We start from the raw sequence: 65482 nt of genomic DNA on the forward strand, positions 1-65482 counted from the left end.
TCATCACGAGAAAATATGTACGCAGAGATTGCTGGATCGAAGATGAATAGCATAGATACAGATCTAGTGAAGATCTTTTCCATCAAATCTTATAGAATTTTCTTACGTCCAGCAGTGGCTGCTGTCAGGGCTTTCCGTGGCTTCTGGGCCGGCCTGGGCATGCAGGTGGATCCTTCGCCAAACCGTCGAATTCACAAGCGCCTGGGCCGGCCGGCGGTATGGGAATGAAATGCGCGTGGAGGGACCTGCCGATCGAGAGTGCCGACTGCCGTGGCTAGACGACCTCGAGCAAGTAGGACGAAACCTGTGGGTCCAATGCAAGGGCAAGGCGTGGCATCACCGGGCAGTGCCGTCCCATCCCGTCCCGTCCCATCTCGACTCAAATCCATCACGTCGTGTCCTGCCTGAACTGATCGACGAGCCTTCGCCGAAGCCGAGCGAGCTCTCAAGTAGGCTAGGAGTGCTCTGTATTCTCTTGCCTTCGCCTCAGCCAGTCATGTAGGCCGTGGCCTTGTTGTACCGTTGCTGGACAAGGAATCCAACCAGAACCTCGCCCTTTTCTGTCAACCAGAGCTACGCCGGTTCGCTCGTGATCTATTTTAATTTGCTACTACTTAACATTTTCGTTCTCCAATGTATGTAACATTTTCTGCATGCACGCTAATCGAAACAGAATCTTGTTCGAAAAAGAAACCAATACTCCACATGCACGCTATTGTACTTGTTTTGTTTTTCTGTCTGAATATTTGCTATCGGTTCAATTTTGTTTGTCCTGTGGAGTATTCAGTACTCATGCAAACCAATTGGTTGGGCCCAAATCAGATAACTTACATACATTACAGTTCCTGAAACTAGTTGCACTTAAAACACCGAATATTCCTCCCTCTCTCTCTCTCTCTCTCTCTCTCTCTCTCTCTCTCTCTCTCTCTCTCTCACACACACACACACACACACACACACACACACACACACACACACACACACACACACACACACACACACACACACACACTTGCAATGAAAAAGAAAATTCACCCAGGCAACGCCCAAAAATAATATTTTCTGCCCAAGAACACAAAGTTATTCCCTAATCATACGTATATATATGTATATATGATATTGATAAACTCAGGCTGCGGGCGGAAAGATGCCTAACCGTTCGACAAACACCTGGATGTGCTATCATCAGCAATCATATGGGTTTTCCTTGCGTTTTTAATTCAAGATGCATGTTATTTTCATAGCAAATACCACACGGCACAAACATAAGATGCTTGGGTTTCTTCTTCTTCGTGATGTAATGAGTGGTGACACTAAAATTTTTAAAGGCTAATTTCTGTTTAAATGCCAAATAGAAAACTCAGCAGATGAAGAAAGACAAGGAAGCCATCACTAGTCCAAGCAATGGCATCAGAATTCAGAAGCATTTGTGTATTGTTTATGCTCAAAACAGGGGACAGGAGGAATCCTTCTGCTGGGTTGGAACAAAGTGGTTAAAGTAGCTAAAGAGAAGTTATAATCGAATAAAGCATAAGGAGCATGAGCTCGTGACAAATGGTAGCAATTTGGACCATAATGCTTACCTGAAGCAGATTGGTATACATCCTTTGGCCTCAACCTTTTGTGAGGTAGAAGAGGATCATCAATTCTTCCGGTTGAAGCCGAAAACCTCTCCCAAATGGATGCTTTGTATGTTTCAAACACAACTCCGAAATCACATAAAAAAAATTCAATCCATACTTTTCGTTAAATGAAGCACATCAGTAATTTACGTCGGTAAAGCAAAATTTTAACACTGGAATTTTCATTTGAAATTTGAACATGATATGTAACAAAGCAAAAGAGTTGAGCTCTTCTGTTTTCATTTTAGTCACTAGTTCTCACCGAATTATACAAGTAAGCCACACTTTTGGCGATGAGAAACGTTATGATTACTAATGTTACCGAGTGGAAACTGTAAGTTTCTAACTGATGTGCTGGACTTCTTTTTCTTTTTAATACGATGTGCTGAACTTCTAGTACTCCGTATTAAGAAGGGAGTATCCGGTAGAAATCTTTCTCTTTACATCAGTTGATGAAAGAGCCCAATGCAGAAAAATGCCAAAATTCCGAAAATAAAAGGAAAAAGACTTTCCACTGTGTCCAGGTGCCCTTTCCAATGACAAGAGAAGAGACCCGAGGAAGCATTTCGGACATGTTTGGAACGCATGAATTTTATAGGAGTTATATAGGAAATGAGAAAACTGGTTCCAAGCATGGGTTAATTATCATGGCCTCAGACCTATAAATGGAAAGATATGTATCCGGGGACGGCCAGACCATTACTGGACGGTCGTCCACTAAACTACCTGATATCTTCCGATATTCGGTCTTATGAAACCATAATTAAATCATTCAATTCCTTCTTTTTGTAAAGTTCAGCAAAGTTGGCAACAACCATGGCCTAATTAGATGCCAATACGACATAAGCCGTGCCGTGCTTTCTCCGGGCAAACTTTTCACCTCAAGAAATTGTGCCACATTACACTACAAGATAAATGGTTATTAACAACAAGATATGTGGTCGTTAAAGGTCGATACAATAGTCGTGTTATATTTCCTTTTTCTCTCAACTATTTGGGTTTCTAATTCTTGCTTCATAAGAGAGTACCATATGTTATGTTGACATCACATATTTCTACTATATGAGATACACCAATGTGAAATCCAATTCTCAGCATAGATGTGTGCGTACCCATTTTAAGTTTGTACACTTATGAGTTATTAATTTTTTTTAAAAAAAATATCGATGCAGAATATGATGAAACATGATCATCGTCGAATATTTGACTATGGGGTATATACGCATAAGGAGTGTACAGGGTGTGCCGTGTGCATACTTGATAATTCCAAAAATTACGGAACCAAATCTACGGTATTTGATACTCCTGGAATCTAGAAGGTGTATACTAGAAAGGCCTCGGTTGCTTACCCAACTCGAGAAGACTAGTATCCATAACAGATTTATCTACTTGGATGACAAGAAGGACTTTATATCGATTAAGAATTGATAGGAGGCGGTACATCACCTCTATATAAGGCAGAGACCCTGATCCCCTAGGGAGGCTCTATTTTTTCTGGCTACTCGAGACAAACATCAGGACCTTGACACAAAAGGAATTCAGCGACTTTAGCCATAGGTTAGACTAGATCCGATCTACTCCTTATAATAGGTCAGTCACATCGCCTGTACTCGAGTGAATACATATACATAATCATCCACACATCAGTAGGGTATTACTTCAATTGGGGGGCCTGAATCTGTATACATCGCGTGTGCCTCGCTTCATGTTCGATCTCTAAGGAAACCCCATTATTTTCCAAACACATTATTAGGAACAAATGCTTGACAATTGACACGCCAGGTAGTGGCCTTCTTCTTTTTAGGATTGATTATGTCTCGAGTGCACATCGACACCGGATTCTCCGACGATGGCTTCTATGACCACTTTGGATCAACAGCAATCACCTTCGAATCGCCCCTAGCCAGATTGGAGATCACATTCAGAACTATGGTCTTCTATTGGAACCATCAAGGTGAACTAATCTGCACCGATATTATTGAGTCCAGACCATTGGACACATACCGTGAGTGGGATCCCAAGGAGCCCAATGTTCTCCAGTGCATGGACACCGACAACAAGGAGAGTTGCGACGATGACTCCGCCGTCAGCTAGAGTAGTCGAACAGATCGATTCGTGTTCATAGCCAGGGAGCTGATATCCCACCTAACCCAATGGCGATAGATCCAAACACCATGGTAAATAATAGCACTAAAATTCCCGAGGATCTAGTAGCGGTAGCCGCCTCTCATGGTACCAGCATTGCTGGCGATATGCTACCAGAGACATCTGTAACTGGAGCCTTACGTGTCCTTGACACAACTCTCCATCGACGGACTGTAGGAGGTCAGGTACCTCCCGGTCTTCAACGGTGACTTCCGGTGGGCACACCTCCACTGCCAGTGGCTCAAACATCGAGGGATGAGCTCCCTCAGAATAGAAACCATGGAGCAGCATCATTTCGACCACAACCAAATCTGGGCATGTATTCTGATCTTGGGCACAAAACACGTGTGGGACTACCAGGATGATATTCCAGTTAATCGTTGAAGTTATGATTATGTAAATGATCGACTTAGTGATTAACTAGAATATTATTTGGACAGTTTCTCATAGCTAACCTCAACCACAAATAGGAATTCAAGCTCATCACTTTCCTCCGTGCAAACCAAGATGTGTTCGTGTGGCAACTGCCCGATATGCTTGGAGTCCTTAGGGAGGTGATCAAGCATCGACTAGCTGTTAAGCTCTACTCTAAACCTGTGGTGCAGAAGTAGTGAAGATTTGTGAAGGATAGAAAGCAAGTTATCCAGGAGGAGGTCGACAAACTCCTTAAGGCAGGCTTTATTCGAGAAGTTTGTCACCCTACATGGCTCGCAAATCCCGTCTTTGTCAAGAAAGCTAATGGTAGATGGAGAATGTATGTTGACTTCACTGTTCTCAACAAAGCCTGTCCAAAAGATCATTTTTCTCTTCCACGCATCGACCAAATCGTCGACTCTACAGCAGGTTGTACATTGCTGTGTTTTCTAGATGCCTATTCGGGGTATCACCAAATTAGTATGGGAATAGAAGATGAGGAGAAAACTGTTTTTACTACTCCTTTCGGTGTATTTTGCTATGTAAAGATACGCTTCAGTTTAAAGAACGTTGGTGCTACTTTTCAATGGTGTATTCAAAACTGTCTACAGCCCCAAATTGGATGCAATGTGGAAGCTTATGTCGATGATATTATAGTCAAGTCAAGAACCGGAGATGCTTTGATTGACAATCTCAAGGAGACATTCAACAACCTCAGGAAGTATCATATGATGCTTAATCTGAAGAAGTGCATGTTTGGTGTTCCATCCGGTAAGCTTCTCAGCTTCCTGGTGTCAAGTCGAGGCATTTATGATAATCCACATAAAATCGAGGATCTTGACCAGATATGGTCACCTCAAACACTGAATGAGGTTCAAAAATTAACAGGATGCAATGCAGCTCTTAGTTGATTTATTTTCAAAATGGGCGAGCGAGGGATGCCTTTCTTCAAGTTGCTGAAGAAGCATGACTGGTTTGAGTGAACAGAAGAAGCAGAGCACGCCTTCTAAGACTTAAAAAGGTATTTATCATCTCCGTTAATTTTTACACTGCCTAACGAAAAAGAGGATCCCTTTCTGTACATTGCAACTACCCTACAAGTTGTAAGCACGGTCCTGGTGGTTGAACGGGAATGCCCTAAGAAAAAGACTAAGGTCTAGAAATCTGTTTACTACATGAGCGAAGTTTTACACGATGCTAAGCTACGGAAGTTGCTATATGCAGTTTTGATGTCATCCTAGAAGCCACAACAGTATTTTCAAGCGCACAGGATCACTATCATTACGACGTACACGCTAAAGGATGCCATACACGATAGGGAAGCCACTGGATGAATCATGCAATGGGCAGTCGAGCTCAATGAATTCGACGTCGGATATATACCACGCATAAGTGTGAAGTTGGGAATACTAGTGGAATTCATCACCAAATGGACAAGTGTTGAAGAAATAAGGCCAAGTGTGGTCAAGGACCATTGGACGCTTTTCTTTGATGGATTGCTCACGCTTCAAGGCTCGGGGGTTAGCATTGTGCTCAAATCTCCAACAGGCGATGAACTCAGGTACGTTGTTTAATTAGATTTTAAAGCTTCCAATAATGCTGCAGAATATGAAGGACTGATAAATGGGCTCCGCATAGCTACATTTGGAATTAGGCAACTTCTTGTGAAAGGGGACTCAGCTAGTCGTAAACCACATTAAAAAAGAGTACCAGTGCTCGAATGACAACATGGCGGCTTACTTGAACGAGGTGTGAAAGCTCGAGAAAAAGTTCGAAGGGCTAGAAGTAACGCACATTGGGAGGAGTGATAACTCTGGTGCAGATGAACTTGCTAGACTAGCTTCTTCCCGAGCTCCAGTACTCGTAAGAGTCTTCATTGAGAAACTTCTCAAATCATCTATCCCGATAGTTCGGTGAATGGATGCTGCCCAACTCGACCAGTAGTCTGGTCCAGTTAGCGAGGTAGAACATGTAGACACGAATGCTGCACTACTCGAACGCAAACTAACTTGGATGACTCTGTACCAATCCTATCTCGAAGGTCGAGATATCCCTGATGATGATGCGTCTGTAGAGAAAATTACTTGTAAGTCCAAGCTCTATGCTTTGGTAAACGACAAGCTCTACCGAAGGGGGAGTAACGAAATCTTGAGGTGCAACATGCATGAAGAGGGCAATAAAATATTGCTCGATATCCATGGAGGCATGTGTGGCAATCATGTGTGTTATCGCACCTTGGTCGGAAAAGCTTTCCACCAGGGATTCTATTAGCCGACTGCCCTTCAAGATGCTTTCGAGCTGGTCAAAAAGTGTGAGAGCTGCCAAGTTTTTGGAAGGCAAACCACTCGACCAACCCAACCTCTACAAACAATTCATCTTTCTTGGCATTTTGCCTTCTGGGGCTTGGATATCCTAGGACTGTTTCCAAAGGCCCAAGGTGGTTATAAATTCCTATACGTGGCTATCAACACATTCACTAAGTGGATTGAGACCAAACCCATAATAAAGATAACTGCAGAAGCAGCTAAGAAGTTCATGAGGAGTATAATTATTCAATTCAGTATTATGCATTGGATAATTATGGTTAATGGTAGCCAGTTTAGAAGATGAATTTGGCATCAAAACACGTTTCGCCTTAGTAGCTCACCCACAAAGTAAAGGTTAAGTTGAACGTGCTAATGGTATAGTCTTGCAGGGCATCAAAACTCGAGTCTTTGACAAGATAAAATCTTACTCGAAATGCTGGGTGAAAGAACTTTACTTAGTACTATAGGTCGTTCGTACTTCGACTAACAGGACCACTGGTGAAACTCCGTTCTTTTTAGTTTATACAGCAGAGGCAGTGCTCCCGACTGAATTGCAGTTCGGATCACCGCAAGTGGAAAGTTACTCAGAGGAGGGGCAAGAGCAGTTAGGAGCAGACAACATCAATTTACTCAAAGAGTTTCATGATCGAACATCTATTCGAGTGGCTAAGTATCAACAAGTGTTGTGTAGATATTATAGTCAGAAAATCCACCCTAGGAAACTCGCTGCTGGGGATCTTGTCCTGCGAAAGGTGTAGAAATAGGCCCAGCACCATAATTTATCACCTAAGTGGGAAGGACCATACATAGTAGTCGAAGTTACTCGATCAGGATCAGTACAACTATCTACTCCAAACGGTGAGATACTCGAGCACTCATGGAATATCGACTAACTCTGAAAATTTTATTCATAAAAAGGTAAATTATAGGTAAGTCAATTACATTCAATCGACTAACTACTTGATTACATAATTTTTCTCTTACATCTAACCTACGTGGCTACTAAAAAGTTGACAGAAAGTATTCGTCTACCTCTTGCAAACGGTGCAGGTTCTACTTCCCCTTGAACGAGTCAAGGAACCTTCTATACTCATTCCTCGAACAGTAACTGATCGCGCTGGGGATTGGACACCGGCTAGCGTAAGGGTCAGGAAGAGTGGCCAAGGCGAAGATCCTACCAGATCAGTTAACCGATGCTGACGATGCCGAGTGGTCCTTCGTAGGATGCGAAGGAGATCTGGTGGTTGTCGATGGAGAAGACGACCATACTCTCTCTACTACCGAAGGTTCAGAGGGCTCCATCATCGAAGACCTCATCGGTGACCTGGTCGATGATTTCATCAAGATCACCACCATCTTCATCTCCCTCCTGCACGACTCGCATCGTAGGCTCTTGTGTTGATTGTTCCGCGACGTCGGCGTCATGAAGACAACAAAGGTGGCGGGTGAAGGGTCATCGACCTTCGACAAACATTATGTTCCTTCTCCTCTTAGGCCTCTCGATCAAACATTATGTTCCTTCTCCTCTTAGGCCTCTCGATCGTTTCCTCCTCGTCGGAAGAAACAATGATGATTCCCGGAGGAACTATATTGAGAGGCCTTGGGGTGAGAGATCCTATCTCTTCACTACCTGGACCGGGCTTGGGAGAAGACAGTGGAGTGAAGGCCATGGCTTCAAGCTTTACGAGTTCTACTGGGCGTATAGGGAGAAAGGAGGAAGATAGGGTGAAAAACAAACGGCCTCAAGTCCCCTCTATTTATAGCAACATGAATAGGTCACACTATACACACGGAGCCTTCAAGATCTGATATCGCTGGGCGTGATAATGAGGCCGCCTCGGTCACGTAGCGCCTCTGGCGAAAGTCAAGGTATCACTGCGGCATTATGACATGTCTAATCTCTATAAAGAGGAGTGCATAGTCGTGATGATGCGTAAAATCAAGGGTTACGGTGAAAACGAGCACGAGAGGGAGTGGATTTTTAATGCTCACCTACCGGCTTGTTCGACTTTACTCGATGATCGTGGAATAGTCACAGTCATGAGCTCGGGGGCTAGCACTCTCGAGCGTGTGGTTGAGAATAATGTGTCAATGCTTACGCTCTTTTTTCTATCTTGATTATCATATCGACCAAAAAGCTGAGGGCTACATCACACATTTTTTATGCTTGTGCTGTACTCTCCACTCGATTCATTCATATAATTTTGATTCGATGCTTTTGCTTCACTCTTTGTCTCTGGTTATCGTACCATTCTGAGAGCTGAAAGCCATGTTGTATGAATACTTATGCCTCATCCTATACTCAAATTCAGTCATTGAGCAAAGAGCAAAGAGACAGGGGCCACGTCAGGTATATTTAATGCATATGCTCTACTCTCTACCTTGATTATCACATCAAACAGAAAGTCGGGGGCTACATCGTATACTTTCAACGCTACTGTTTTACTCTTAACTCGATTCCATCATCGAGTAGATAGTTGAGAGCTATAGCAACACATATTTTCAATTGTACAGGTAGTCATTTTTTTCTACTCTTAGATTGAGTAATCTTCTCCTCGACCATAGAGTCGGGGGATACATAATGATACCATATTTTTCATAAATTTGTATACATTTTTTACAAAAGTTTATCTGGCTTTGCATCAACTGCTTTGGATAAGAGCCAGTAGAGGCATATGTCATATTGATGATAGACAACTACACCTAATAAGGCATAACGGTACAAGAGATTGTTATATATCTCACGCCTAACAGTTAAAAAAGTTCTAAAGTTCTAGTCGATCCCATGTGTGTTCTCTGTCGAGCTCATATCCGAACGCTGGTTAAACACGCAAGTTAGTGAAAGCTTGCAAAAGGCCATCAGGTGTTCTATGTCTAGTTTTACACTAGCCTTTTTATTAAGTAATTTTATGTTGTTACCATAATACTGAGTCTTTCAAAGAACTAACTCACGGTTATTCTATATATTGCGATGATAGAATAATTATGAGCAATGTGCTTCATGCACAAAATTACCACTTATTTAATTAGTTGTGAAATACAAACAAAATTTATCCTTTCAGGAGACTAATCTCTACATACGATCATAGAGATAAATAAGTTGCAATGATGTATACCTTCTTGATGTAACATATCAAACCTCAGTACTAGAGGTTGGATACTACAACTCCCCTTTAGTAGATCTTCAAGGTTACCATCAATTAATTTATTCTATAGTTCTTCAAGATTTGGCTTGTACCACTAAATAGTAACACATAAATAAGTCTTGATCTAGCATTTAGTAGATAACTTAATTATCGATCATCACCAATACTCGTATACCTTCTATGTTAGTTGAGGATATCACCATTGATAGCGAGGAAGCACTTCCATAGTACCTTGTTGGTCTTATGATTCCTCATTCTTTCATGTATGTCCACTTCTAGGATCAATGGTGTCATTGAACAATCAATTGGTAAGTCATCCATAGACTTATTACTTTGAGGATATTTTCATTCTTTAGGGAGTCGACTTCTCTTCAGCGAGCTAATTTTCATTCAATTATATATTCTACCTTAGATTTCTTAATACTTAGTGTGAGATTTGATTTCTGTATGTTATGATTTTTTTTTCCTTTGGAAATTCTTGAGCCCTTTAAGGATCTCTTCGTATGGATTTTCATAATCCACCAATAACTACATATTCTTTGTTTATTTATTCATACCATTTTGTCTGAGATATACTAGAACATAATATATTCATAATAGGATAATACTTAGTCTTTTCAAAGACCTATGAACCATCATATTTCGCCATATCAATATTTTCATAATGACTCATTTAGTATGTACTCCTAGTTTCCTGTACTTGCTGTTTTATTTTCCAATTGCTCTCATTAGTGATTATGGTTCATCCTCAACTACTTTCTTTCCTTACCCGATATGAGCGCTACATGCCACTCTGCCATCGACTTTGCTTCCTGATCCGGGGTTCTTGTTAGAGAAATATTAGTAGTTATAGAGATGTTGTCGATAACTGTTCTTTTCTCCCATATTCTCATAATATGTGTTGGTATCCATATCTTTGCCATTTCCCAAACAAAAAATAGTTGGTTGTTATGCATTCTCAGCACTAAGGATGTGCGCGCTTATGGTTCTGGGTTTTCATCTTCATGATGAGCATATTCATGAGGTGTTTTAGATTTTTTTTTGGAAAGCCACAATGTGGTCGATTATATTAGAAAAAGAGAGGAGGCACCAAAGCTGCCAACATATTTGGTTTACAAGCTAAAGGCAAGGAAAAAAAATAAAACATCCAATTTACATAGTGATTTACATTTAAGAACCATTTTCATGACTATCGCGAAGCTGCGCCATAGCCTTCACGCCCGCCATGCCCCAGACCATGGCCTCTTCTTGCATACATTGTAGGAGCGCATTTTCAGACATTTCTTCACCCTGAATGACCCTGAAAGACCCCAGACCATGGCCTCCTCTCTTTCTACCATTCTCATAGTACCAAGACGAATAATGTTTTTATTCCCTTTTTCATCGTCCTGGCCACCCGGATACGTCCACTCCACCAAAGTTCGACCAGTTTGGAGGGGGCCCAAACAGTGGCGTGTAAGGACGGAAGATGCAACCATAACGAACCACATCTAGAAATCCTGGAATTTGTGGCTAGAAGTTTTCAAAGCGAAAAGATAGGGGCCGTCTCGGTCCGTTTTCACTAGCCAAGAGGAAGGGGCAGTGATCGGACATGGAGGAGGAGGAGAGGGCTTGCAAAAGGTGCGATGAGAAGAGGATATCACGTTCTTGGTTACAGAAGAAGCAGTCCAGCTTGACCAAAGTTGGCGCTACCCTTTCATTGCTCCAATTATTATATTTTCTATTTTGCGGGGCTATTTCTCTCAGCTCACAACTGTTAGGACCGCGTGGAACTGACCCATCAATCGCATGTTTAAATTATTGTTGCTCGTACCTTGAGCCTCAAATATTAGATTGAAATCTCCTAGGATAATCCATGAGGTGTTTTAGATTTTAGATCAATGACCAACAACCCATTCTACCTTGGTGAAGCAATTTGGTGTGTCAAGATATATTGGACACATATAGACACAATTTGGACACATTGCCAAAATGAGAGAAATTTTACACGGTAGGCTACCAAAAAAGACTCATGTGACCTGTTTTAATTGCTTCATATACGCTTACCAAATATTAGCACACGGGTTACCTGGAATTACCATCCATCGTCGTTATTAGGCAGATTTCATTTCCTGCCTTATAGTGCCGGGGTACATTATTTTTACATAAGTGCTTGAACAGGAGGATTCGAGACAAGAGAGGAGCCTCTAAAGGTCGAATCCGGCCGTTAAATTGCTCTCCAGCACTATCAGATTCCCAAAATATTTTAAGATAGCACAAGGCCAGTGCATGAACAGATGCCAAAAGAGGGAAAAAATGCGTCATTTTCCATGCATGCAAACCTCACAAGACCAAAGCCAAGGCATGTATTCTGTCAATATTTAAAAGGGACCCTAGATCTGATCCTACGGCCCAAATTTGCCGCTGAGCTCTATATAAGCCGACCAACCCCTAGTCCATCGTTGCACTCAACTCAAGCTCATATGTCCCTGCAAATCTGCATATACACGATGATGCATTAGTATTTACCCTTGTTTTTTCTTTGTACATATAATTTATGTGGCAATTAGTGTGGCTTTGGTTTGTGCTGAACGAATCGACGATCGATCAGTCATGGCGTGAGATGGGGTGTGAAGAAGAAGATGGCGAAGAAGGTCGACGAGCTCCCTTCGATCCAATCCAGGAGGGGAAGTGGTCGGATGCAGCTGCCAGTTCATGGATACCTCTCTGGTGCAGCAATGATCGATGTTCACCTGCACTTGTATGGGTGTGCATGACCCGGGAGATGAGCCCACCAGCATCTTCCCCTCGTGCTTGGATTGAAGGGAGCTCCTCTCTCTCTCACTCTCTCTCTCTCTCTCTCTCTCTCGTTTTTCACATTTCATCTCGTTGTTTTTCCTTGCAGATACAAATATCCAATGAAGGATATCATGCTCCGGAACTTTATCAAGGATAAAAGGATTCATTCATGCATGTACCAGTATCTCTAATTAAACGAATCAGTAGAAGAACTACATATTATATTAATAAGATGAAGAGCCCAACCGGCTAAAAGCTCAATTAATTAAGAAAAAATCAAGCAAAACTCATAAAACACATGTCTAAAATCTAGCTAAACTAGACCTAACACACCATAGAGATAACACTATAAAACTACCTTGTAATTATGAGTAGCATGTACAAACTTACCGTTTCTTTTTTCTTTCCTTCGTCTTCCCTGCCCCACGAAGGAATCACATGTTGTTGCAATCTATGTTTATCAGATAATTTATTCTCCTTTTTAGACATATTTTTTTGATACAATTAAAGCATGAAGATCCTACTCCATTTCGGTCTACAAACTTCCATGTCTGGCAACACTTCATTCCGGTGTCGTAATTGACATATTCTTCTTTCCTTTTCCACCAATAATATGAATTGACGTATGCACTGTATATATATATATATATATATATATATATATATATATATATATATATATATAGGAAAACTAGTATGTACTTCTGGGTGTATGTACTCCCACCTCTCATATACCACTTTTACACATGTGTTATACTTCTTTATCACTTTAAATATACTTCATTAGTAATTATAAGATACTACAATACAAATCCCACGAAATTTTTTATGAAATTCCATGATTTTTATCTTAATTTGCGTATATACTTCTTTTATGTATAAAAAAAAGTATATAGCAAAAATGAAAGGCTAACATTGAATTTTTTTTCATACAACTCATATTGGAGTATCTTAGAATTAGCATTAGAGTATACTAAAAATGATAAAAGAGTATAAAGTGTTTGTTTAGGTGGTATATTGCATGTGGGAGTACATACTCCTAGAAGTATAGAATAGGTGTCCTATATATATATATATATATATATATATATATATATATATATATTTATGAAGGGTGGGTACGGATTTTCTTGGACCATCTTGTTGGTGCTTCTTAACAAGGGTGGGATAAGTATCTCTTGACTTCACTGTTTGTTACTGATGTGTAAGATTAGGTTTACACGTCGGTAACATTGAAGTCAGGAGATTTAGATTCATAAGGATGGTGCACGAGTTTGGGTGTTGATTATAAGACATGAGTATTTTACAATCGACACCTGCGCGGTGTGTACGACGTACGTAGTGTTATTATTACATATATTATCGTATGCCAAGCTGCATGGATTAAAATTCATAACCACGTATCTTCACTTGTTGCCCCTTTGGATTAGAACTTAATTTTGTTTCGTAAGGACAGACTGACGATCTACTTTAAGAACGAGCTCGCGCGATCGATGCTTCTGTTTCAGTACAGCATTACTGGTATTAATTTGCCATGCATGCTCACATTTTGACTCTAAGGAATAGCATGCGGACAGAAGCTTGATCAAGAGCGCGCACTCAACAGCACGAGTACATGTGCGCACGACTGAACGCACCCATCGGGCACTCGTTATGTCGAGAGATAATTGTTGTCACTTTTAGAAAATGGTAATTACTATTGAAGGTAACATACAGATCGTCAAAAATCTATACATGTGGATATAATGGTAAATAGGATACCACCTGATGGTCATCGTGAAAAAAAAAAATGCCCCGTGTCGATCGCTCGTTCCCAGAACTTAAGAACAAATCGCAAATGCGTGAACAAAGAGACAAATTCAGGATGACAGTCAACCAGAATCGAATGTGCCGCTTAGCTCAGTTAGGTTATCTGGCTACAGTATCCCTGTAAAATACTGCAGCACTTAAATTTGCTATCTAACAAATGCGGTACCTAGTGCTACAGTGTTGAGGAGAGAGAAACAGTACCCAAATTTGCTGAAATACTGTAGCAACTGTGATACTGTTCAGACGTTGATTGTGGGTCCAGAGGGAGGAGAAGAGTAATAGAATATAAGAAATAGGTAACTGTTGGAGATAGAAAAAATAAAAAATACTATAATAATATAAGTGGATACTATAATAGTATTATATAGATGAATTTTTAGTATCTACTAGATATAGTCTTAGGGCCTGTTTGTTTCAATTTCGGATTGTGACTTTCAGCTTTTACAATCTAAAGTTGAAACAAACAGACAGCTTTTGATTATAACTTTTTAAAATCTGCTAGTTGGATTGTGAGAATCTGAGAAGCTGGTTTTTTTCAGCTTTTGATAGATTGTGAAAATCCATTTTACTTAACTGTCCATCAAAGTTTTTTAAATCTACGATATAAAATCTTTTCATAATCCAACTTTTCACAATTCAATTTTTCATAATCTAATTTTATAAACTGCAGAATCTACAACTAAAACAAACATACCCTTAGTTACACGCCGCTAGAGCTCACGTCCATCTCAATCTCGTCGTCGTGAAACAAGGTCTTGACGCCGTCCCGAGCGCCGCCCTCACCCCGTCGCCGCCTTCGGACCCCGGCCCGCTCTCCTGCCACTTGGCCATCATCGGCGTCTCCAACACCACGTCGGTGCACGCTGCCCGCCACTTCGACGACGACCTGGACCGCGGCACGTGCACGGACGGCTCCTTCCCCGGGTGCTTGAGCGCACAGACGCGGCGCAGGTCGGGCACCCAGCTGGTGAAGGAGGAGAACCGCCTCTCACGGTTCCGCCGCTCCTGAGCCTTCACCAGCTGCTCGTCGTGCCTGTCGTCATCGTCATGGCGGCCGCTCCTCAGCAGGTGGAGCGCGGAGGCGCTTGTGCTGGCGCTGGCGTAGTTCCGGTGGCTGCGGCCCCTGTCGACCCTGCCGTCTTCCTGGTTGCTGCTGCTGGGTAGAGAATCCGAACAATCCACTTCGTCGTCGTCGTCGAATAAATCAAACTCCATTTGGGTGTAGATGTACCTCCATGGAGTTGATGTACCTGACAAAGCATTGGACAGTCCAGTTACACTCTTTGAACTCTCTGAAATTGTGTTAAAATAGATGTATTAATCTCAACTGTGAATCTTGTTCAGCTTGACAAATCTTCCTTTTGAGGAATAAGATTCATTTTGTAATTCTATATCTATTTACATGCATACTGAACTCAGCAGTGAGAGCAGGAAAAGAAACTAATTACAATTATAAAATTTTACCAACTGTACTTAAATGTTGGAATATCACTTTCTGATTCCGGTTAAAAAAAAAAAGATCAGAGTGCTATCCGATGTTAGTACTGCTGTACAGAAATTCTGCTCGCACCATCAATCAAGGAACAAGAGCACCAGAGCTTAGGGATTAAGTTAGAATTTCATTAGATAGTTAACTGAAGGAAGAAAAAGGTACTTATGGTATGAAGCAGATCCAATCAACACAATCGGTTAGAGGTTTTACATAACAGAGGTATAATATCAGGGTGGCATTGCAAGCCTGCCGCACAGATATAACCAGATCAATGGGTAATATTAAGAAAAGTATCCCAAGTTAGGACTTCACTCAATTTGTTATTTGTATTTGTGGCTAAACCAAATACTTGCAGTGTACAGAACTGCAAATACAAATACAGAACTATTTTGCCTTGCAAAAAAAAAAAAAAAAAAAAACTTGCTTCTTGCAAAGAAAGCAGTACGGAACATGAATTTTTGCCAAAGAAATGTGCGATGCTTGCCCTGATGCTAGACTTATTCTTTCCAAAAAAAATCCCAGATTTGCAATGAAGCAACATTTTTTTTTTGAAGTAAATGCATTGAAGCAACATGAAATCGCTTCTCTTGGCGTAGGTTGCAAGTTTAACCTTCATTGTACTGCACACAATTACATGCCCTTCAACACTAACATTCACGAGCATTAACAAAGCTATTCCCTAGTAAAGAACATTAAGATAAATTGAAGTATAGAAATTAAGTCATACCTGGACTTTACGGTCTTTTCAGCAAACTCAAGAATACTGTCAGACTGAAATGAATCCCCTTGGAGGTTGATATCAATAAACTACAAAAGCAAGCAGATCTCTTTTATCATTTTCTGTTTGGAACCTTCCTCTATAGCAGGTCCAAGTTCAGATTTGATTATTTCCATTCTAAGCAAAATCTGCAGTTCATGTCTGGTACATGCTTGTTAAGGTGAGCAAAACCACAAAAGTTAATATATCAACAACATAGAATTGCAGATGATATATCATACTAAATAATTGCAGAGACGAAAGGAAAAGAATTGAGCATTAAAAAAGGATACTCTCGAATTTTATAGTGTGTACTGTATTTTGCAGTTTGCTCCGATGCAGCAGACGCTGAATCGCTTCCTTTGTACTTTGATACCACCTCTTTGGGTTTCCTCAACAGAATATTGGAAAGTTCGCAGGCAATTTTTCCACCAGAAGCATCTTCTGCTTCCCTGTGTTCAAAGTACCTCACTGTAACCTTCCCGTGCTTAATCAACTAGCATGGAGCCATGGACAGACAAGCCCACCAAGCGTTCAGCTAAATTCCCCAGATCAGCATCCTCAGAACGAAGACCTTGCTCAATCTTATGAGGGACACTCCCCAGAAATGCTTCCAAATCTTCCATAGAAGAGAACATCGAACTCTCTTCATCCACTGGTCTGTTAACTTTGTTGCAATCTGCTTCATCCACCGGTCTACCCACTTTGTTGCAATCTGCTTCATCCACTGGTGTGCCCACTTTGTTGCAATCTGCTTCATCCGCTGAAAATTTGACAGGACCAGCTGAAGCATCTTCTTCTGACACCTGAATTCTAGCTTCTGCTTCATCCTTCAAGGGAGGACACTTCTCTCCTTCTGTATGTGTGCTCGATGAAGTACTAAGACATGACCATTTCACTTGTTTCATCTAACATTTCAAAAACCGCAACTTTTTCGATGTGGCACTATACCTGCTCAAATAAAGGTCTTCCAAATCCACCACCTGTTTGAGGAGCACATCACAGAAGGTGCTCCAGGTGGTCACCTCAAGTAGCTTACTAACCAGCTTGCTTCTCTTCTTCCTCGCACTCTGCACCTTTGCTGCATCAGATGCACAGCTATCTGGTGTTTCAAGGCCTTTTGCAGCCACTTGCCCTAAACCAATGCCACTCTTCTCGAAATGAAGTAATGCACAGTTCACCGAGAAAGGCACGAGAACACCATCTACAGAGTTCCCATCTCCATCAGAAACCGAGACAATTGCGCAATAGTTCCTTCTACTAAGGAACACCAGAATTATCTGCCAAATCGGCTTGGCAACCCCTAACTGATCCTTCTCATCACCGAGTGTCACATCCGGTTTTTAAGAGAATAAATCAGATACATTCCACATATATATTAGGATCAAGCTTCCATACATGCAACGACTTCATAAGTGATAACATAACAGTGTCATTACATAACGATAAGATTCATTAAAAAAATCGTAGGTCTTAAAGAAAACACTACGATAACTTCCAGCGATAGCGGGTTTTCCATATATCCACATGTGTTGTCTGGAGGAGCGCCAGCCTACAACATAGTCTTCAGGTCGAAATCTTCTTACGCCTAGAACTCAGCTCCGTCGGCCAAGACGTCCTCGGAGTACTCACCTTCTAAGCAGCATCAAGAGGTTGGAAGAAGGCAAGCGTGAGTACATGGGGTACTCAGCAAGTGTGAAAAAATATGACATGAAGGCTTAAGGTAATAAAGGCTTGACTCAGGTTTACTACATCTATACCATCCTAATCTAGGACTCAAAAAGACATAGCGATCCTATTTACTATGTGTGATGACATCAACATTAAAAGAACAGCTCATCGGATTTCATCCGACTACCAAACTCACCAAATAGTCCATATCCGGCTACCAACTCATCGGGACACCACCCGACTACCCAAAACCAACCATCCAAGATCCCTCACTAATCATGAAGAAGTCCAAGCTCTCTCTTGACCGTGAGCACAACTGATCGATCAGTTCTATACTCTGCAAAGTTTGCACACTTTACCCACGAGTCGTGATTCCCGTTTTGCTTCACACTTCCAAGGTGTAGAGTCGGGGTCTCACTACAAGGCCTTTACAAAGCACTTCTAAATCCATATGCACCCACTAAGGTTTCACTGTCAACAGGGATTCCATTCACTGCAAAGGCCCCCTCTTGTGGCACTCAACAGCCAGTTATTGTGTACAGAATAAGGAAAACATCTAATTAATTAGCCAGGTCGTACCCATATAAGCCTCGTAGTTGCGCTGTTATGCTGGGTTACAGGATTCACAAACCGGTCCTTAGGATCCAAGGCAGGTGCTCACACATTCTCTATGCGCACACAACAGCCATACCAACCAAACCAACCTTCCTAGATCCCTATTGCTACAAAAGGTTACCCAAACCGGTTCATATTGCATAGACCATTATTCAGATTAACATTTAACCCACCTAACTTGACAGCACAACTAAGCATTTATACCCTTGACATCTAGACTACAACACAAGCGATAAGGATAATCACGGAAAATACTAATAAACCCTAAGCATGGGATTCATATTGACAAGCATGCATCTAGAAAAATAAAAGATACACTTTCCTACAATGGGATCGATGTGATCAAGGACACTTACCTTCAATCACGGGTTGCTCAAACTCCTCAAAAGTCTGGTCCTGCAGGTTTACAAACTGCTTGTTTCCTATTGCAATCACGCACACTGGAAATAAATAAGCACAAACATCTAAGAACAGTACACTAAACAGTAGCAAGGCACTATAAAAAGATTACTAACGATAGTACTCGCTGCCACGATCGCGAGAGCGCAAGAATCGTCTGAATCGGAGCTATAATGGAAAAGTTACAAAGGTTTTAAGCTATATGGGCCTATTTGAAAAAGAACAAGGGCTAGATTGTAGAAACAGAAAGTTTCAGGAGCTTATTTGTAAATTTTAGAGACCTATATGCAAATAAATAAAACTATAGTGGGCTAAAAGTAAAATTACAAGGGCTGAAAACAGTCTTTTTGTGAAAACTGAAACGTTTGGGGACCTATATGTAAAATTACCTAATTTCAAATATTTAAGGATTTATTTTTGAATTGAAAAATCTAATTATTGCGTGATCACGCTGATTGGGCTCGAATGGTTGAGGTGGCTTGCGAGGATGCTGACTGGGTGAAAACAGCTGACGTGACGCCTACGGGGCCGCTGACTGGGTTTGTGGACCGGCGCCGTGGACTGGGTCCACTGGTCCATGGTCGACCGGTTACATACCCGAAAGGGTATGCAATCTCGGCCACAGATCTGGGATCGTACAGCCTAGGGTGGTTGGGGGGAACGGGTGGCTAGCGGTGACAAGAAATAGTGTTGCCGTCGCGGGCATGGCCGGAGCATCACCGGTGACATGTGAACTGGGGCTACAGGCTACCAAACTCGACGGAAAGAGATCAGGACGGGGAGTCTCACCGAGGGCTTCACGGCGGCCGACGGGGTCTTGGCGGTGGTCGGCAACGGAGGGAAGTGGTGGCGGGGGTCGGAGCTCGATGGAGGCTTGGCTACGGCGATGAAGAGACGAATCCGCAGATCAGGGAAGCTAGCCGGCGGTCCTGCGGTGTTAAGGAGTCGGTCAGCCGACCTTTGAATGCGACGGAGGAAGCCAGCGACGGTGAGGTGGTGGTGAGGCTTACCGGAGCTCGATGAGGTGGTTTTTCCGGCGGCAGAGAGGGAGAGCCGAGGGGTGGGCTGCGTTCCTCGGGTCCTTGCGGTGCTGGTAGCGGCCTCGGACGAGCTGGGGGAAGCTCGGCTACGGTGGCGGACACTCGGTGGAGCTCGACGATGGTAATGGCAGCTCTGCAAAGGTGAGGAGCAGGCGGAGTTGTGGGCGAACGAGAGAGCGGCAGGGCTGGGCAGCATTTATAGGCGCACGCAGGTTGTTGCGGGGTTCGTGGGCGCTGGTGGAGACGTGGGCATGCCGGCGGTTTCGGACGGCGCGGTTGCGCATGGCGCGGCGAGAGGTGGGAGAAGGGGGCTGACTGGTGGGCCCGGGCTGTCAAAGAGAGAGAGGGAGGAGGTGCGGGCTGGGATGGGCGAAGAAGGTGGGCTAGGCCGGTGATAAATGGGCATCACACCGAGTACCAATTCAAGGACCCGATGCGGGAAGAACTCCTTCTCCACAGCTTCTTCGCTATCACCCTTGGACCCCTCCTGCAGGCACCCGTGCACCATGGCAACATCACCATCCCCATCCATGAACTGCTCCCAATTCCCAACCTCACACATTGCCTTCACATGTATCCTGGACAGGGTTTTAGTTACCGTTTTGCAAACGGTTACCGGTCCCTGGCAGTAACTGTACAGTAATTCGGTAGAATTCGGTTGAAACTGGTCGAATTTTGCTAAATTTTTGATTTTTTTTAATTTTAAATTTAAGTTTGGTCGGTAACTGCTCGGTTTATAAAAGCGGTACAGACCGAATCTTCCGGTAACCGCGATAAACAAGCGGTTACCGACGATATTTGTAACCGTGATCGTGGATACTTCATCGCTGCTAACGCTCCACCGTGTGGAGCCAATCACCTTGACCTCACAGCCCTTGCAGACAAGAGGCTTTCCTTCCACATCGGCGATATCCAATACCACCTCCCCTCGCCATCCACCATCCCTGCGCCCAGGTCTAACACCTCTCCACACGAGCTTTAGGGGTGCGGCCGCTGACCCTAGCGCAACCGAATCGGTGATCGTGAATGGCCAACCTAGCTCGGTCACCACCCTCCGGATCCCCTCGCTGGAGGAAGCGACAGCGACCCAGCACATCTGTAGGCCCCTCACCGAAAGGTGGTCCCTCATCGGCCCAAAAACCCGGTGAAATTTCTCGACAAAGCTCACGTTATCCCCGAACTCTACAAATTCGGCGGCGGTCGTGAAAAGGACCAACAAATTGGGCGGTGGACCGAAGGCGTGGCGGCGGCCGTGTTGGGCGTCAGGGTCCCAATGGTAGTTGTGCTCGAGCTGGAGGAGCGACTTGGCGATGGAGAAGGAGGCGGGGACGCGCGGGTGTGTGGAGGCGCAGAGTGCTAGGCGGCGGAGCGGCACGAGGGCGGCGAGGGTGGCCAGGTGGAGGTCGAATGAGAGTGGGGTGGGGGCGGCGGGGAGGGGCCTGGGGAGGAGGGAGGAGGAGAGGATAGGGGAGAGGGAAGAGAAGAAGAGGTGAACTGCGGAGAGGGAGGCCGGAGAGGGGGACCCGGCGAGGTAGGAGGCGGCAAGGGCGCTAGAGCTTGGGGATGGGAGGAGCGGGTCGAGGTCGAGGAGGAGGACGATGCGACGGGGTTCGCTGGAGCCGGCCGTCATGGGTGGACCCCGGCGGTGGAGGGAGGGAGCTTGGTCGGGTGGTAGATCTGTCGTCCGTGTGCGGGTTTGGTTTGCTTTGGTTTTTCTCGCATTTTTTTGGCGATGGAGGAGGCATTTTCCAAAATTTTGGCGGGAAGGTTGAAGGAGCCAGTGAAGAAGGGCGCGAGCGGGGGTTGTCTTTCTGCTGGTGGGGCTCAATCGCGAGCTGCAGGTCTGGCTCACACAGCGGAGGGGAGACCGGGAGAGGTGGCAGCAGCTGTGGAAGCCATTGATACGGTGGCCAGCGGCGAGGGTCATGTGATTGCTTGGTAAAATGGTTAGCCGATTTCCTATCCAACAACGTTCCCATCTGATGTTCCTCTTTTTCTTACTTGAGAGAAACAAATGGTTAAAGTTCACCTACGAAAGTATTAGCTGCTCAGTTTTGGATCATGATCATCTGGATTCTGGAGGTCATCCCCAGTCCGCACTATGCAGTGCATATTTTACGTAAACTTTGAACAGGTTAGGAAAATCCTACGAGCACCAGCCATCACGTTACATTCGGCAACATTTTTTCTTGATCAAGGCACTGCTCTTTATTCATTCATGAGTAAATTTTGTAAAACTATAGATATTTTGATAAAATTATCATAAAACTATAGATTTAAGCGATAGTTCACAAAACTATAGATTTAGTGTTAATTTTATTGCAAAACTACAGATACTTCGACAAATTTATCGTAAAACTACGAATTTAAGCAATAGTTTCATAAAACTTCAGATTTAGTGCCATTTTATCGTAAAACTACAAATACTTTAGTAAAATTATCGCAAAATTATAAATTTAAGCAACAATTTCACAAAACTACAGATTTAGCGCTAATTTTATCATAAAACTACATATTCTAGAGGAGTTGTTCCCAACCCTATTACTTTGACGACCAGTCCCGCTTGTAGTCTCATAGTAGCTGGCAACTCATGAAATGGACCTTCCAGGAGCTCATGTGACTACAAGCGGTTTCATTCGTCAAGTTAACAGGTCTGCAATAGAATTTATAGTTCTACGATAAAATCAACACTGAATTTGTAGTTTTGTGAAACTATTGTTTAAATCTGTAATTTTACATTTTTGATAATTTTGTCAAAGTATATGTAGTTTTATGAGCTCTTGGACGGTTTGTTTCATGAGGTGGCAGATGTTATGAGACTGTAAGCGGGACCTGATCATCATGGTAACGGGGTTGGGAGCAGCTCCTCTAGAATATGTAGTTTTGTGATAAAATCAACACTAAATCTGTAGTTTGTGAAATTATTGTTTAAATCTGTAGTTTTACGATAATTTTGCCAAAGTATCTGTAGTTTTGCGATAAAATCAGCACTAAATTTGTAGTTTTGTGAAACTATTACTTAAATCTGTAGTTTTGCGATAATTTTATCAAAATATCTCTAGTTTTACGATAAAATTAGCACTAAATTTGTAGTTGTCATGCCCGATTTTTCAAAAGAACAACCAGGTGTATTCCACATGTATGTCAGGATCAGTTTCATCATACATGCGGTAACATATCAGTGTAAACAATTTATATCGAACAAAAATTATTTTATTGAAATAAATACTAGAATTTTTAAGACAGCGGCAAAAGAATAGAGGAGGACTCCTATGGATCTTCTGGCCACACTATAGACAATCGACTGGGGGCAACGCGATCTAGGACATTTTGTCTTCATTATAGTCTTTAGCTTCCTTAATCTCTATATAGTCTTCTCCAACTGAGTTGTATTTATTATTGAAAGCAGCAAGTATGAGTACATATCGTACTCCACAAGTGTGAAAAATTATGACATGAGGGTTTAAGTCAAGAAAAGGTTGGACATAGTTTTTTGCAATAAGCAATCTTAACCTATAACTCTAAGAAACAAGCATCCTAATTACTAAGTATGAAGACACTACTTAAACAAGATGAACAGCTCATCAGATTCCAGCTGACTACCAAACTCACCAGATATTCCATATCTAGCTACCAAAACTCACCAAGTAATCCCATTACCTAGCTACCCAACCGTCCATACCAGAGCCATGATCCCAACTAATTAAGAAGAAGTCCAAGCCGCTCTTGATCGTGAGCACGGCTAATATATTAGTTTTACACTATTTAGAGTTTGCACACTTTACTCATGAGTCGTGATTTCATCACCCGCATTACCAGCTGACAGTCTCTATGTTGCTGTGCCGGCCAAGCACTTGTACACTTCCTAAGGTGTGCCGCCAATAGATCACTACAAGGCCTTTACAAAAGCTCCCGTCGACCTGTTAGCACCCACTAAGGTTTCACCATTAAGCCCCTCTTGTGCTACTCAATCGTCCAATGGTGCTCACAGAACCGAAGGGGTGGCTAATTAATTAGCCAGGCTATACCCGTATAGGCCTCATGGTTGCGCTGTTTAGCCGGGTTACATGCTTCAAGAACTGGTCCTTAGGATCCCACACAGGTACAAACCACAATCCAACAGTGCATTTCCGAACCATCATCAAGCCAACCATCCTGTTATGATCCCTATGTTTCATGTTGCTACAAAAGATTACCCAATCTGATTCATGTTGTATAGACCATTAATTAGATTAATATTTAAACCACTCGACTTGACAGCGTGACTAAGTATTTCTACTATTGACACCTAAACTATAACACAAGCGATAAGGATAATCTAGAAAGTACTAGTAAAACCTAAACACATGATTCATATTGACAAGCATGCAATGAAGAATAAACAACTAACATAAATTTCTAAAATAGGTGCAAGATGTTCAAGGACACTTGCCTTCTCCAAAGTGCTGCTCAGTGTTATCAAAATCTTGATCTTGAATATTCTCGAATGGCTATGGGACATGATCATCTACACGCAGAGAGAGCAGCACACTAAGAGCAAGCGCAAAATGAAGCTAACGTAACAAACAAACACGAAGGCTGGCTAGATTACGATTTTAGAAAGATTTTGGGGCAAGAATCACCCAAATCAAAGCTATGACGCGAAAATTATCGCTAAATAAATTTTTAAATGGCTAAAAACGATGAAAACTATTTTTTGGGAATTAAACCTAATTTTTAAAAGGCTTAGAACATTTATTTAAAATTTTCCATAATTATTTTATAGCATAAAACTAATTAAAATAATTTTATAAAATTTATTTACATTTTTCAGGAACCAAAACTAATTACATATGTAACAAAACATATCTAAAGTATTTATTTTACTAAATAAAACATATTTAAAACATTATTTGGATTAATATAGATTTTCTAAAACTATTTTCTAGTTAAAAACATTTGTTTTTAATATTATAACTATTTTAGAATTAAAAACGAATTAAAAACCTATTAAAAACATTTATTAAAACATAAACCAATTTCTGGATTTTTTAATAAAAGAAAACCTATTTTTGGATTAAATCTATTTTGTGAATTATTTTTCTAAAGAAAAACCGAATTACTGCGCAATGACGATGTCATCGGCTGACTAGGCTGCTGACTTGGCGAGAGGGTACTAACTGGACTCGCCACGTAGAACAAAATGCTGATGTGGCGTGCTAACGTGGCTCGGCTCGACTGACGTGGCTCTCATAACCTAACTGGGTTAAAGAGGACACGTGGCGCGATCCTATGGGCTAGCAAAGGGGTATGCAACTTCAAATCGTGGCTGTTGAAATTGAATCGGGCAGCTCACCGTCTTCCTTCTTCCTCCGGCGACGCGCCGACGGTGTGGGGCTTCGGTGCGGCGGCGCAGGCTCGGGAGGGTCGCTGGAATCGCGCTACGGTGGCCGGTTTGCGACAGCGAGCAACAGAAGAGGGTGCGGGGACGACGACGAACCTCCCTGGGGGTCGCGCTGCCATCGGGGTAGTCTCCAACGGCTCGGCGACGGCTGGAGCTTCACGCAGCAGCAGAAACTCGACGAGGACCGGTCGGGGATGATGAGATGCAGTCAGCGAACATGGGCGCGCACTCGGACAGCGTCGGGGATGCGTGAATCAACTCGACGACGGTGAGGGCACTCGGTGGAGGTTCGAGGATGGTGTGGAGGCGCTCTGGAGACACGAACTCATCGGCAAAAGGGGGCTTGAGCACGGTGGGGTGAAAGGAGCCTCGACTGGGGTTCAATTTGGGCTTTATAGCCGCGGGGAGGGACGGTTGCGGAGACGGATCGTGTGTGCGTGCTAGAACATGGGGGGTGATGGTTTCAACAGGCGAAGAGGGTGAGGGTGGGAGGTTGGGGATGATGACGGGGCCCACATGACAGAGAGGGAGGCGGAAAAACAGTCGTCACAATAGTTTTATGAAACTATTATTTAAATCTGTAATTTTGTAGTAATTTTATCAAAATATCTATAATTTTGCGAAATTTAGTCTTCATTCGTTCACATGCTTGTAGGCAAATTTCCGATTACTCTTTGCAAGTTGGAACATAGGAATTTCACGGGAAACAATTAAACCACGTAGAATTGGGGGGAAATTACAGCGTTCCGACGGCAGCCAACTAGGATTGTTATCTCTTCGACAACAAAGGAAACAAATGATAGCCAAAAGGACCGTCTTCAGTGAAAAAAAAACATTATGCAGTTCATAGAACTGGCATCACTACGCATCTTGATGCCTTATTTAAGAAAAGACTGAAGATCGTCCCAAATATGAACACAGTTTATTTGCTCTTATTTGCTTCGTGCAGGATTGGAAGGTCTGGAATCTGATGACAACGCCTCCATACAAAAATAAAATAAAAGTGACATCCGAACAATGTGATAAATTACTATTGAGCTGCCAAAGTGTTTCTTGGTGATCATCAGGAGACACCAAAGAGTGCTTTCAGGAATTGGTTACGCAGCTACCTGCCCAAAAAGGCTTCGACGGATCTGTAAACAGTACATGTGCCACAGAAAGGTTACCCTTAGATGCGAGCTATGAAAGGAGATGCACGGGAAATTTAACAGATTGAACAGTGTCGCTTTAGAAACCAAAATGACAAAGGAAACAGAAAGAGGAATTACATACCTCCGGCAGCTTCTTTCTAAAAACCACTTGTAGTCTGGCATCCAATGTGTTTTCACAGACTATCTTTCCATCTCGGGAAGCTAGTACAACTCCACCGGAGCTAAATCAAAAGGTATAACAGTACGCATTAGACATTGAGATCCACAAATTTAACATTTAACACGCATTATTAGATTCTTCTGATAACAAGAACAGATCCAGTAGATTACTTCAGTCTCTAGAGAAGGGGCTACTCAAACACGCTAGTATAATAGGCATAGCAATTGGAAAAAAAACATGTGAACATATAGGATTGACATGTGGATGCACGGTTCAACAAAAGAAAAGAGGGCAAAGGCACAAAGAAGAGTGGTGGGAATGCTTTCAAGATTACACGCAATGCAGACAAGAGAACACTTTTCTAGAAAACATAACATATTTCAAGTTGTTTAATTAAATATTACTTTAAAGATTGAAGATTAGCACACCACAAGATTCTTTTAATGGGGTCAGATGCTCAGTAAGTTCATTCGGACAGGCTTGGAAAATTATAAACTCTATTTATCTCTTTAATGAATAGGCCTGCCATTTCTTTTAAAAATAATTTAGTTGCTTATAAAGCTATTATACAACATTTTCTCTTATGCATATTGCAGTGCATTCGATAGAGAAATTTCCATAGGCAATCTTACCAAGAAAAGTAGTCAAGCCACCGTACAACAGGTCCCAACATATCACATGGGAAATGCCAAAGCCCATTTAGGATGGAAGCACTTACAAACTTTGAATAGTATTGAATTCAGAAAATCGGCAACATGCAATGTGAAGTATGAACAGTAGGCAGTAGATATCATCAAGGGAGTACTTGATTCATTATCCACGAAAGGTTGAAATCCTTACCAGGAGAGGCCATGTGCCTCATAATGACTGGGAGCAGATGGCAGATAGACATGGCGGTCTACAACTATTTCAGGAGGATATACATTTGTTTTTTCTGCATACTCATTCCTTGCTGACTCCAAAACTGAGTCAACAAGCTCAAGATCCTCCTTCCTGCAGCGGAGAACCACAGCTGGCTCTTTCAGACGCAGCAAACTCTGGTCAGAGAATTTGTTGTGTTAGTTAATACTCAAATTACAGAAGAATGAAAACAGAAGTAAATACAAAGGGGTATCTAAGCCACTCTACTTACAGCATGCACATGGATAGGTATACCAAATGGAACCACAGCTACAGCAATTACATTACGTACATACACTGTACATTCATGTTATGAAGTGTATAAAGAAAAGTGAAAAAATCAAACCGTATAAGAGCACGGTATAAAAATTATGATTTGAATATTATCCCAACCCCAACAATCAGGCAGGCACGAGTGTTATTCTTCAGGGAGAGGAAAACAGCCAGTTCCAAGATTTTCGCAGTAAGTGCTTGAATTTGTATTTACTAAACCGACTAAGTACTGATTTGAAGTTTCAAGTGAATTGCAGCCACTTGTCACTGATTTCTGGTGTTTTTTCAAGGGAAAAGGCTTATTCTATATTATACTATCCGAAAAATATGACTTTTTCAGACAGCTTTACCAAAAAGCAAGCCGAATTCAACTTGGCAATTGAATCAGTGTTATCTCTAACAATGAGAACCCCACTACCCCACAGCAACCAGGAAATGGCCTGAAAATGGAACTGGCAGCACTCAGGAAGCCAGGAGTTCAGCAACCCCTGTTTTCTCTGTGTTTGTTTTCTGTGGTTCCTTTGCTCTCTTATGTGTGCATTGGAGGATGCATTTTGCAACCACAACAGCATGTATTGAAGCGCGCTTTCGCAAATGAGATATTACTTTCAGTAGCTGCACCAAGTGCATGCTTCGTATTCACATATAAAATAATTCAAACTCCACTCTGCTGACCTGAACAATAAGTATCCTGAGAAGTTTCTTGTAAGTTTGGTGATCTCGGCTTATGTACAGTAGTTCTTTTCTTGTTGCTTCCATCATATTTGTTACTAAGTCATCTTGAGCTTGCAGAACTTTAATTCGGGAAGCATTGAGCTGCATTGAGTAATCACTGCATAGAATAAAATACAATAAGTTTAGTGAATTGTCCTTCCGTTATGATTTTTTATGATATATATCGAGATGGCCATGCGAATGGGACTACAGTGGGGGAAGCTCCACTGTTGTATTTCCACAGTGTGAAATTGGTAAAACAAACGGAAGTAGCATGAACGGGAATAAGAACTGTTACATTTTCTTCTTGATACCGACTTGCTTCTCTTTCCGATCATATTCCTGACGCATCTTCTTCTTTTCAGCCTCCACCAATTGCAATTTCTCAATTTGGAATTCCTGAGTAGTTATCATTCACATCAGATCATTGAGAAAATTTCAGGCTTTTGATATTTAAAAGGCATTACATCAAATCATGACGACACTGAAGTTGTGCTTTCCCATGATAAAAGTATACCAACTATCCAACAAAAAACAGAAGAGAACAGGCTTTCACCAGAACATGTATCGAAACTGTAAAGTTCTGGTTTTCAATGGTCTCTGAATCTGAATGTCCATTACATGGTAGCACTAAATTAAAAATGCTATCCAGTTCAGGGCAAATGGGTGTCAGAATTAGCAGCAACACTGGAATAGAGGTACAATATTTTATTGGACTTTATACTAGAGAAACAGCAACAAACGCAATGCGGCAATTGGTAACAAACGCAATGGCACGAGTTAGAGCATTACTGGCACCATACTCCTAAAGCCCGACAGCACCGGATGAAATCGTTAAGGAACAGAACCCAAAAGAGAACACCTGAGCCCAAAATCCCAACCTTGTCGATTCATGCCCAATTCGCTCAATCTACATCTATTGGCCGCACATTGTGCGATCCTACCAGCGCTGTAGCAGATGTAAACCCCAGCGACCCGGATCTCGCCGATCGCTCCCGAGATCCAAAACCCGACGAGCCACTAGAACAGAATGCGCGGATGAACGGCAGCGTGGGGTGCAAGGGACACCTCGGCAGCGGCGGCCTCGATCTCGGCGGCTTTCTCGACGGCCTCCTGGCGGATGAAGTCAGTCATCTGCTTGAGCTGCCGCGACACGTCCACGTCATCCATCTTCGCGGCCGGGAGGGGCCCCTGCGCCCTTCTGCTACTGGTTCTCCGGTGATCGCCGGGACGGTGAGTCGCCGCAGCGATGGGTTTTGATCTCTCGAGGCGAGGGGATGCGGGAGACCTCGTGGCGATTCTGACACGGCCGTCGCGGGGAGGGGACGTTTTGTATCGAGGCCCCTGAGATTTCTCCTTTTTATTTTTTTCCATACTCGCGCGCTTGCGGTACACGGATTTTTTTTATACCCATCGTCTTGTAAACTGTGACGTGCAAGCAAATCTGACTGGCGGTTATGCTTTGCTCAGAGCTCAAGGTCAGATCGATAAACTTTCTTCATTTTTCGAGTACGCAAACAACTAAATTACGACTGGTATGTTCTTCATTTTTTAAAATACCAGTACAACTCGTAAATATATAGGCGTACTCACACAGTGTTTACTAGGTAAAAATCTAAAAGTATACAATATACAGCCCGCGCACCGACGATGCCGTTCTCAGAAGTAGGGGAAGCGCACCCTCATGGCCGGCCACGAGCCGGAGTCCTGGCATAGGGCGTCGAGCTTCCACCCGGGCAGGGCGTCGGCGCCCGCGGCAGTGGCACGGCTCTCTTTGCCTCGGTCGGCGGTGGCCACCGTGGACGGCGAGCCCGGGCTGATGGGCTCCCTGCTCGCCGCCTTCGCCACGTCGACAGCGCCGAAGCCCGGCACCGGCCTAGGCGCCGGGACGATGGTTATCTCCGGCAGATGGCTGCTTTTCCCTTCCATCTCCCTTCCAAATTTTACCTGAAGAACCTCCTGCTTTCTGCGAGCTACTTCGCAGTTCACCTGCCTTCACAGTATATCGATTTCGTTTGTTGTTTATACTACTTTGCAGATGGCGATGGCCGATGGGTTCTCTTGTTTCTTTGCTGGAGGGAAGAGGATAAGATCAAGAACTCAAGATGGGTAGTTTTTGTGGACCTTTCTTCGTGGAGATGGGATTACTGCAGTTGACAGTGATGCGTAGTGCATGTTGACAGAGAGGATTAGCTGCTTCTTTTTGTGCAGCTGGCTACTTGGCTCACCTTATCCTCTTTATGTGGCAATTCTATAGAGTTTCCCATGGCGACGTCATGTCGATATCCTCCACCCGTGGCGACGTCACGTCGATATCTTGCCTTTGGTCAGGGGTTGTAAGCCCCTTATCCATAACATGGTAGAACTCCTTGATAATAGTGATAAACTTTAGTTCTGGCTTATACTGGATGATTGGGTTCGGATAAGCAGCTACTTAATGAAGAGGCGAATGCAGCTCTGCCTGTCATTTTTGTCCACTGTATCCAGAAATGACTTATAGTTGCCTTCGTCCATTATTTAGTATGTTCTAGGGATTTTTGTCTATGTACACTGATAAAGCGTGGTCTGGTTTACACCGTATCATATTTCTCATTTTTGTCCCAGTCGCACTACGAAAACGTGGCTTGATTCATAACACATCCTTTGTATTAAAATAATCTTTTCTTACTTGAGAGAAGAGAGAAGGGATGATGAAAGGACGCTTATGCCCTTGGTACCAAATTGGTTGAACCCGACCGCATTCACGTGGCTTGGTTCAGTCAAGCCAGATCGACCACACAGAGAGACCCGACCCCACTCTACCTCGTCCCCTCTCTCTCTCTCTGGCGTGCGGTGGGCGACGAGGATCAGAAGCGAAGCGGCGGCAGGATGGCGGCATAATCGCGGCCGTCGTCGTCGTCCCGCCCCAGATCTGGTAGGCAGCACCATGCACAGGGGCCTTTCCCCTTGATTGAGTGCCCGTATAACCCGGACCGATGAGTTGTGGTGCTCACACCCAATACCAACGAGAATCGAGGAAGAAGGTTCTATAGGTGTTTGAAGGGGTACAAGGTATGAATCATTTGACTCGTTTGTGTCGATTTTGCTTGGATTTTGCTTTGGATTTTGCTTGAATTGAAGACCTAGGGTTTCTAATTGGGATTTTTTTGCCCCTGTTCATGTTTGTAATCGCCAAGTGCTTGCGTGTTCTTTAAGTGGGAAGATGAGTACGAGAAGTACCTCATTGAGAGTGGATTTCTAGAGGAAGACACTCAGGTTCCTCCAATTTCAGTAGATGCCAATCTTCATTTGCGCGAGAATGTTGCAGAGTTGAAGGGAATGATTCAGCATTTGTAGAACAACATTTTTGATGTAAAAGAATAAGGGGTCCACTATCAGGAGGGCCCACACCGGTGGATGCTAGCTGGTAGTTGATATTTTCAAAAACATGGACCCTCCGCGCGACCAGTCCCCTGATCACAGATAGAAATCCCACGACCAGCTCTTGCTAGTCGTGGGGCAGGTACCCACCAAACCAGTCTAATCGTATTTAATGACATGCACTCATGCCTTTTCCTTCCCGAGCCACCCTTTCGACGAGCGAGGTCGTGGACCGGTGCAGAGATGGTGTGACCTGTCCTGTAGCTTTTAATACTACGGGATGGCCTGGCAGGCAAGCGTGACGGCCTTGCAACCCGCGTGATGGTATTTGATGGACAGGACAGGGCATACAGGATGACAGAGCGGGCCGGGCGTGCCCACCCCCTGTAGTGATGACCTATGTGTAACACCCTGATTTTTAATTTCTCAATTTCTTTAAATTTTCCTAGAATTAATTAAGGATTCAACAAATAGAATAAGATAAAACCTATTTTCTAAAATCAAATCCCAATTTGACTTAGGATATATTTTGTTTGAATGCAATCATGCTGGAATAGGCATTTTAGGGTCTTATTTAATTCTTGTTGGCTTTTGTTTGAATTGTATTTGCTTGGGTTTGAACCAAAGGTTAGAAATGGAAATAGAATGAAAAAGAAAAAACCTAAACCCTTCTCTAGAGCTGCCCCTCCCTCCTTTCGGCCCAACCATCCCGAGCCAGCCTGTTTCCCCAGCCCAACGCCCATCTCTTCCTTTCCATCCCCCGCATGGGTCGTGCCCCATCCCGGCCCAACCACGCACCCGCTTTCCCCCGACCTGCTCCTACACCAGTCGTGCCCTGACACGCCCGCCCGGTTCGCCTTCACCCTCACGACCACGCTCGTCTTCCTTCGCTCAGACGCCGCCTCCGCCAGCCGTGTTCGAGACGAACTCGAGCCCCGCTGCCTAGGAGTCACGTGCACTCCCGAGAGCCCCAACCCCGCCTATATATATGCCCCCCTCCCAGATCAATCTCCAACCCAAGCCGTCGAGATCTCGAGCCCTACCCGCCGGAACCCGAGCTCTCCGCCAGCATAGCCACCACCGTCGTCTAAGCTCGCCGCCCCGCCGCTTCTGTGCCGCCTTGCCCCGTTCGAGCTACCTAGAAGCTTCGTCACTGCTTCCCGGAGCCCCTACCGTCGTTGGTTGGACCTCCCGATTACCGGAGTCACTATCCCGATGAGCTCCCGCACTTCCTGAGCCTCTCTGCCGACTTCGCCATTACCGATGCCCCTCCGCCCTCAGTAAGCCCCAAAACGGAACCCCCTCGCTCTCCTCTTCAAGTTCCGCCACTCGCCGTTGCGCCCCGTGGCTGACGACGAGGTCCAACGACCCCTCCGACCATCCGCCATCATGTCCCGCCTCAGCTCCGACATGCGCCCCTCACTCCGGCCGCCCGATCTCTCCCAAGTCGTCATATCTGAAGCCAACCGCCCAGATTAGATCACCCATATACCCCTTCGGTATCAAATTGCAAGCCACCACGTGTCGCCACTTAACCCAGTCAGCGCACCATGCCACGTCAACCGCCATGTAGCCTTGCCACAACACCCTCTTTGCCTACGTGTCATGCCTAGTCAGCAAAGCCATGTTTTCCAATACAAAAATAATTCGATTAATTCCATAATTAGAGTAATTTTGCAATTAGGCCCTTGAACTTCTCTATTTTTAGCAAAAATCCCCTATCTTTGTACACTTTAGCCCATGAACTTTTTCATAATTACATTTAGGTTCCTCTATTTTTACAATAAGTCCCAAAAACTTTCTGTTAATCTCAAATTAGTCCTTTTCTTTTATAAAATAAACCCTAAACTTTTTTTTAGCATAACTTTTGCACCGTAGCTCTGTTTTAAGCGATTCTCACGCCACTAGATTCGTTTCTCCAAGCTCTATCTTTCTAGATGAGTTTTGTCTTGTTGTTCCTTTGTTTTGAGCTCTGTTCTTGGTGTGTTTTGTTTGTGTGCTTTGCTGGTAATCGCGCGATTAGATGTCAACACCCCGGATCAATTTGAGAAGCATCAAGATCAAGAGCTAGAGTTCACTGAGCAACACCAAGGAGAAGGCAAGTGTTCTTGATCATCTTGAACCTATATTTTTAAATGATTTTATTTTATAAAACTGCATGCAATGTCTATCAACTTGATAGGTAGTCACCTATGTTAGAGTTTACCTAGTTCTTCCTTTACATTCCTTGAAGCCTAAGTGGTAGTTAATATGAGTCTTTTGGGTAGAATTGCTTACCATGTTGTCAGGATGTTGGGAAGTATCATATAATTAATTAATGGACATATGCAACTATGATGATAAACATGATGTAGCAACATGGAACTTAGGGCTTGAGCAAAGAGATGGCTTTGATAATGTTAGTACTTATGGTGGACTTGTGGATATGTTCCAAGCATAATGATAGGTTTTGGATATCCTTAACATTTGTCTAGGTTCTGGATATCCTTTAACATTTGATGGTTATTACCCTGGTGGATAGTCTTTGCCCAATTATAAAACAAGTGAAACATGTGAACTTTATTAAGGACCGGTTCGTAGAGCGACAACTCAAGAAATACCTTTCAAACACGAGGCCGATATGGGTAAGGCTTAGCATATCAATTAGACACCTAGCTGGCATTCGTTGGAGTCCAAGACCTAATTGATGGAGCATACTTCGTAGTGATCTCCTGGCGGCACACCACTGGTGTGTGTTAAGTGTCTTGCAAACACAACAACACAGATACCACAACTCATGGCTAAAAGTTGGACAAGCTCTGCAGAGTGTAAAAATGTTATAACAGTCGTGCTCGCGGTTATAGGAGACTTGGATCCTCACATAATTAGTTGGTTATGGGTTTGGTTTGGTGATGGTTAGTTGGTTATGGTTTGCAAGGTGGTTGTTCTCGGATAATAATGGTTTGGGTGATATGGGCATATTCACTTAATAACTGCTTAAAGCTTTTCAATTACATTAACTTGCATTTATGCGAATATACCTTGTGTCAGCCTACTCTTGTTATAAGCCTGTATATCATTATTTTTCTCATACTTGCTAAGTACTCCATATACTCACCCTTGCTATCTCCCTCAATACATATGTTGCTCAGTGAAAGACTTCCAAGACGAAGACCTGGTGTACTAGGAGTGTGTTCCTAGTCGGTGTCTGTGGAGTTGTTGTGGTCGCCGATGCTTTCGTTCCTCTGTCGTTGTTTAGTAGCTATAGTTTGGTTAGTGGAGTTGTTTAGGTGAAGTCTTTGTGTAAGAGTTAAACAGCTGTAAGTTAAAGTATTGCTCTTGTTACTTCACCTATGATGTCCTTATGTGTATTAAACATCCTGGGCACACATAAGTCGTGCTTGGTTTTATCCGTAAAAACCGGTTGTGACACTATGAGTAGTTGTTTTCATCATGTATAGGGCAGCCACAGTATTTGGCACGATATGCTTGTTTGTACACGGTACACCTCGTCTCGTGCTATATATAGGGGGGAGGATCGGGCTTGTATGGGGACACTCTGGATAAGTTCATCCAACTCACAAGAAAATATACAGGGCGTAGAACTATTATCCCAATGGAGGTTTGAACCTGGATAAACCCTAGTGTTCTTGAGTTTCTTCGACACACACACCAACAGCCACCAGAAACGATGATCACGCACCCATCATCTGGCATACCCTAGAGACATTATCACGGATTAGCCCTCGACACTTGGCGCGACGGGTAGGGGGCGCGTTTTCATGTTTCGGTTAAGTGTTGATAACTCGATTGGGCCACCAATGGCCGTATCCATGGCAACCGCTAAGTCCCATTCCGAGGACCCTAGTCGTCGCAAGGTATTCGTCATGAGAAATGACCCAGATGAGCCCGGTGTGCTCTAAGTTTGGAACACCGAATCAGAGTCCGAAGGCTCTAAGGCTCAGTGTGAAGTCTACATGACAGATCATGCAGCAGGGGGAAATGGAGGCCCTCGTGACCCAAGCACCGTTGGTGAGCCCCAGGCCATGCACCCAGAGGGAAACTGGCCTGGCACCGAACAAGAAGCACTCCGATACAGCCCTCGCATAGGACGTGGTCCTTGGGGGCATCATCGTCTAAGCTGTCATGCCACATGGGCGCTGGGGACTCGTGATATGTCACCGCCCCACATTCAACAACTCGACTACGAGGCCATGACGCCCGTGCAGAATTTGCAGACCGCACGAATGCTTCTTAGCCACCCGCCGGTGGCCGTACCTGAGGGTTCGCCAGTGGCACCATGGCTATGTGACCTCACCCTTTTGGTAGAGACTGCCCGACGCCAAATCGTGACGACAAATACCACGTCCATCACAAGGACTAGTAATGGTCACAATCGCCAAGAATCGCAGCAGGCCACGTGGCAGGAAAGATCATGTGCTCCTTACATAACAGGAAGCACTCGGAGACTCCCGCCGCGTCAGGACTACCGACCCACTGACCTACAGAACTCTCTTCGCTAACGCGACCTCCGCAGCGTGATTCAGGGCCAAAGGGCCAGCCGAATGCAGGAAGATCGTGCTCGGTGGGAGCAGGAAAAGAGCAAGCAACCCTACAACTCACCCCCTCCCCCCAATCGCAGGGAGGCATCGGACTCCTCCACCTAATCGCCAGGGCCGCAAGACCGTCTCTTTCCCCGAGCGCATGCTCGCGCCTATCAGTGAGTGACTCCCCGTTACGGGGCGGGGTGCAACACCTTTTCTGCCTGGCTGTGAGAGGTGCGCTGGTTGGACAAGTTCCGACCGGTCCTAGCTGAAAAATACGACGGCTCGAACAATCCCTAGGAGTTCCTACAAATCAACACCACCATGGTGTAGCTCGCGGGAGGTCACGGGAAAGTCATAGCCAACTATTTTCCAACCGTCTTGGTCGGTTCAGCACAGTCCTGGCTTATAAACCTCCCACGCGGGTTGGTTCACTCCTGGGAGGACTTGTGCGACCAGTTTGTCGCCAACTTCTAGAAGACCTACGCCCAACCAGGGGTCAAGGATGACCTATACTAGGTCAAGCAGAGACCGGGCGAGTCGCTGCGAGACTACATCTGGTGTTCCACCGAACGCCAGAATACCATTCCAAGGATCACAGGTGAGTCTGTAGTCATAGCATTCTGAAGGGGGTCAGAGACCAGAAGATGGTCAAAACGCTGGCCAGCAAGGAATTCCAGAGTACCACCGAGCTCTTCGAGCTTGTAGACAAGTGCGCGCAGGCCGTTGAGGCCTGAGAGCGCCAGAGCGGCCCAAAGTCGCAACCGACCTCCGACCAGCCCACCTCTTTTAAAGGGATCGGTCGAAAGAAGAAAAAGAGCAAACACAAGGCAAGACCACCCGATGTCATGGTGGTCGAGCAAACCAGCCAACCGTGTTGGTGCTTCGAGAAAAAGAACAGAAAGAAGGGCCAAGGCTATAGCCTGATCCACCGCACAGATGCCCATGACCTAACAGAATGCAAGGTCATGCGAGGCATCATCAACAAGGAGTTTGTTCAGCGTAAACCTGGGCGCGATTATGATGGTGAGGATTGGGGCGACCCCGACCAATTGGCGTTAGGTTTCCAGCAAGCCAATCACATGGTCCACCATATCTTTGGGGCGCCGCAACATATTCCTCGAACGGGAATACAAGTCAGTGGTCTATGAAGTGTGGGCAACCACACCGGGCCCAAACCTACATATGAAGTAGTTGGAGGTGACCCTCACCTTTAGCTAGGCAGACCACCCCATTCGTGTCAGACGCTATGGTCACTATTCCATCATGGTCGAACCCACGGTATAGAACATTCGACTAAGTCGTGTACTGGTCGACAGAGGGAGTTCCATCAACCTCCTCTTCACCGACATGCTGGATGCCCTGTAGATTCCTAGGAGCGCACTGAAATTATCTCCTCCCTTCTTTGGAATTACCCCCAGCTCCTCGGCTAAGACATTGGGGAAAATCGAGCTGTCCATCACCTTCGGCTCGCCGAGTAACTGCAGGACCGAAAATGTCTTGTTCGATCTGGAAGACTTCAGGACCGCTTACAATGCAATCCCGGGGCAACCAACGATGGCCCAATTCAAGGCCATCGCCCACTACGCTTACCAGTCAATCAAGATCCCTGGCCAGGCTAGGGCCATCATCGTTTTTGGCAATGCAAAGACAGCTATACTGTGACAAGAGGAGCCTTGACATGCTTGAGCTGACTCCCGGGTTGTAGCTCGAGAACGCCGAACCCAATGGTCGCCCGGTGAAGGTCCATGTCATCACCAGTCCAGACGATCGGCTCAAGGTGGTTTGCCTAAACGACTCTGACCCGTCCAGGACGATCCGGATAGGGGCTGGCCTGGACTCCAAATACAAACTCGCGCTCATCACTTTCCTCCGGGCTAACGCGGATGTCTTTTCTTGGAGTCCGTCTGATATGCCTAGAGTCCCTAGGGACATGATCGAACACAAATTATCAGTGCAACCGAACGCGTGACCAGTAAAGCATAAGCCGCATCGATTCACGACCGATCGAAAGGATGCACTTTGTGAGGAGATTGATAAGCTTCTAGAAGCAGACTTCATCCGGGGGTGCAGTACCCATAGTTGCTAGCTAACCCATTCATGGTTCGTAAACCCAATGGTAAGTGGAGGATGTGCATTGACTTCACTGACCTCAACAAGGCATGCCCAAAAGATCTCTTCCCTCTACCTCAGATCGTCCAACTTGTTGACTCAACCACCGGTAGCGATCTGTTAAGCTTCTTAGATGCCCGCTCAGGGTACCATCAGATTAGCATGTGTAGGAAAGATGAAGAGAAAACTGCTTTTGCAACGCCCTTTGGGTTTTTTTGTTATGTAAAAATACCTTTTGGTTTGAAGAACGCTGGTGGCACTTACCAACGGTGTATTCAGCTTGTTCTTCAACCACAGCTCGGCAGAAACATCGAGGCATAAGTTGATGATGTGGTTGTGAAGAGTAGGACCAAGGAAACGTTCAAAAGTACCGCATGAAGCTGAACTCAGAGAAATGCATGTTCGGAGTATCATCAGGGAAGTTTCTCGGTTTCCTCGTGTCTAGCCGACGAATAGAAGTGAACCCCGACGAGATCAAGGATGTCGACCAAATGAGATCCCCGACCAAGCTAAATGAAGTCCATAAACTAACAGGATGTGTGGCAGCTTTGAGCAGATTCATCTCGAGGCTAGGAGAAAAGGGGTTGCCGCTCTTCAAACTCTTGAAGAAAAAAAGACCACTTCCAGTGGACACCAGAGGTGGAGACCGCATTCCAAGATCTCAAAAGGTACCTCCTGTCACCTCGTGAGCCATCTCAGGCTCACAAAAGCTCGGTTCGGCTCAGTGGCCAAACGAGCCGAACCCGAGTGGCCTCCCCAGCTCGGTGGCCAACCGAGCCGAGCCCGAGCTGGCTTGCGAGCGGCTCGGTGGCTCGATCGCTGGCCCACCAGTGCTTCCACACACCGCAGCCTGCAATTCCGCACTCCCTCACCGTAAGTCCGCAAGAGCACCACGACCATGAGTCTTCTCCCGGCATTGTTGCCCTCCATCCCTCCGGAGTCCTGAAGCCCGCCCGGTGTTGCTGCCCTCCGGACGCCTACTCGTTGCCGCCATCTCTCCGACCGGAGCTGCCACCCGCTCACATATGGCCGCAGCCCGCTTGACGCCGCTGCCATCCCACCTCCTCTCTGCCTGTGGTTGCTGCCTCTCCGCCCGGTGCCACCTCCCACCAGCTGCCTCTTCGTTCGGCACCACCGACCACCCGCCCGTGGCCGCCTCCAGCCCGACGCCTCTCCGCTCGGCGCTGCCGCCCTCCCGTCGATGCCCGCCAGTGGCCCTCCCACCGCGGCTACGATCATCACCGCCGGCCGCTGCCCACCCGACCCGTGGCTCAAATTTGGGTCTCGCTTGGCTCGTGAGCTAACTCGGTTAGCTCACGAGCCAACTGAGCCCGAGCCAAGCCTACTTTTTAGCTCGGTCATCTAATCGAGCCGAACCTGGCTCGGCTCGCACACAGCCGAGCTCGTGCAAGTCGAGCCGAGCCGAGCTCGACTGGGCTCGTTTCCACCCCTATTTGCATATGAGGAAGATGAATATTCAGGGCTATGAAACATTTGCATAAGCTTTGATCTATGTCTCGTGAAAAAAGAAGGAAGAAAAGAGGCAGGAGAGGATAGGACAGGAAATGAGGAACTCGCCAGATCCGATGGAGGGTACCGTTGGGCTCTGGCAGTACTTATGTTTAGGAAATATAGAAGCATCTATTCAAATATATACTAGTTGCAGATTGTGATTGAAAAAACTAGAGTAGCAAGAAATCAAGGGCAAGAAATAAAACAGAAATAAAATAACATAGAAATATTTGAGCATAACTACTTGACTATACAAGTATTTGGACACGCATGACGGCATGAGTGTTTAGAACGGGTACGCTAGTAAAGCATGTGGGTAATCTGTAGGTGTGTCCATTGGATTTAGATATAAACTCACACCTAAAGCTATTAGAAAATAATGTAACATAAACCTGCACCATTAGGGTTTTTACCATCCCTATATACATGTGTACTATGAAATAAAGTACTTGGAACAGGAATGGGTAGCTCATGCTGGAGTCTACCGGATAAAAAAAGATGCATGCATGTGGTGGCTGGCCAAGTGCAGAGAATTGAATAAAAAAGGCAAACATGCATGCAAACATGTTGCACGGGAGGGAGCAGGCCCATGTGCTGCCGCGAGGCATCTGGCCGTCTCATGTTCAGTTACAGAATAGATAAAGATAGACAGGCATTTTTGCCTGTTTTGTTTCTCGCAGCGGCTCTGTAAAAAGAGAGGAAAAATAGAGAACTCATTTAGGGTTTGGGGATTTCGTGAAAATGCATGTAAGGATGCTATAATTAGGGTGAGTTAAATTTCGAATTTGACTTCAGTAATCATTCAGCCATCTGATTGCATATTAGAGAATAATGGATGCTACACAATTTGCATATGCAAATAATAAAGTTTGTACCTTCCTTCTATTACCAGAACTGTTCATGTTTACCAGAAATTAGTCTGGAGGATGGTTGCAGAAACCTTATAGATTGCTAGCACTAGCAGGCGAGTTTATGCTACTCAGCCAGTCGTCGGCGATGTACCGATTAGCTGCCTCTGTCAGGTGGACTCCATCCCAGAACAAACGAGCAGATGGATCCTTGCATGTGGTCGCACCTGGATCGCCGCACCAAACTTCTTGGTTGTAATGGTACCTCCCGGGTCCTCCACAACAAATTGTAAAAGCATCTCCTTCAAACCCTGCAATGGCCAAGCTCGATCACCTTTCTGTAACTTCAATTAGACCCTAAAGAATCGATGCAGGTTTTGGAGCATGCACACTGTGTGATAGAGCTGACCAAACTTGCCGGGCGACTCCACCATCTCCATGATGGGGTTGAAGAAATCGGCGTAGATGATCTCGACGTCCGGGTGCTCGGCCCGGAGGTCGTGCAAGGCCTCCCGGAGCAACGAGTTGTGATGAATGGCCAGCTCGTTCATATCTTTCAGGCACCCTGTCCGGGGGTCATAGCCTGCCGGGTCGGCGTCGGCGAACATGACGAGAATCGGCGGCGAGCATCCTGCCGGAATCATCCCGGCAACCACCAGCCTGGTCGCCCCGTGCTTGATCAGCCTCTGCTAGTACCAACTCACCATTAGCGCAGTTTCATCGTGTGATCAGTATTTAGAAAATCAAGCTTGTTGATTGGTGGAGTGCTTACCTCGATGGCCATGGAGATGGTCCTGATGACATCTGGAACGAACGATCTGACTTGTTGAATGCTCTTCCCTCCCAAGGAGAAGCTGTAGTCGTTGAACCCGAATTCGCCCACGACGAAGAGCGATCTCCCGAACAACTCCCTGCACTCTGCACGCAGCGAAGGCGACGATGCATCACTTCCTCTGTTCGTCATTAAGAATTTGGCAAATCCTACGCATAGATAGATACGCAGCTAGCAAGCTGTATGCGTATGTGACTGGCGAGTGAGTGAGCTAACCTTGGGTGGTGCCGCAGAGGGAGGGCTTCAGCGACTCGAACCACTGCAGCTGCACGCTGAAGCTGGTGTTCAAAGGGAACTGGCTGGCGCCGGGGCCGGCGGGCTCCCCGTCGTGGAAGAAGCCGACGTCGAGGGCAGTGGCGCCCCCGACGGCGAAGTTGGCGCCGCGGCGGAAGCCCCCGTCGTGCGCCAGGAAAGGCGGGAGGAACGGCAGGCCCAGGCTTTCAGCTACGAGCAGAGCAGGGCAATTAACGTTGACTTGTCGAGATTGGGCGAGATCGAATCAATAAGCAAATCCCAAAGCAGTAGCTAGTTAACCGTGCGCACGCACCAATGAAGTCGATGATGAGGCGGCCGTCGCAGTTGCGGCCGGTGGGGCGGCCGAAGAAGGTGGAGCCGTATGGCGGCCGCGTCACGGGGTTGAAGACGGAGTACCAGCGGAAGACGACGGGGTTGTTGCCGGTGTCGGCGAACGAATCGCCGAAGCTGAAGATGGAGTCGTAGCCCCGGACGCGGAGGGAGGGGAAGGCGGCCACCGACTCCGACGATGAGAGTAGAGCGAGGAGAAGGAGCGAGACGGCACACGGCAACAACTTTCCCATGCTGCGTGCTCTGCACTGCTTCCAGCCTGCCGGAACGGATCATCCTGGGTAAGGTGATGTTCTCTAGAGGTAGAAAAGCCAGTGTCCCTGCTGACAACAAGGCTCGTACGGCAGCTTCTTTTCTCTAATCTTTAATATATATTATATAAGTATATATATATGTATGGTGGTATAAACATATAGGTATGAATTATATTGATGTTTTAAAAAGAAAAGAAAAAAGTCCGTGTCCCTATCATAATCCAATCGTATCTGCATCTGTCCCTCTCTGTCCTCGAGCGTTTATTTGGCCCTACATCAAGTTCTTGTACTCTAGCCAACCACTTTATTTTTTTTAGTTAGGTAAGCTCTAACATATAAAAAGAATATTAGTGAATTTTTTAGATTTTTGAGAATTTATTTGATGCCCTAATAATTTTTAGAAGTTATAAAAGTATTTTTTTTTAAGAATTTAAGTTTAAATTATACACATGCTTTCCAGGTGAATCCAATTACAATGGGTTGCATATGGATTATGAAACATATAAAAAAAATTTAGAATTTTTGGAGTAAAAAAATATCACTATTTTAAACAGAAAAGATAGAAAAAAAAATTAGCAGTTTACATCGGGAACAGTAGCCTAACAGCCCTTAACTGTAAGGGCTTACCGCCTTTTCAGAGGGCGATACGACCTGCCTTTGTCATTATGCTATCCTTACAGCTCTTCGAAAGGGCTACGGTAGACATTTGTTTTTGTAAAATTTTTCAACAAAAATCTATTTATTTAATTTTTTAAGTTAGAAAATGTAAAAAAAAAAAACTCACACATGAGACCCATCGCTATACATCGAGATACGCAGGACCAGCCCGAAACAACACGACATGCAAAAGAGCCCAAGAAAACAAGACGGCTACAAACTTGCTCGTCTTAGCATTGCAAAGGCCCAAGGTCATTGAACAGAAAAAAATTGCCGCTTATCAGACTTGTCTGAACCCTGAAGCAGCTGTAAAATCCGTTTGAAGCTATAACTTTTCTTACTGTAGTAGACATACGCTCGTAGGGTGTTTGGTTTCCAGAAGTGCAATGGTGGTGGCGATGGATCATACTATTCGTTCTAGTTCCGGACTTAACTTGCATGTTCGGTTTGAGGAATGAAATATGTTAACCTATCATCATTCACTCCTCTAAGCATATATCTGGTATAAATATGAGGGTTTTTCTTATCTGTGATGTACTATCCAATCTATGGTTTGTTGAATATTCTTGAAATGAAACACCCTGTTCATTGGAGCGTTGTTTCACGGATTCACTTTATTCGCCTAGAAAAAGGAAATATATGTCTAATACAGTAGTAGCTCATAACACCGAGCTTCAGGATTACACGACAGAATGTAGTGAAAATCTTTCTATTTTGGTCTGAAGACATGCGTAATGTAAATACGAGCTCGTTAAACCAATGGTGTCACCCCATCAAATTCAAAAAGATGATCACACGATGGACATGGTTGATTCCTAAAACCAAGCACACTGTTAATTAGCTGTTCACTTGGTTTCAGCCGTGTGGTAGTGGCACATAGACTACGTATAAGAATGGTACGGTGTTACATACTCCTCGCATGCCGGCCTGCTCAATTTTTGAGTCTCTGTATTAGGGTGTTTGGTTTGAAGAATATGAAGGTGATGAATATCCGATCCAGCTCGATCCGGATCTAAACACTGGACGTTTGATATGAGAAATGTAACAGGTTGAGCTATCACGACCTCACAAATACATTGTAGTGTAAATACTACGATTATTTCATGATAGACCTCCTCCATAATCTTGGAGATCGGTGCTTGCACCATTAGGTGGATGTGCTCCCTTTGCACCACCGCCAGCTCTTGTACCCAAGTTCAAGCTGCTCAACCAGCTACTGGCGATGTAGCGGTTAGCCGCCTCCGTGAAATGGACGCCATCCCAGTACAGGGACGCAGATGGGTCGCTGCATGTGGTTGCATCAGGATCACCGCAAGGAACACTGCCGTTGAAGTTGTTCCTCCCACGGCCTCCACAACAAACCGTAAGAACGTCTTCTCCGAACCCTGCAGTTCTCACCTTCAATCATGCATGCTAACTATGGAGATCGAGAAAAAAACTAGCTACGACAGATAGATGTTATTGTGACACTAACCAAACTTGTGAGGCGACTCGACCATCTCCATGACGTACTCGTAGTAAGTAAGTCCAGGATGAGCCGGCCGTCGCAGTTGCGGCCAGTGGGGTGGCCGAAGAAGGTGGAGCCGTAGGGCGCCCGAATGACGAGGTCGAGGACGGAGTGCCAGGCGAAGATGGCGGGGTTGTTGCTGGTGTCGGCGAAGGAGTCCCCAAAGCTGAAGATTGATTGGTAGCGCCGGCTCACGGGACGGGAGGAGAGGGCCGGCTCCGGTGACGTGAGGAGGAGGAGGAGCAAAACGGCACAGAGCAGCAACCTGGTCTGCTTCTTGCTCCAGCCGGTAGCCTGACGTACAGGAGGGCAGTTTAATCATCGGTAGCCGGTAGTTTTGGGCCAGTTTAATCATCGGGATATGGAAGGCCAGATTATCAAAGATTACAGCGGCATTTGACCTGGATGATTGGGACAGGCTACATCAGCGCCCATTGATTCGACTACCACTGTACACTTGTATCTGTCGACTACCAACAGTAGTCGACACGGTGTATCTGTAGACTTGATGTCATGCCACCCACCGTCAAACGTCAGGCGGATGCAGTGCTTGGTCGGGTCGCCGGATCCACATGCATGCGCCCGCGCTGGTGCCATGGTCACCTGCTCACCGCACCTGGACATCAGCCTGGTCAAGCGCCGTGCTGCGGCCTCGCAGTCGCCGGCCGCAGCTCGTCCTCCATCGGTGGCCCGAGAGACGCTCTTCGAGGGCATCCACTAGAGCCACGATTCTCGCCAGCCCATTGGGGACGGCAAGTTTCGTCGTTCGTCGGGGGTTGCAGTCCCCAGAAAATGCACCAGGCCGCGGCGGCAGGCCGCAGAGGCACCGCTTCGAGGTGTGAAACTAAGGTCCTGTTTGGCGTAGTTTGGCTTTTACACAATCTGCGTTCCGGAGAATTGTGCGAAAAACAGATTCTGCTTCTCTGTATTATATAATTCATTCTTAAAATCCACTTATTGATAATTTACTGTAGAATCCTATCATTTAGCATAGCTTCTATAAAATCCTCTATAATTCATAAATAGAAGCTCGACTACGTCTTGGCCGCCGTAGCAGCGTCTGCCCAAAGTCACGGAAATTGCTAAATGAAGCATAGCCCATGTGTTTAGCATTTATATCGATGTGTGAAGCACTTACATTTTTTTTTTAGGCAATGAAGCACTTACATTAGGATTGTAGACAAACACAACTATTTCGATACTATCCTGTTATCTCTGTAGATTTTCATTAGCATTGAATTTTGCTTTTTGAGTACCTACACTGTACTGGCAGCATTATATGAACTTATGAAGTGTAGTAGCCATGTTTTTTTTATGTTTTATGCCAAAGGTAAAGAAATGTCTTCCCTTGCTCTTGGTGATATGTAAATTTGTAGATCTTTTCCTTCTTCAGAGTTTTAGCACATGATTCAGCTGCAGAGTTGAACGCACGCGGAGTAGCGCGTCTCTCTTCCTAGTCAGATCAGATCTAGCAACATTTTCCTCTGAAAAGAAGTGAGACTCTGCAAACAGACCTGAAGAAGCAACTGAGGCAGGGCAGTATCAAATGAAGTGTTAACAGATCAGACAGTTGTTTTTCCTTGCTTAGAGAGATGAGCAGTGAGCAATTGCTGCATAAGCAAACCATGTCCACTCGACATTCTGTTACAATATCGCAACATGGAATCTTAAGACAAAAGAATGGTACAGCACCCGTCAAAACACAGGATCGATCATCCGTGCTCCTACCGTGCAAAAACAAACAACTAATAAATACCAGCTTTGAGCATCCAATGAATCATTCCGAATGGATTCACGGGGCTGCATATGAGCTCTCTGCCCTGTTCTGAGCTGCTTCCATGGCCGGAGTGGACGCCTCCGTCGAAGGCCGCGTCCCGGTGTCGCTCCTCCGCACATCTTCGATCGTCCTCACCAGGTCCGGCATCTTGGGCCGCAGTTCAGGGGTCCTCGAGACGCATGCCATGGCGATCTGGAGCATCTCCACCATCTCCTCCTCGATGTTGGGGTACCTCAGCAGCTCTGAGTCAAACACTTCGGCAGTCCACTCCTCCCGGACGACAGACTGCACCCATCTGACCAGGTGGACAACCTCATTGCCCCCGCCGGTTATCTGGACAGGTGACTTCCCGGTGAGGAGCTCGAGGATGAAGACGCCGAAGCTGTAGACGTCTGAACACTGTGATGCTTTCCTTGTGTCGGTGACCTCTGGCGCGCAGTACCCTAGAGAACGGGACCTTGCGGTGATCGGGTTCATCAGTGATGCCAAACCAAGGTCTGAGATGCAGCCGCATTGATGGCTGTTTATGAAGACATTTGAGGCCTTGATGTTGCCGTGAACAAATTTCCCATTGTTCTCGGTGTGAATGTGTGCGATCCCTCGTGCTGCTCCCAGGGCTATCCTTAACCTGGTTTCCCAATCCAAAGGTGTTCTGTCCTCTCCTCTCTTCCCTGAAAGAGAAAGATAGCGACAAAATTATGAGATGTATGTGAAGCGTTTTAACATCAGATAAGAACCGTCAGCTCACAGTAGAATTTATATTTGTTTCTGGATAACATATTGCTCCTTAAATTATTGATAAGAATCAACTGTGTAAGTTTCTACTATTAGTTGTAGTGCTCCATCATGATTCAGATGCATAACCAATTTGATTGCAAATTGTTGAAGCATAGCATATCTAACAGTGGTCCTCCTCTGGTCCAGAATCCAGATCTTGACACTAAAATGGAGGAATGGGTCATGATAGTAGGAATGGGTCATGATAGTGAACACCAACGCTAGCTAATTGAAGTGTTTTACTAAATGAACTTGAAAATATTACCTTTCTAGCAGGTGACAACACTCAACTATTGCCAACTGTTTAATGTATCTATCATCCAATTTTTTTTCCCCTATTTGTCACTTTCCTATACCTGCCGCCACTTATAGTCCTCCTTTTCTTTTAAGCTAATATCCTCGACGTCACATGATTACGAAAAAACTAATAATGCATTTTGCTATTCGAATTCCATGACTTTCAGTGATTAAGTACGCTTCGTCAACAAGATGCGTGATTCACATAGCCTCATGGGATGAGATAGGAAATAGATTGTCCTGCTGCTAAGATGGCACTGATGTGACCACTAACCAGAGTTGACCACACACCAAGCAAGCCATGTGAACTTGAATTGAAATGGCTTAAAGTTCGAAGACAGATGCAAGATTGCAAGTCATGACAGCTAAGCACTATGTGGACACTTAAAGAACACAAAACAGCCAGATCTAAATGATCACAGGAAACTTAATATAGGATAGCAAGTTAATAAACCAGAATTAAGGAAGAAATCAGCACCACATGCTATTTTTAGTGAAGTAAGAATGGAACACTTAAGTTCATCTTTGTCTCAGAACAGTAAAAAAAGAGTCAAAGTGGCATGTTCAGCAAGATGGAAAAGGAATATCATTCAGCTCAACAACAAAGCCTAGGCCACATGATGATGTCAAAAGAAGAAAAGGGAGTAGATATTGACTGATATGATCAAAATAGAGAGAGAGCAGACATGAGTTATTCTCAAATATACCAGTCAAAAGGCCTCAAGTGCTCAGGTCAGAAAATTGAAATGATGGTAAATGCGAACCTAGAGGATAACCAGAGTAAGAACAAGGACCTATTCCACTTGAGTAGCCTTTCGACCCTGCATTACCTTTACCTTTAGTATTAACCCCCATCCTAATTGCCCACCCTACCATGCAATCTGATAAAGTCAACAAAGCTTTGTGGCACTAAACAAACAGTTAACTATCGAACCCTTAACCCCTTCCCAAAAAACAAGCAACCTCGCATCTCCAGATCACCATAATATCACTCGCATTACAAATTTTCTTCCTTCTAAACTGCAACATCTCCTAACACATTTCTTAAATACCACCTCTCTCTCACCATCATCATTGCTACAGTTGTAACAAACAAACAATGGTAGTTATCAAGCAACTTGCAAATTGCAGTATCCAGATTTAGCACTGAAACGATGAAAACGACACCCAGAAGGAGGAGGAGAGGTTGGAAGCAAGAACGATACCATGAAGCATGTTGGAAACACATCCCCTGCTGTAGTAATCATACACAAGCAGCTTCTCGTCCTTGGAGTAGTAGTACGCACGGAGCTCCACCACGTTGTCATGGCGAATCCGGCCGACCAGCTCCATCTGCTGCTCGAACTCGCGCCGCCCGGCGCTCACCTCCTTGAGCCTCTTCACCACCACCGTCGTCGCGTCCTCCAGCACCGCCCGGTACGCCGTCCCGAACGCACCCTTCCCAAGAACCTCGGCAGAGGCGCGGAGCAGGTCCTCCAAATCAAACGCCAACGACGGACCCTCGAAGAACACCATCCGGTTGCCGTCCCCAGCCTTGCCTATCACCGCCTTGGACTCCGGCGACTCCCTCCCCTTCTTCTCCCCGCCCTTCCCAGACGCCCCACTTCTCATCTCATCGCCGCTCTCTCTGTTGCAAAACGCAATCAGAAGCACCGCGACGACAGCGAACACCAGGACACACCCGCCGACGGCAATGGCGAGAATGGCCGCCTCGCTGAGCTGCAGCCGCCTCTTCGCGGGCGCGCCGGCCGCAGGCGGCGACAGCGAGGGCGGCAGGAGCACCGGCGACACCGGCGCAGGCCGCGTCATGTTGTTCCCAGCGAACGCGGTATCCGCGAACCTCAGCAAGGAGTTGGGCACGGGGCCGTCGAAATGGTTGTTGGAGAGGTTCAAGAACTGGAGCGCCGGGAGGCCGAGGTCAGGGACATGACCGGAGAGCGAGTTGTTGGACAAGTTGAGCGCGACGAGTTGGGTGAGGTTGGACAGCGCGCCGGGGAGGCTCCCGTCGAAGCCGTTGAAGGAGAGGTCGAGCATCTGCAGGCTCCGCAGCCGCGAGAGCCCCGGCGGCAGCGCGCCGAAGAAGGCGTTGCGCTGGAGGTGGAGCCCCGTGAGCGCGACGAGGTCGAGGAGGTCGTCGGGGAAGGGGCCGGAGAGGTTGTTGGCGCGGAGGCTGAGCACCTGCAGCGCGGTGAGTCGTCCGAGCGTGCGCGGCGGCACGGGGCCCGAGAGGCCGAGGCCCGGGAGGTGCAGCGCGACGACGCGGGAGCCGTCGGCGCTGCAGGTGACCCCCGTCCAGCCGCCGCAGGCGCGCGGGGTGGAAGCCCAGTTGATGCGCGCGCGGGCGGTGCCACCGCGGCCCACCCCCGCGAGGAAGTCGAGCAGCGCGACCTTGTCTGCGTCCGGCTCGGAGGACGCGAGCGAGAGGCAGCAGAGCAGGAGGGCCGCCACGCAGAGTGGCAGCCGGGGCGGCATGGCGACAGTGGTGCTCCGCTTCTTGGATCTGAGTAGCTGCTGGAGGAGAGGAGGGAGGAGGGGCAAAGGAAGGAAAGAAAGGTGGCTGCTTGCTTGGCTTGGGGAAGCGTGTGTGTGCGAGTGCTGCTGCTGGAGAGGGGGAAGGGGAGGCTTCCGCCGGAGGCTCGGGTTGCAGACTTGTAGTGGGAGGGAGATGGCGGTGGTGTTTTTTTTTCTGGATTTGTGGGGGAGCTAGCTGGATTTTTTTAATATTATATTTTTTCAGATATTACAGAAATAGTACCAAAATGAGAAAATAATACCTATTCGCCCTATCGTACGGCGAAAACTCTATTATCGTCGTACGGTATGGCAAAAATTATTGATGTGGCGTCGACAACAGGACTAGGGTGCATGGCTGTAATTACGAGATAGTTTTTGCCATACGATTTGGTGAAAATTAGTTGTCGTCAAATCGTACGGTGAAACTACATAGTTTTTGCTGTACAGGAGGACGAAAAATTCAGATATAACCGTGGTCCTCTGCCCACACACCGCGCCGTCTCATTTGCTTCTGCGACGTCTTATTTGCGACCGTGCAGAGAGGAGCACACCAGCAAAAAGAGGAGAAGAGAGAAGAGAAAAGAGGAAGAAGAGAGGAGGAGAAAGGGAACCGGAAGAAGGGAGGAGGTAGGAGAAGAAGTAGGAGGAGGAGAAAGGAGAAAGGAGAAGGAGAGGAGGAGGAGGAATCGTTGAGGTAAAAAAATATTTTTATTGTATTTTTAGATGTATATCTGTCAATCTATTTGTATTTAGATTGAATTAGGGAATAGAAAAATAATTTGGCATTTGTAAATATTTATTTAGATAGAAATCTTTGTATTAATTATTTTAGTATTAGGTTAAAAAAATAAAACTTATGTACGTGCAAAAATTAGATATCGGTACTCTAGTTAAGATGATGTATGTAAGATTATATTGTAGGATTGTATTATTATGTGTTACACGAAAGTACGGTATTGATTGAATTATTTATAACTTAGAACTAGTGGTTTGCTACAGAAAACAATAAAACAAATTGAGATAAAAAGCAATGCAGCACCGAAGTATTTATGTTAAAATTATAAAATTTAATGAATATTATATTTTTGAAAATTCACAAGATTCCTAATATCAAATGGTATTAATTATTAAGTTGTTGCAGATTAATTATATTAAATTTGTTGGTGGTAGTAATATGTTTATTTAATAATAATATCCTCGATGTAGATTTAGGACAGTAAGATGGATTAGATTTTAGGCAACGAAGACTATAATACTTTTCATTGTAGGACAAGAACGTTGGGTCGGCATGGCTATTGCGTTAATCAATTTTAAGGTAGTCGTAATATATGAATGTAATTGATTTTTATTTCTAATTGATATATTTTTTAGGTGGCAGTTATGTCAAACTCTATAAATCTTAGAGTATTCTATGGAAATAGTCAAATTCGTAATGGTCCAGCATGTGTTGATTTGAGTAATTTTTTATTTACCATCCTTGAGCACCCAAACCCTGAGGGTACAAGGTTGAAGGAGATGAAAATGTGGTTCACCCAATACTTTCAACTTGACCCTCAGATTTATTCTGTTACGGTGCAATGTGTGTAGACTCGTACGTTAAATACAGTTTGTTGGGAGTTAAAGCCGATGCATCGAACGGACAAGTGATTGAAATGGTTGGAGTGGTGCATATGGCGTCAGGCTGAGTTCAATATCCTGGTGCAACCATGTCTAAGAGAAGCGGATGATAGTAGAAGTGCAGCAACTCCAGTGGAATAAGAGGATACACGTGGGCATGTAGTGTCGACGAAAAAAGTTGAACAAATGCAAACGACTGAGGTAGAGGTTGTTGTGTATAGGCGGGCGGCAGAGGTTGAGGAGGGTCAGACTGATATAGGGGAGGAAATTGAAGAAATCATTGTGGAGCTTGAAAACGTGAACTGTAACGCAATTCATGAGGAAGAAGTTTTATTGGAATCTGTAAATATATATGAAGATGATGGTGATGATGAGGATGATAAAAACGATGACTGCTCTAATACTATCATCCAAGATGAATAGAACTTATCTAACAAAGCGAGGATGCAAGTTATAGAGAACCAAGACTCTCCTTGGGAATATGGTTCACCTAAATCAGGTATTCCCTAATAGGTCTGAAATGAAGGATGTAGTGGCACGGTAGGCGGTGACATAACATAGAGAGGTATTTGTTGTTGTCTCAAGCCCAGAAAAGTACAGTGTCAAGTGCAGAACACCTGGATGCAGCTTTTATGTTCATGCATACAAGCCAAAGCATTCGACCCACTGGGAAGCCTCAAGAGTGGTTTAACACAATTGTATGCAGGAAAATATTGGTCAAAAGCACCACAACCTCACTGTTGCACTAGTTGAAAATGAATTGTTTATTGAGATTATTCAGAAGCAGGACATGGAATGCTCGTTCATCTAACGATTAATATTACGACAGTTCAAATATGAGATCACTTATCAAAAGGCTTGGCATGCAAAGCAGAAAGCCTTGGAAAACGATGGGGTACATATGGGGATTCTTATTGCAACCTACCTCGCGTGCTTGAAATTCTGAAGATCAGGAACCCTGGCACATATACTGCTTTCAAAGAGACTGAACTTGATGAAAACTAGCCTAGGATTTTCCAGCGTGCTTTTTTTTCTTTAGGTCAGTGTATTCAGTCCTTCCAATATTGTCGTCCTTTGCTTTGCGTGGATGGTACAATCTTGACTGGGAAGTACAAAGGCCAGATTCTCACTGTAATTGGTGTTGATGCAAATAACCAGATATTTCATTTGGCATTTGTGTTTGTGGAGGGTGAGAGCAAGTTGAGCTGGCTCTGATTTTTTAGGCATCTTAAGATTGGGGTTGTCTGTGATCAACCTAATGTTTGCATAAAACATGATTGGCATACTGGGATCTTATCTACTATAAAGAAACTGCAAGAATATTCAAGTGAGTCGTTCCCTTGGCATGACCTGCAGAATAGGTGGTGCATGCGTCATATGGAAGCAAATTTTCACAAGCAATTCAAGAGCAAAGCACTGATGGACATGTCCAAGAGGTTATGCAGTCAGAACCAAAGTTGCAAGTTTGATGCTTTGTGGAAGGAGTTGGATAAGGAAACAACGACGCACATGCAGGAGAGAAATAAGGAGCCGGCTACTAGTGATGACACTGTACCAAAGGCGTTGTTGCCTCTTGGAGAAGGCATTGATCCCCTTAATATGAGAAGAAGGTCGACAAGACACATCAAATGTTTCTCACACTGAATTGAGGCAGAGCCAAAAGAGAAGTGGTCCTTACTCTATGACACCGGAGGTGCTAGGTTCATGTACTGGGCCACGTCTTTATCGAATATGTATAGTATGGGCTAGTATATTTGAAACTTGATACCTATTTGTTTTGATGTTATTTGGTAGGTATAGCGTCATGACTACGAATATAGCAGAGGTTTACAATTGGGTCATCAGAGGGCTGCGTGCACTCCCTATTATTGTAATCATTGAGGGAATGTTGTATGGTATTATTGGTTACTACCAGAAGAGGCATACAGCTGCTGTGAGTCACTGTACAATAATGCGTACACCATATGCCCAACGATGGAGTACCTCCAAAAGAAGAACACGAAGGCAATACAAATATGGTTCGTAGCATGAGCGTCAATGAGCACCGCTTCGAGATAACCTTGAGATCAAAAGGAGGAGTGGGGAGCGATACCAGAATTGTCACTCATGAGGTGAACGTAGGGCAAGTTTTCAAGGGATGGTGCGAATGCTCCTACAATAAACTAAAGCTTTTACATGTCCCATATTCTCATTTGCTGGCTGCATTATCACAAGTGGGTGTGGGAAGCTCAGTATATGTCTCACCATTTTACGTAAAGGAAAATGTGGTGCTAACTTGGACTGGAGAGTTCCGTGGATTCAGTGCGCATGGTGACTTCACAGTTTACGATAGACATATGCCAATATATCTGCCCCCTATGATGTTGCTTAGACATCCCCATGAAAAAAGTGGTCGACCGCAGACTAGGCATATTCATAACAATATGAATGAAGCTGAAGTTGGTGGCCCTATCAGGAGGTGCAGTGAGTGTGATGAGTATGGTCACAAGGCAAAAGAATGCCCACACACGCCGATGCTGGAGCAGGACCATCCATCGGTAGTAGATGTGGGAGAGTTGCACGTGGAGGACAAGCAGTGCACGGGACTGGGGCAGACCTTGCCAAATATGGTATTTAGGAACAATGTGTTTCTTTATTTATTTGGGTAACTGTTATGTTCTTGGCGTCAAAACTAAGTGGTGTTATTTGTGTAATTTTTATGTTCTTGATGTAAAAACTAAGTGTTTTCATTTATGTATTATTTATGTTTTCATTTATGGGTAACTCTGAGTTGTTTCTCCGACTTGCCATGCGAAGTTGGATATAACGTCTTCTGACATTGTTGCATCTCTTTTGGCGCAATTGTTCCTGTAGTTCCTCGATAACAACGTGCAAGTAATGGATGTATTCTTGAATGTGTGGATCTATTAGCGGGTCAATCCAGTACTAAAACCCACAATCATCCGTCTGGAAAAAATAAAATATGAGATAAGTAAATGGTTTTGAGAAAATAGGAAATAATGTGAGTATTTTTTTTTTCTTCATACTCTGAAATGTGCGCAACAGAAGAAGCGACGGCCTGCATCACCGAAATGCTCATAAACCTGGAAAACAACATCATCTCCATGTCTACATGGCGGCCAAAACGAGCAAGGAAGAGCATTGTGGTTTCCGTAGAAATCTCTGCCATGGACATCTAAATGGGGGTGTGGAGGTGGTAGATTGATGGGTCCATCAAGAGGATGAGGATACGCCATTGTCTTGACGTGGGTCGTGGTCACGAGATGTTTGAGTTCAGAATTGATTGTATTCTCTTTATATACAATAAGTCCCGATGGTGTATGGACCAAGTGCATGCATGTAATTTGGAGAAAGTGCATGCATTGGATGCACTACTTTAGCGACTTTGTGAATTCAGCACCGTGCGGTCACATCACTCTGAAAAGGTGGCAGCGACAGGTTACGTCATTCTGAAATATTGACAGTGCGGGGTCACCTTAAAACACTGCAGCATTGATGAGCTCGTCAGCGTACGAGTAGGGTACGAGACGGTGCATATTGCCTTTGGTACTATAGTCACAAACAGGCAACAAATGCTTACGATAGCCCTTGATTTGATGTACTTTACTTTTTTCAATAAAATGGCCGAGATTTACCAATCTACCAAAACCTTATTTCTAAGGATAATGATTTCATTGGATTCCCTGCCTTGCTTGCAAAGGCAACAATAACTACTTGCCCAACTTTTACAGAATGAAATGACCACACCAAGCAAGAGCTACCAAAGAGAATCGCAGCCACGCATCAGTGCCACAACTTTTCCAGGTTTCACAGGGCATCATATGCTCCATCCCCCAGCCAAGCCCTTGTATTCAATCCATGCACCAGCCCCCATTCATTATAAATAACCTCTCCATCTTCCATGGATAGACCACTCCTTCCTCAGCTCCCTCAACTGAAATATCTTCCTCAGCTCCACCAAGTCCACCCAAGAAATATTGGAGGATTTTCATCCCCTAGGGGGTTGAACCATCAATGTGCTTCTGTGACGACCCTTGTAGGTTTTGTGAGTCCCAGGACATATCCTACATCTATGACATACGCTTCTTCATATGTGCCAACTACGAGTACGACAAGTCTCGACATGGACTATACGAGTACCCACTGCTGGTATAGCGACATAGATCACTCATGTGGGCCTTTCCATATGATTTCATGCACTCTCTTACTAATCTCTCCTCTTGTTTCTTTTGTCCAGTCTCCTCCACATCTTTGCGACTTCAGACAATAGCTCGACATGGAGCAAAATGAGGACTAGAAGCGGTGGATGGACATGGAGATGCGGTGGAGGAGGGAAGCTTACCAACACCGAGAGTATGAGCGACATCAGGATGAACTGCGGATGAAGCGATATGAGGAGGAGGAGCGCATCAAGAACGCCACGAAGGAGCGCGCCGCGGCTCAAGCAAGCGAAGCAGAGAGAGAAAGGAAGCGGGAGAGGAAGCGGGAGAGGGTCCATCGCGCTAAGGCGGCGGGACCTGATGCCCAAAGAAAGAGCAAATATCTTATGTGCAGCCTATTTTTATTCCCTAAGTCATGTTTGATTTAGCAGTGGCACGCTATTAGATTACTCTTTAGGCGTACCATATATGCCAATGTTTATTATCAGCACCTCTTTATGGTTACGGTCTATTCGCGCTACAACAAAAAACTACATGTCACATGTAATATTCATCAGCTTATGTAACCTCTGTACCGGGTTCTATACTACTTATAATTTACAACTACTATTATAACCTACCATGTAATATCTATCAGCTACCTCCCATTGTCGAACAAGCGATTCTACGATTTATTTTACATCTTTCAATTCGGTTTTAGAAATAAGTTCAATCGTAAAATAAAAAAGCGATACAATATTTTATCGACAGAAGAATTTGTTTTTGGCAATTCTGACGTAGGAGTCTAGGAGATAGGGCTCACGAGCCCACATGGGAGGGAGGGTCTACGCTGCAGGATTTTTCGGCCTCCCGTGTGGCGACATTTATTTTTCATTGTACGGTTTGACGATAACTAATTTTCGTCAAACAGTATGACGAAAACTGCCTCGTAACTGCCATCATGCACCCCAATCCTACCGTCGGTATCACATCAGCAATTTTCGTCCAGTGAATAGGTACTATTTTTGAAATTTTCTCATTTTCGATACTATTTCTGTAATATCTATAAAAAAATATAATATTAAAAAAACTCGAGCTAGCTGCATTTGCGGGCGTTGTGCGGTGATGGGTTGGGAGCTCGGCCTCGGCGGTCGTCGGCTGCGCGGGTTGGGTGGTGGTGGCTCAGCACCGCGGCAGTTGCCTTCAATTTCCATGTGAGCCTGCTGCTGATGATTAGCTGGAGGCAACGGAATTTGTGAGCATTTCTTTTCCTTGTTCAACGGATCGGATCGGATCGTCCATTCCAATTCCAATTCCAATGCCAATCTTGCTATGCATTCTGTTGAAGGGATTCTTCGCATCCTCTCCCTTTTTTGGTTTATTTAAGCAAGTTTTCACCTGCTTTTATTGAAAGCATATAAGACTTCAATATTCAGCCAAAAAGACTTGTACTATCCAGCATATTAGTGTTTCTGGTTTCGGCGCGGGTAGCCAAGTGTTCCAATGTGATAGGTTTAGTATAACTTTAATAGTTTAGATAGTTTTGGATTAGTTTATAAGTCTTCGTGCTCTAAATATAACACATATAAGTTAATCATTTTATATAAAACGAGAATAAAATATAAAAAATGTGTTATACATATGTAGATTTGCTCTATAGGTGAATCGGACTGTAATTGAACTTTGAAAGTGGAATGTTACAAGACTAGTTTCCCTATCTAAACCAAATAACCAATGTTTACCTTTGTCAAGCCCATGCCAAGATTGAGATCCCTTCTGCTGTCTGTTGAGAGGAAGTGATCCTGTGATAAGTATTTCTGCCTCAACAGGTTGCAACAAACATCATTTCGATCATTACTGCAAATTATGCAAACACATCTATAATATTCAGCAAAGCAATATTCATTGTCCTAGTACTCCAAACCTCCAAAATCCTTTGGTCTGCATATATTATCCCACTGCTCATTCAGAAACGGGTGATTCAGAAACAACTGCTTCTATCCACATCATCAATCAACAACGCAAGCGATCGAGCAGTACAAACGAGTGATCTTCGGATTAGGTCGGCGGGAAAATAGAAATGATTTTGGCGGATCCATCCTGTCCTGCACAAGAAAAAAGATGGTGGCTTTCACTTTTCCTTTTTGTCAGCGTCAGTCAAGTTTGAACATCCCAAGCCACCAGTCACCGCAACAAGGAACTCTCTAGTCTTGCTTGCACTGCCATGTGCCTCACGATTCACGGGGCATGCAGATGACGGAATCAGTAGCGGAAGCAGCTTCGCAAAAAAGGCTAGCTTATGCATGCTAATCGCTCTCGGGCTTCAAACTAAAACTGAAAAGACGTGTGGCCGTCGTACTGCACTAATCGCATTAGCAATGATCGTTATTGCTGCCGATTTGGCGTTAAATTATATGAGAAGCCAACACTACTTTGGCGCCGCTTTGTACTAAGTACCAACTAGTGTTAATGGATGTACAAGCTGAAATTATTTATTAGTAACTCTGTTCCAGTTAAGAGCTCAGTAAGACTGTACAAGCTGAAATTATTTAATTGTTACACTGTTCGAGTTACAAGCTCAGTAAGATTGTATGTTACACTCGTTTTTTTTTAAAACAAACCAGATACATACATGCATATATATATGTTAGGATCAAGTTTTATACCTACGGTGAGTTCATCAGTAATAACATATCAGTGTCATTATATAACGATAATATTCATTAAAAAAGATCCGTAGGTCTTAAACAAAAGCACTAAGATAACTTCCAATGATAACGGGTCTTCTATCTATTCACAGGTGTTGTCCGAGGAGCACCAGCCTAGAACATGTTCTCCAAGTCAAAATCTTCCTTCGCCTAAAACTTGGCTTTATTGGTCGGGATGTCCTCAAAGTCCTCACCTTCTGAGCAACATCAAAAGGTCAGGAGAAGACAAGCATGAGTCATGGAGTACTCAGGTTTACTACGATACAACACGCAGAGCGACGTCGAGGCAGAGTGTCGGTGTATCAAGAACCGGGGGTCCCTGAGTCCCGAGGCCAGGCCAGCCATCCGCCACATGGCGCCATCCCGCGAGGTCCCTCCTGTAAGATGAGAAAAACTCAAGTCCCGGGAGAGGGTGCTCGGGGCCACAGTCCGTGGTTCCCAAGCACCCTAGTTCCCCGATGATCCGCGAAGTCTAAGTACCGGGAAGAAAGTGCTCGGAGAGGTGCCCGGTCACCCCCGAGCGCCCTAGTCCCCCGATGATCAGAAGAGCCAAGTTCCGGGAGGGAGTGCTCGGGACTGCGTGTGGCAGCTCCCGAGCGCTCGGTTCCCCGAGGATCCGCGTAAGAGTGCTCGGGAGAGAATGCTCGGGGCTGCACGTGGAAGCCCCCGAGCACTCAGTTTCCCGAAGGATCGAGCAAGAGTGCTCGGGAGAGAGTGCTCGGGGTTGCACGTGGCAGCCCCTGAGCACTCGGTTCCCCGAAGGTTCGTGCAAGAGTGCTCGGGAGAGAGTGCTCGGGGAGGTGAACAGTACCCCCGATCACCGGCACCCCGAGGACAAGGATAGGCATTCTCGGGAGAGAGTGCTCGGGGAGGTGAACAGTACCCCCGAGCACTCGGTGCCCCGACGACCCAGAAAGACCCCTGAGGGACCCGCCGATGATGTGTCAATCAGTCAGAGGTCCGAGGCCGCATTTAATGAGCGTGCGTGGCCTGGCATCTCCAACTGCTCCCGCCGCAGTGTCAGTTCCTGCCATGTTTTGGCAGAGAGGCGTGAGGCTATTAATTGCACGGGTCCCGTCCCGTATCATCCGGCGTGTCTCGGGATAACATCGCCAGGATCAAGACGTTTCGTCTGCTGCCCTGCTGTGGCAGAGGAACAAGACAGGGCGGGCACGCCGGGTTACTCTGTGCGGCTGCCCGGTGGGCCCTCTCTACGGCGCCCTTTGCCAGGGCGTTTATGGTGACAGGTGACCGGGCGTGCGACGTTTTTTCCACCCCCCCCCCCCGGGTCACTTCACCCAGAAGAAATGATGACGCCTTTCCCAGTCGCGGTGCCTTGAAACTTGTGCCCCCCTCCTTCCCGTTCGGGGCATGTCGCAGCCGGCGAGTGCTTAAAAGAGCTGGCGGCACAGAAGAAAGGATCGATCGAACAACCATCCAACAAGCCATCAATAAACAACCAAAAGAGGGCAACAATCCAAGTATCGAACACAGAAGCATCAAGAACCGAACCATAGACCAACCCAAGGCACAGTCCCTGCCCAAGACAAGGAGCCTCAAGCTCTTGGTTAGACAAATATTCTTGTAACCAGCAACATCCTTGAGGGACTTCCTCAGGACAGTTATTACATCCATACAGGAGTAGGACATTACGCCCCCGTGCGGCCCGAACCTGTCTAAATTCCGGTGCATTTACTTCTCTTTGCACCAGATCATCACCCCCACCACCGGTCGTTGCATTCACTCTCATTTATTTCTCCGACGAACTTATTCAGGATCATCCCCCCGGCCGAATCTTTAAAAAGGGGTCTCTCGGGATCCTTGCGACAGGAGTTAATCCTCCGACACAGAGCTTCTTGCGGAAGGGAGAACGGTCAACTCTGGCTCGGGCCTCTCCTCTGGATCATCCTCTGAGTCAACAGCTATCATAGCCTAAAGGGTGCGAATCCTCTCCTCTGCCTTGACGAGCCTCAAGTGCACGTCATCTAGCTCGTCAAAGGCTCTATCTAGCTCCTGAGTCAAGGTATCAATGAGGCGAACATGCTCCACTAGTCTAGCATCACCCTCCTTGTTGGTGGCAGCAAAGGTGACCTCCAAGGTACCACTCCAACGATGCAGGTAGTAGTTGTATTGTGTAATCTGAATAGTATCCTGATACTTTGTGCAGAGGACTGAAAGTGTCTCGCGAGCTGCATCATAGATCCCAGCTGTGAAAGTCTCCCTCGGGGAAAGGGCCGAGTGGATCCTGCGCACCTTGTGGCCGTCATCGCTCAGATGCTTCTCAAAGATGATCACCTCCAACATCCAAGCATAACCGTGGTTGTTGAACAGGGTCTTAATTCCTTTGTATATCGAAGCCTCTTGATAGCCCAAACCCTTGAGGATCGTCCAAAGCTTGCGAGGGAACTCCCCGCCTGAAGTCCAGAAGAGTGAAACTCTGCGGGCGGCTGGAACGCCCAAGTTGCCTTTGCGGGAGCTCTAGCAAGAACGAAGCCTTCAACCTGCTTGCGGGGCGTCTGCTTCATACGAGTCATCTAAAATTTTAAAAGAGAGAGGAGTTAGTAACCATTTCACAAAGAATTTATAAATAACGGCAATAGAAAGGAGGGTGGAAACAACACTGGTAGAGTAAAAGATTTTCAAAAATTATTATTTTTTTGATAGAGATATGTCCTTAACGACGACCATAACTAACTAAACTTACGTCCTACAGTCAACATAGCTCTGATACCACCTCTGTCACACTCGATTTCAAAAGAACCAACTAGATGCATTCAACATGTATGTCAGAATCAAGTTTCATACATATGGTGACTTCATAAGTAATAATATAACAGTGTCATTACAAAAGGATCCGTAGGTCTTAAAGAAAAGTACTAAGATGACTTCCACCGATAGTGGGTCTTTCATCCATCTACAAGCATTATCCAGGTAAGCGCCATCCTAGAACATAGTTTTCAGGTCAAAATCTTCCTTTGTCTAAATCTCAGCTCCTTTGGCTGGGATATCCTCAAAGTCCTCACCTTTTGAGCAGCATCAAAAGGTTGGGAGAAGGCAAGCGTGAGTACATGGAGTACTCAGCAAGTGTGAGAAACTATGATATGAAGGTTTAAGACAAGAAAGACTTAACATAGGTTTATTGCATCTATGTTATTCTAACATAGGACTCAAGAAGAACTTAGCAATCCTATTTACTATGTGTGATAACATCATCATTAAAGGAATAGCTCATCGGATTCCATCCGACTACCATACTCACCAGAAATTTCATATACAGCTATCAACTGATCGAGTTACCACCACCCGACTACCAGAACCAACCATCCAAGATCCCCAATAATCATGAAGAAATCCAAGCCCGCTCTTGACCGTGAGCATGACTAATCGATCAGTTTTATACTATGTAGAGGTTGCATATTTTACCCACGAGTCCTGATGTCATCACCCGCATTACCAAGTGACAATCTCTATGTTGTCGTGCTGATCAAGTACTTGCACACTTCCTATGGTATGATGCCAGGAGATCACTACAAGACCTTTATAAAGCTCATGCCGACTTGTAAGCACCCACTAAGATTTCACCACTAACAGTGATTCCATTACTGCAGGGGCCCTCTCTTGTGTTACTCAACCGTCCACTGGTGCCTATAGAATCAGAGTGGTGACTAATTAATTGGTCAGACCGTACCCATATAGGCCTCGTGGTTGCGTTGTTCAGCTAGGTTACAAGCTTTAAGAACCGATCCTTACGATCTAAAGCAGGTACTTGCATATCATCCAATGCGCACACAACAGCAATACCGACCAAACCAACCTGCCTAGATCCATATGGTCCATGTTGCTACAAAAGATTACCCAAATTGGTTCATGTTGCATAGACCATTAATTAAATTAATATTTATCCTACCCGACTTGACAGCACGACTAAGCATTTCTATCATTGACACCCAAACTACAACACCGACGATAAAGATAATCACAAAAAGTACTAATAAACTCTAAACATGGGATTCATATTGACAAAGCATGTAATTAGAAAGTAAAATACACACTTTCCTATAATAAGGGCAATCTGATCAAGGGCACTTGCCTTCAACAACTGGCTGTTCAAACTCCTCGAAAGTCTGGTCCTACAGATTCATGAATTGCTCGCCTCCTGATGCAATCACGATAATTGGAAACAAGCAAGCACAAACATCTAAAAATATTACACCAAACAGGAGCAAAACACTATAAAAAGCCTACTAACGGAGAGTACTCGCTGCTACGATCGCGTGAGCTCAAGAATCACCTAAAATAGAGTATAACGGAAAAGTTATGAGGGTTTGAAGCTTTAAGGGCCTTTCTGTAAAAGAAAAGGGCTATTTAGTAAAATAGAATGTTCTAGGGACTTATTTGTAAAATTTAAGGGATCTATTTGTAATTATATAAAAGTGCAAGGGCTAAAAGTAAAATAACAGTACTAACAGGGCATTTTTGTGAAACTAGAAAAGTTTAGGGACCTAAATGTAAGATTACCTAATTTTAGAGAATAAAAAGGGTTGATTTTTATTGAAAATCCTATTTATTGCGTAAGCCTGATGTCATTGCTTATTGGGCCTGCTGACCAGGCTCAAGTGTGTTGACATGGCTTGCCACGTCGGACAAGGCTGCTGATGTGGCTGCGACATGAGGCGCTGACATGGCAAGGCTGACTGGGCTACCTCTATTTAAATATAATCAGTTGATCTCAAAACCGATGGCTACGATTCAAAGGAATGAATGGGTATCTAAACCTCTAATATCAATCGCACGTGAGGGATCCACCGGCTCAGGGCGATTGGGGAGGGTTTGGCTGTTGGCGGTGATAGGAAAACGGCGGCACCGCCACGGGCATAGCTGGAGCGTCACCGAAGAAGCTTGATCTAGCGCTACGAGCTACCAAACACGATGGAAAATGATGCAGAACAAAGAGGAGGGACATGGGGTCTCACTAAGAGCTTTGAGGTGGTCGGAGGTGGCTCGATGGTGGGTGGTGACGGTGAGATGGCGGCAATGAGGTCGGAGCTCAGCGGGGGCTCGGCTACGATGATGGAGAAGTGAAATTGAAGATCAGGAAGGCTGACCGGCGGTCCTGTAATGCCGAAGAGGCGGTTAGCAGCCTCAGGGTGCAGCGGGGAAACTAGCGATGGCGAAGGGCTGAAATGCTCACCGGAGCTCGATGGGAATGACTTGTGGTGGTAGAACAACGTCGAGGAGCGACGGAGAAGGCTTCCCATGCTCCTACGATGTCAACGACATCCTCAATTGTGACGAGGAGAGCTCGGGTGCGGTAGACGGTGCTTGGCAGTGCTTTATGCGTCGGCAATGGTGCTCAGCGCGTTTGGCGATGGGGTGAGGGAGAAAGGGCGGCGTGGCCCGTTGCGCAGACGTGGGCATGGGGGTGCAGGCGTGCGCCGACGGTTTCGAAGAGCGGTTGCGCGCGCTACTGGAGGTGGAGGAAGGGGCCGACGGGTGGACCCATCACGACAGCGGCATGGAGAGAGGGAGGGAGTGGGTTGACGGGTGGGCCCTGCACGACAACAGGATAGAGAGAGGGAGGGAGAGAATGGGATGGGCTTCAGTTAGCCTCGGCCCATGGCACGCGAGAAGGGCCGGCTCGGTGGGAAAGCAAAGCGGGCATCACACTGTAATATATAACAGGAAAGGAATTCCGTAGTACACCCAAGGATACATATCCTAAGTGGTATATATGTTTTGATCGGATACACTACACTACAGTACCAGCACAGTACAGACACTACTGTCCTGTGTGTGCTTTCCGTATATGAATCAGTATCTGTACGCGTAGCTCTGCTCAAGTTTGGACAAGCTATACTATACAGTACTCTACTTAGCAATGTCTTTTAGAGGAGGGTTTGGCCTTTTACGTCTTTTTGGTAAGACTTGCCATGCATGCATGGACCAGGCACATGCACATATATGATATGATGCATCTTCTTTTTCGAATTGAGCTGGGCCGACATTTCTCTTTCAGCATGGAGCATCCACACAAGTGAGATTCCTATGCCGGCTCTTTTCTCTGTTTGGCAATGCAACCAAAATAGTCAGGTGCACCATCTTCTCGCTCACAGCTGCATGCACTGAGCAAGTTATTAGCCAATCAAGTGCTAGCGTAGCATCAGCAGCTGAACCAACTACCAGAGGCAAACTACCTTACTCGTCAGAGAATCATGAGTAAGTTAAGGATGTGACATAGAATTGACGGCACATAACAAGTGTTTAAGGATGTGACATCAACGCAGACTAATCTTTATTTCCAGTTCCAGGTGAAGTTTGCCCTGCAAATTTCCATATAAGGAGAAAGAGATCAGTTTAGGGTGTGATTGGTTAGATTTTGTTTGTATAGAATTGATCGGAGTCATATTTATTGAAAAGAAGCTTGTTTAGTTGGTTGTATCTGTTTTGACAAGCTGAGCTGATTTTATATTTGGTCGACTGAATCTGAGACCGTGTAAGTAGATTTAAGAATTGAGATTGTGATTAGTTGCTACTGGCAAGTGAATTTATCTATATAAATAGATGCATAAGCATATATATATATTTATATATAGGACTAGACTATAAATATACATTTACATCTAAAATTAAGTTAAAACAGTATATATAAACAAATTAAACAGCCAACCATGTTTCTCATATCCGTATA

General features: G+C 45.1%; 4 protein-coding genes and 1 pseudogene across 7 annotated transcripts; all 5 read right to left on the reverse strand.

The window, feature by feature from the left end:
* Positions 1-14850: 14850 nt before the first annotated feature.
* Positions 14851-21824, reverse strand: LOC133924054 (uncharacterized; annotated as a pseudogene).
* A 4653-nt stretch (positions 21825-26477) lies between these two features.
* LOC133924347 (V-type proton ATPase subunit E-like) lies at positions 26478-30149 on the reverse strand. Its single transcript, XM_062369879.1, has 6 exons — positions 29844-30149; positions 29074-29174; positions 28737-28893; positions 27729-27925; positions 26850-26949; positions 26478-26710 (listed from the first exon to the last, which is right to left on the reverse strand). Exons 1-6 carry the CDS (start codon positions 30147-30149, stop codon positions 26675-26677), a joined length of 897 nt encoding a protein of 298 aa, XP_062225863.1. The 3' UTR covers positions 26478-26674.
* A 108-nt stretch (positions 30150-30257) lies between these two features.
* On the reverse strand, positions 30258-31114 carry LOC133924435 (uncharacterized). Its single transcript, XM_062369996.1, has one exon. It carries the CDS (start codon positions 30702-30704, stop codon positions 30435-30437), a length of 270 nt encoding a protein of 89 aa, XP_062225980.1. The 5' UTR covers positions 30705-31114; the 3' UTR covers positions 30258-30434.
* Positions 31115-40604: 9490 nt separating this feature from the next.
* On the reverse strand, positions 40605-42855 carry LOC133924133 (GDSL esterase/lipase At5g45910-like). 4 transcript variants are annotated; one of them, XR_009910784.1, is made up of 6 exons: positions 42510-42853; positions 42179-42406; positions 41903-42048; positions 41540-41816; positions 41158-41441; positions 40605-40967 (listed from the first exon to the last, which is right to left on the reverse strand). XR_009910784.1 is itself a non-coding variant. In XM_062369685.1 (6 exons), exons 1-5 carry the CDS (start codon positions 42778-42780, stop codon positions 41224-41226), a joined length of 1140 nt encoding a protein of 379 aa, XP_062225669.1. In that variant the 5' UTR covers positions 42781-42853; the 3' UTR covers positions 40605-40967; position 41223. The 4 variants fall into 4 exon arrangements, 3 of the variants coding, with proteins under 3 accessions (XP_062225669.1, XP_062225747.1, XP_062225557.1); XM_062369685.1 differs by having other exon boundaries at positions 41223-41441; XM_062369763.1 differs by lacking the exon at positions 40605-40967 and having other exon boundaries at positions 41067-41441; positions 41549-41816; positions 42510-42855.
* Positions 42856-46505: 3650 nt separating this feature from the next.
* Positions 46506-50499, reverse strand: LOC133924504 (probable inactive receptor kinase At4g23740). The gene is made up of 2 exons (XM_062370115.1): positions 49022-50499; positions 46506-47413 (listed from the first exon to the last, which is right to left on the reverse strand). The coding sequence occupies exons 1-2, from the start codon at positions 50286-50288 to the stop codon at positions 46758-46760; spliced, it is 1923 nt and encodes a 640-aa protein (XP_062226099.1). The 5' UTR covers positions 50289-50499; the 3' UTR covers positions 46506-46757.
* Between the last annotated feature and the right edge of the window lie 14983 nt (positions 50500-65482).

Source organism: Phragmites australis, chromosome 1 (genome assembly GCF_958298935.1).
Source record: "Phragmites australis chromosome 1, lpPhrAust1.1, whole genome shotgun sequence".
In the NCBI taxonomy this organism is placed as follows: domain Eukaryota; kingdom Viridiplantae; phylum Streptophyta; class Magnoliopsida; order Poales; family Poaceae; genus Phragmites; species Phragmites australis.

What these genes read in the sequence shown, in the direction of transcription:
- LOC133924347 (XM_062369879.1), bottom strand. Translation starts at nt 30,149, where the DNA reads ATGGAAAAAAATAAAAAGGAGAAATCTCAGGGGCCTCGATACAAAACG. An exon ending in TCAGGATACTTATTGTTCAG is followed by an intron (nt 27,926 to 28,736) that starts GTCAGCAGAGTG and finishes TTCTCTGACCAG; the next exon opens with AGTTTGCTGCGTCTGAAAGA. An exon ending in TTAGAAAGAAGCTGCCGGAG is followed by an intron (nt 26,711 to 26,849) that starts GTATGTAATTCC and finishes TACTGTTTACAG; the next exon opens with ATCCGTCGAAGCCTTTTTGG.
- LOC133924435 (XM_062369996.1), bottom strand. Translation starts at nt 30,704, where the DNA reads ATGGAAGGGAAAAGCAGCCATCTGCCGGAGATAACCATCGTCCCGGCG.
- LOC133924133 (XM_062369685.1), bottom strand. Translation starts at nt 42,780, where the DNA reads ATGGGAAAGTTGTTGCCGTGTGCCGTCTCGCTCCTTCTCCTCGCTCTA. An exon ending in CCTCATCATCGACTTCATTG is followed by an intron (nt 42,407 to 42,509) that starts GTGCGTGCGCAC and finishes CTCTGCTCGTAG; the next exon opens with CTGAAAGCCTGGGCCTGCCG. An exon ending in CCTCTGCGGCACCACCCAAG is followed by an intron (nt 42,049 to 42,178) that starts GTTAGCTCACTC and finishes CGCTGCGTGCAG; the next exon opens with AGTGCAGGGAGTTGTTCGGG.
- LOC133924504 (XM_062370115.1), bottom strand. Translation starts at nt 50,288, where the DNA reads ATGCCGCCCCGGCTGCCACTCTGCGTGGCGGCCCTCCTGCTCTGCTGC. An exon ending in TGTTTCCAACATGCTTCATG is followed by an intron (nt 47,414 to 49,021) that starts GTATCGTTCTTG and finishes TTTCTCTTTCAG; the next exon opens with GGAAGAGAGGAGAGGACAGA.